Source organism: Carettochelys insculpta, chromosome 2, assembly GCF_033958435.1.
Source record: "Carettochelys insculpta isolate YL-2023 chromosome 2, ASM3395843v1, whole genome shotgun sequence".
Classification (NCBI taxonomy): Eukaryota; Metazoa; Chordata; order Testudines; family Carettochelyidae; genus Carettochelys; species Carettochelys insculpta.
The window spans coordinates 58,589,421-58,661,509 of record NC_134138.1 but is presented as its reverse complement, the minus strand read 5'-3'; positions in this window follow the sequence as shown (position 1 = coordinate 58,661,509).

The following is a 72,089-nucleotide window of genomic DNA, read 5'->3' as shown; positions in this document are numbered from 1 at the left end:
GTGGGGGACATTGATCAGTAATGTTGACGCTAATCACTTCCTTTGTGATGTTGACTCGTCCCCTGCCCCTGCCCTCCCAGAGATGTTGGCGGGCAATGGCCTGGAAATGCCATGACTAGGGAGCCTTAGTATAGATGGTCTAATCTTCACATCTCCTGAGGGAATTGCCAGTTTTGGGGGGGGGTCACCCTTCTCATTCCATGGATGCAGATGGGTGTGTTTTAACCCTGCTCCATCAACACAACGGCTATGTCTACACGTGAACGCTACATCGAAGTAGCTTATTTCGATGCAGCGACATCGAAATAGCCTGTTTCGATGAATAACGTCTACACATCCTCCAGGGCTGGCAATGTCGACGTGAACGTCGACGTTGCGCAGCACCACATCAAAATAGGCGCTGCAAGGGAACGTCTACACACCAAAGAAGCACACATCGAAATAAGGGTGCCAGGAACAGCTGCAGACAGGGTCACAGGGCGGACTAGTACTTCCAGAGCAACAGCTAGCCGCTCCCTTAAAGGGCCCCTCCCAGATACACTCAGCCTGCACAGCACGCGGTTTGCAGAGCCATAGGCACGCACACCTCGAGCTACGCAGTCATGGACCCCCAGCAGCAGCAGCAGCCAGAGGTCCACCCAGCCGCCCCTGCAGGAGCAGTGCTCGCCCTGCTCGATGCCATGCAGGAGGCAGCTAAGCACCTCCTTGCCACAGAGGAGGAGCTGCCCACAGGGGAGGAGGACGCAACCCCCAACCCTGCAGCACCCCACTGCCCCACCCGCCGCACACGCCGCCGGCTGTGGAGCTACCCCACGAGCACCGACTGGTGGGAGCGGCTGGTGCTCGGAGAGTGGGACGATGACCGCTGGCTCCAGAACTTTCGTATGAGCCGGCAGACATTTCTGGAGCTCTGCCAGTGGCTCACCCCCTTACTGAGGCACCAGGACACCTTCATGCAGCGTGCCCTCAGCATCGAGAAACGGGTCGGCATCGCTGTCTGGAAGCTGGCCACTCCAGACAGCTACCGATCCGTGGGCCAGCAGTTTGGCGTTGGCAAGGCCACCATCGGGGCTGTCCTCATGGAGGTAAGAGGACCCACGGGGAGTGGGGGGAGGCAGCCCTGGCAGGAGAGGGGAGGGGAGGGGAGGGGGGCCCTGGCAGGGGAGGGCCACACACACCCTGCACACCCCTCATTGGTGCTGTCCCATGTGCTTCCCCTGCAGGCCATCCTCGCCATCAACGCCCTGCTCCTCCACAGACTCGTAAGGCTTGGGGACCCGGATGCCGCCATCGCGGGCTTTGCCACCCTGGGCTTCCCAAATTGCTTCAGGGCTCTGGATGGGACTCACATCCCCATCTGCACCCCAGAACACAGTGGAGGACGCTACATAAACAGGAAGGGCTACCACTCAGTGGTCCTCCAGGACTTGGTGGACAGCCGGGGCCGTTTCCTGCACATTTATGTGGGCTGGCCTGGCAGCACCCACGATGCCCGGGTATTCCGGAACTCGGGCCTGTGCCGCCGGCTGGAGGCGGGGACCTACATCCCCCAGCAGGAGATCCCTGTGGGGAACACCACCATGCCCCTCTGCGTCATCGCAGATGCGGCATACCCCCTCCGGCCCTGGCTCATGCACCCGTACGCGGGCCATCTGTCTGCCAGCCAGGAGCGCTTCAACCAGCGCCTAAACCACACGTGCCAGGTGGTGGAGCGCACATTTGGCCGCCTCAAAGGGCGCTGGAGGTGTCTCCTCACCCGCCTGGAAGCAGGCCCCACCAACATCCCCCAGATTGTGGGCACGTGCAGCGCCCTCCACAACCTCTTCGAGAGCAAGGGGGAGGCCTTCTTTCAGGGCTGGGCTGTGGAGCCCGGCAGGGCCAATGTGCAGCCACCCGCTGCACCCAGTCACCAGGTGGGCCCCGAAGGGACCCGGGTCCGGGAGGCCCTGCAGGCCCAGTTCGATGAGGCCACGGGGTGAACGCTGGCAGGCCCCCCACCACCCCTACATCCTCCACAACACTCCCTGCCCCTACGCCCACACCACAGAGCACCCCCCACACTTTTCTTGTAAAAATAAAAGCAGACAGTTGTTCGTCAGCTCAAATATCTTTAGAACTCTTTATTATCAACAAGACTAACTAACTATGTACAGGGAAATTCTAACTTAATAAATATATATACATTATAAAAATAGGGATAACATGAAAGGGGAAGACAAGGAAGGGGAGAACTATTTACATGGGGGGGTAAGGATCACCACGGTAACAGGGGTGAAATATACAAACTATTTACGGCAAAGTAACTTAAAAACTGGGGGGAATATATACAAAGGGGGAGGGGGGGCCACGTCCTGGGCCCCATGCCCCTAAAGTCCAGTGCTGGGAGTGGGCGGCCGGGATCCCCGCCTTGGCCTCAGCCCTGGCAGGGGCTGGCTGGGGGCTGGGCGGACCGGGAGATACGGCCGGCGAATGTCAGCTGGCCCCACGTCCCCCTCGGTGGAATGGCCCTCGGTGGCGGGTGGAGGTGCGAAGGCGGACGGCGCAGTGGCTGGAGCAGTGGGTGGAGCAGCAGGTGGAGCAGGCAGGGCGAGCGCTGCGGCGGCCAGAGCGGCATGGGGGGCCAGGGAATCCGCGATACGGTTGAGAGTCCGCATGTAGGCCCCCCATGCCTCCTGGCACCAGGCCAGCACCCGCTCCTGCAGCTGGAGGTGGCATTCCTCCACCCGCAGCCACTGCTCGGCGACCTCCAGCTGCCGACGGTGGAGGGCCAGCAGCTGGGGGTCCGTCGCTGTTGGCTGGTGGTGCTGGGTCCTCCGTCTTCCCCGCCATGGGGCTGGTTGGTCCTCCGCCAAGGGGCTGGCCTGGAGTGATGGCCCCGGAGGGCTGTCCAGGACCACTGAAGCCTCGCCGGCGCTCTCCGGTCCTTCCGATGGTGCAGCTGTGGAACACAGGCGGGGGGAAGAAGAGTGGAGACAGCCATTAGTGTGGGCCCCGAGCCGTGGCCCTTGTCCCCCCACCCCTCTGCTGCAGGTTCCCCACCCCCGTCCCCGGGAGATGCTGCTGTGATGGGGTTCAGGGGTCCCCCTGCACTGCACCCCGTCCGCTGGTAGGAGTGACTCTCACTCAGCAGGTACGACATGAGGTTTATTAGGCAACAGATGCCCAATTTCTCCCAGAAGCGACAGTACAGCAGTCAGAGAAGGTCCTTCCAACCCCTCCTGGGGAGAAGACCCCGAGGGGTGCCCCTCTGGGGTGTAGCTTTCCCCCTCCTCAGGCTGGCTGCCTTCCAGCTCTCCCTACCCCTAGCCTCTAACTGCTGCCCCCGATTCAAACCGAGCTCGGCTCCTCCCTCCTCTTTGTTCAGGGCAGAGGTGTAACCTGCCAGTTGTAGCCCCAGGGTCATCCTTAGCCACTGGGAGCTAATCAGCTTGTTTCTCATATGTAGCCTGAGTCTCGCATTTGCACTCCCCCAACTCCATCACATGCTGCTGCTGCTGCTGCTGGGTGTCCCACCCCCTCCCCCTGGGGGACCCTAGAGGTTCCGCTCCCCCCCCAGCCCCGGGGATGGGGCATGGCACTGTCGTGCTGGGGGGGGCAGGGGCTGATGCACTCTTCTGAGGGACATGCCACTGCTGTCCTTGGGACCATGGTCATCTGGGCATGTGGAGGGCCCTGGTCATATCTATTACCCCCGCCCCTCAACCCTGGGGGTGTGCACCAGGGGGGGTACATACCTGACGGTCCACTCCCATGGTCGGGGGACACCCGGGGGGTGGACGCCCGGCTGGAGCTCCTGGATGGGAGTATGATCTGGAGGCCGGCGTCACTCGAGGAGGACTCCCTCTCCTCCTCCTCCGGTGCCCTGGGGGTGGGCTCCTGGGGCGGGCCCTGGGGTGCGGGGCTTGCCTCCGGGGCGGATTCCGCCTCCGGGGCCTGCTGGGGCTCTTCAGCCGAGGTATCAAGAGTGGCCGGAGGGGAGGAGGTGTGCTGGGGGCCCAGGATGTCCCTGAGCTCCCTGTAAAAGGGGCAACTGACGGGGGCGGCCCCAGATCAGCCGGCCGCATCCCGGGCCCGGGCGTAACCCTGCCGCAGCTCCTTCACTTTACTCCAGACATGATCCGGAGTGCGGGCAGGGTGACCCCGGGCGGCCAGGCCCTCAGCCAGCTGAGTGAACACATCCGCATTCCGCCTCTTGCTCCCCATTACCTGGAGCACCTCCTCCTCGCTCCAGAGCCCCAGCAGCTCCCGAAGCTCGGCCTCCATCCAGGAGGGGCCTTGCTGCCGCTTCCCCGCCTGGCTGCTGGGCTGTGAGCCCTGGCTACCCTTGGGAGTGGTCCCCTGGGGGCACTTAGGGGGCTGGCGTGCAGCCATCACAGCTGGGGTGGGTGTCTGTGGCGCTCAGAGACGTGCAGGCTGGCCGTGTGTCTGGGCTGCCGCCTGCACGTTCTCTCAGCTTCCTGCAGAGGAAGGCAGGGGGTGGGGAGCTTTAAGGGGCCGCTCCACGTGGCCACCATCGAGCTCAGGGGCTGGAGAGAGCGTCTCTCAACCCCTCAGCTGATGGCCGCCATGGAGGACACTGCTATTTCGATTATTGTGGGATGCACAACAACTACACGTTCCCTACTTCAATGTTGAACGTCGAAGTAGGGCGCTATTCCCATCCCCTCATGGGGTTAGCGACTTTGATGTCTCGCCGCCTAACGTCGATGTTAACTTCAAAATAGCGCCCAACATGTGTAGCTATGACGGGCGCTATTTCGAAGTTGGCGCCGCTACTTCGAAGTAGCATGCACGTGTAGACGCAGCTAATGTGTCCAATCTCAGGTTTGTCACCCCACAAACATTCAAAAATCACAAGGCCCTCAAAATATCATGAGATTGGCTTAAAAATCCTGAGATTTAAAATGAAAGGGTGTGTTCTTTATGCCTGACCTCTCATATTTCACTCTTTAAAATGAACTCGTCATATTTTCAAGTTTTTCTCTGCAACAAGCGCTAAAAACGTCATTAAAAACAAACAAAAAAAGATGAGATTCTCACACACTCACAGGTTTCCAGATGCTGGGATTTTATTAATATACCAAATGTCAAGAGGCTCACGATAAAACCTTGTGAGTTGGCAAACTCATTGAGGACAAACCCACAGATTGAATTGCCAATTAGATATTTTGTTCTGTTGATTATTCCTGCTCACAGTCCTACCTTTGGTTGCTAAAATGCATCCTTTAAAAATATAGCTGAAGTTATCTGTGCTTCTGACTGATGTACATAACACTCTGGAAATAAATTAACTGCATTTTGTTTTCAGAAAATCCACATTAAATTGTCTCTATTTAAAATATACAGATTGTGTATGCATTATACACTCTTCCTTAATCTTTTACCTCAACTGTATATTGCAATAGTATCCTTTTACAAGTTGAATCTCTCTCTTTTGGCACCCTTCGCACCTGACTGGTGCCAGACAAGAGAATTTCCCTGACCATAGGGGTCAACATTGTCTAGCACATTACCAACACTTTCACTGCTTACTGGGTGGTTAGGAGACATTTAGGGGTAAATTACAGCTAAACAACAGCACAGAACATTGAGAGTCAGGACTGGTGGCCGTAAACAAACTTGACGGGACCAGGGACTGTTGCCACACCCATATCTAGTGTTCATCCAGCTAACTAAAATCATGCCGGATTACAGATGTTGCTAGTGACAGAGTGCCAGATCAGAGAGGTTCAACCGGTAGTTGGATGTAGTAGATTGGTGTGGAGCAAGTCTACAGAAACTAAGCCACTCTGCACTGGACAGGGAAAGATGGAAAGGAATAGTGAGAGAGGCATCAAACACCAATGGGTGCTGAGCCCACGGTTATTGAGGATGATGATGATGATGATGGTGAACCTGTAGTCCCAAATTTTGCTGTCTTTAGTCACTGAATATTTCCTTACTCCACGGCTAGTCCCAATGAAATTGTTTCCAGTTCCAATGAGTGTAGCTTACTCTTAAACAGTTAGGGCTCACCTACACTAGCCTTCGAAGGGGCTGTGTAAACAAGACTGCTTGGAGAATAGCAACGAGGTGCTGTGCTGCATATGCAGCATCTCATTAGCAAAATTCCTGCCCCATGAACTTTGAACTTGCTAACTTTGAAACGTGAGCAAGCAGGGTAGCCAGGGGCACTTCGAAGTACCCGCGCAACTTCCAAGTTCCCTTACTTCCAAAACTTACAGCCCAAAAGTTTTGGGAGTAAGGGAACTTGGAAGTTGCATGGGTGTTTTGAAGTGACCATGGCTACACTGCTTTCTGCCTCTTCAAAGTTAGCAGCTTCAAAGTTCTTATGGCGGGAGTTACGCTAATAAGGAGCTGCATATGCAGTGTGGCACCTCATTGCTATTCTCCAATCAGGCTCATTTACATGCCCCCCTTCAAAGGAAGGGGCTCGTATGGATGAGCCCTTACTGTGATAATGAGACTACTTCTAAGGCACTGCTTAGTGGAAGGCTGCCAGAACTGGGCCTTATGAGTCAGTGCAAATACACCACATTATAGCGTTTAAATTAATGGTTTTGACTGGGGTTTTCCAAGGAGCTTAAGGGAGTTAGTTACAGATTTTTAAATGTGTTTATATGCCTAACAATACAGACAGGACCCTACCACTAGGTGCCTATCTAAATATTGAGCCACCTAAATACCTTTAAGCGCCACATTTTAATCACCCATATTGAAATGTAATTCAGTGGCATTTTGGCACCTACACAATTACAGATAGAGACAATGTGATCTAATTCATCAACCATGAGGCTGAAAGCGCTGTTTCCTAGTCCTGGCCCTGGGTTTGCTACAGATATATTGAGTGTCTCTGGGCAAGTCACTTAACACATTGACCTCAACTTCACAAGCTGTGACCGGAGGCCAATAAATCGCTATTTTGGAGTGGTATTTTGAGGTGAAACAAGTTAACATCTTCCTAGCACTTTGCAAATGTAACACACTTTACAAGAGCTTGCTTTTAATTCTTTTAGAAGTTATCAGGCGGAGGGAATCCTATGACAGTTCTATGCTGGTGGTGGTGCCTTTTGTATCATAAGCTGGTTTAAAGTTAAGCATTATACCTAGCATTACAATACTTCTAAAATGGTAACAAGATATGCATAGCTCATGTACCAATGATAATAAGACAGGAAAGCAACCTGAAATGATACACCTAGGTACCAATTTGTGCCTGATGCATAATCTTGTAGTGTAGTAAATGGGAGATGCACCAAAGTACTGCTTAGGAGATTACTTGTGTTTTTACTGTGTGGCCCCAATATGAACTTTTGTAAAGCTGCCCCATGGCAGAGTCAGTGCCTCTTGCCTCCAAGGCCACAGTTACTGTGCTGATAATCATGTCACTGTGACCATGTAATTTCCCTCACATGTTATAAATTGGTAGGTCCTGTCTTTTTTAGTAAGTGAGATCCAATTTCTGGTTGGGGCTCCTGGTCCTAATGCAATGCAGAGGGTAAGAGAACAGTCTGGTTTGACTTTTAAGTGATCAGCTGTGCCATTTATCCATTGTTTATCACCATTCCTATATTGCAGAAAATCTCTTGCAAGCAGTCATACCTCTTAAACAAGAACAAATTTCAGTATCATTTCTTTAGAATTAGATGTGTAAAGTTGTAAAGAAAGGAAATTAAAGTATCTGAAAACACTGCTCACTTCATGTTATATATTGTAAAAGCATTGCACTTACACTCCTCTAATCTTAAACTATAATTTCTAATTATAATTGCATTATGTATATTAATCATATTATGTTCCATTTATGTTTAATACCACGTATTATGTTGTATATATACATGAAAAATTGCTTTTGCAAGCTTATCAAAACATCAATATATGAAACAAACCTGTTAACATTTTCAAAGAGTCAAAATAATATTCTGAATACCAAATATTTTACCCTGATGTATTTTTTAAAATTTAGATTCTCTTTATGTTAATGTCTCTTAATGTTCGGGAAAAAATGTCATTAATTCAGTGGGATTGCAATGGGGAGGGAAGAACGTATTCACCTTTTATAAAAAGGATGGGAGTTTCAAAAGCCCTCAGTGTTGCCTTAGCTCTGCTTCCACAGAATTCCATGTGAAAATACCACTGCACCTCAGTGGAAGCTGATATGGATTAAATCTGCTTCCGCTGAAGTAAAGTACAATAAAATTTTAATACTGTTCAGTGAAACAGAGTTAACCAAAGCTGAGAGCTTTGGAGAAATCCACTCTCAATTTATTTTGTTTTAGTCTTCTTGGCATTTAAATAGATGTTCTTACTGGGAAAATGCAGTTGAACAACCTTAAAGGTGGGGGATACAGCCCAACAAAAACAGCTTCAAAAGTGTGATTGCCACACTCAGGTCCTCTACCTAATGCACGACGGCCTTTTCTTTCATAATATCACGCCATGAAAAGAGGGTAATATAAATTCAGAAAATTTTTGCATTTCATATTTCAGATGTTACATTTAAACACAAACAAAAAAGCTGTCATGGAGTAAAAAGGAAGGTCCTTTCGTGGAGCTTTAACTGGTTAAAAGATAGGAAGCAAAGAGCAGGAATAAATGGCCAGGTTTCAGAATGGAGAGAAGTACATAGGAACTAGTGGACAGGCAAAGGCGTCAATGCAGCACCCCTGGGCCTCAAATAATTTCCATTATAGACAGGGTTTACAGCGTTGTGGTTGCGGGTGCATGTCTCCTCTCAGGGCCAGGCACCGTAGAAGCCGAACCTTAATCCAGCACTGGGTTTAAGTTACCAGTCCAGGCACTGGGTAGATGTGTGTGGCTGGGCAGAGTGGGGAGTAAACAGGGTGGAAACTTTCTTTACCCCCCTCCCCAAAGAGGCTCAGGAAGAAGAGGAGAATAAAACTATTGCTATAGCAATTGATCCACCAGTGCTGGCCCTCTGTCACGTGCTTTTGCTCCATGCCCAGCATGCTGCCATTCAGGATGGCATGCTGCTGCTCAATAGCTCTCGGCAGCCCCGCTATAAAAATTGTCCCAGCACCCCTGGAGAGGTAAACAGTGGTTTCCCCCTGGGCTCTGCAATCGGACTAGTCCTATTCAACATCTTCATAAATGATGTGGAAAAAAAACAATAGCAAAGTGCAAAATTTTCAGATGATACAAAACTACTCAATATAGTTAAGTCCAAATCAGCCTGAAAAGAATTTTAAAGGAATCTCACAAAACACTATGCTCTTGTGTTTGCCTGTTAAGTACATTTTAGTGGTTCTTTCTGCTTTGTAGAGAACAGAAAATGGATGAAATGTTTAAAATATGTATTTATGAGTAAGTTCTCAAATAATGACCTCACTCCGTTCAGTATTTTCTTACTATTCAGAGTAATTTCTTTAATGAAATTATTGAATGGAAAAGGAAAAATGGTGGTGGAATTTAAAAAAGACACAAGGAAGAATCAATTACTTCACAATTGTTTAGTTCCTGGGATGTCGTGAAAAGGAGTATGGCTTATCTCCATCATTTGAGGGGAAATTTTAAGTGGCCCATTTGTTGCAAAAAACAGTTTCCAAGACAGTTATGAAATGGGAGCATTTCCTTCAGTTTACATTGCCTCCCATTGCTGATCCTGAAACACAGCTGCATTTTTCAGTCACCTTTCATGAGGGAAGAGTTTGTTGAGAGGCAGCTCCATTTCTCCCCACTGCAATAGCTCAGCTGGGTCCATTCAGAGCATCTACTACCGATTCAGCAGGTAGGAGAAAGAGCTACTGTAGTTATTCCTGTGCATGTTTCTGTGGTGGGCTTTAGAAGGTCTGGTAGAAGCCAGACTGAGTCTCCACTACCACTTCACAGAGTCAGGGATGTGAGAAAATCTCTTGGGCTGCGTCTACACTGCGAGATAAAATCGAATTTAAAGGAGTTAGCTCAACATTAAAACATCACTGTCTTCACTGTAAAGTCATCGTCTTTATTTAGACTGCCCTAATATTGATAACAAAACATCGATATTATTGGATGGGTATAGCATCAATCTCAAGTTTAAAATGTCAAATAAAGGCTAGTGTGGAAGTGCCATGTCTTTCATTTGAATTTATTAGCCTCCACAAGTGTCCCGTATGTATCCCACAAACTTATTGTGCTGCACCTGGCTCCCAGCTCCTCACTACTAGTGGGAGCTAGGAAACTGACCAGTGCTGCTGTGCTGTCAATTCCCTGGATCCTGCCTCTTGGAGAAGCCAGGACATTGACCAGGGCTGCTGCACTGTCAGTTTCCCAAGACCTCCAAAATGCAGGGACCGGGAAACTGACAGTGCTGCTGCTCCGAGCTCAGAATGCCGGGTGGAGAGAACTGTGGGATAGGTTCCAACAATGCACTGCTGCAACAGTCGATGTTTGGTGATTTCAGCATGGAAGCGATGTGTCGAATTTGTTGGGAGCCTGCGGGAAGTTAGGATATGCAAAGAAATAATAAATTTGAATGTATCTTGTAGTGTAGATGTAGCCTTACAGAGCCACCGAAGATCACAATGGCAAAAGGATTAAGAGCATTGCGAGGCAACCATGTGCCCTCATCTGCTTAAAATAATAAATATTGATATGTGGGGTTATTGTTGATTTCTCATAGTAATTCATACTAAATAACTTAATTTTAATTTTCAAATGAAAATTTTGATTGTGTCAGTCAGTTGAACATCTCCGGTTCTGGACCACTTAAAAGTCAGCAGATGATGTTTGCAGTGTGAATACTGGAACAATGGGGTCATCATTTGACTCCCTTACCTTTCTCAGGTTTTGCTTTAACATTCACTAGCTTGATTACAATTCTTCCTTTTGGAGAGTACTGTCAAGAATATTCACAGGAACTAAACCCCAAAAGCTTGCAAACACTGGTGTTGTGAATTGGATTTTTTTTCTCTAGTGCATATCCATATGGAATTTTATAGCAAAAACCAATGCATGCCCACATCACAAATTAATTACCCTGACAGTATAAAGTTTACCAGTTAACCGGTCCCTGATCAGCTGGTCCCTCCAGGTCTTGACCCTGGTGCTTCATTCAATGATCTCACATAGGAGTCTGTTGGCTTGCCATGCAGAGTGTTCCCTTGAAAGCCATTCTTCTTGCAAGGTTTGTGTCAGAGGCTCTCTTCCAAAGGGTAGGTTTCAGCCATAATACGTACATTAAAACGATAACATGCTTGGGGTACAGGGTAACCTCCAGAATTTCCACACAGGTGCAAGGAGGTATGCACAAATTACATGACAAACTAGCATCTGCACTATAGAAAGCTGCTGCTCATCTTCATGAGATTCTGATGGAGGATACTCTTGCGAGTGGACATTTGACTGCTTCAGTTGAAACTGCGTGCATTTGTCCTGGTCTTCTGAAGCGAAAGACAAAATGATTTACAGATTAAAAAGAATAAGAAAGTGAGACGCATGACCCAGTACAAATTGGAAAACCCTCTGAAGCTGAGATCCACAGCCAGCTGAGAGAGCAAAAGTCAGACCCTAAAACCCATGAGGCATGGCTTCTCAATTACAGGCTAGCTCTTGTTAAGGTAATTCAGACAGGCTGAGTCACTAAATATTTTTGTCTCAACTAGAATTGTTATTTTCTCTTTCAGGACAGGAAAAGCATAGATTAAGAATGGTTAGGAGAGCAGCAATGCTTTCCAGAGTAGTAATCGTCAATCCCATAGGTGCTTGATGTTCTGTCAGGAAAAGTAGTTTTAAAATGTATTTCATGCCACGCAGTACAGAGAATGAATAAAAATGAACTGATACTCAAATTGGAAATCTAAAATACTGAGGATTAGTAGACTTCTGCTCTAGAGCCAAGGATTAGTAAATCAATTTATTGATACTGATCACATCATTTCAATACAGTTCTGCAGATGCACAGTATGTTACAGAAGCTTTTACAAGTATAGTGTTATCTATTAGGAAGCAGTTAATGTTGTTTGTTTTAACCATTTCAGTGCCCACGTAGATTTTTTTCTCTAATACATATGGGCATTCAAGATGATTTGGATACCTAGGGTTAAATAGCTAAATATAATTGCAGACTATTATGCATCACAGGCAAGTATAGGCAGGACCAATGGCATGGAATTAACCAAATTAGATATAGTCAGATGATTCTGGCAAATGACCCCAGTTAGACCCTGGTCATGTGAGCAAGAAACCACCAGCCAGTCATAGAATCATAGAACACTAAAACTGGAAGGGACCTCAAAAGGACAATGAATCTAGTGCCCTGCCCTCATAGCAGAACAAAGCACTGTCTAGACCAGGGGTCATCAACATTTCCAAGGTGGAGTGCTGAAATTTGAACTTTTGACCTCTATGCACTGTCTGATTGCTGATGAGATGTTTTAAAGTCTCCAATCTGAGCATCTGAGACAATTCTTAGTACCACTTCAGTGCGCTAGCCTGCCATGTCTGGTATCTCATCTCCAGTCGTGGAGCTCTCTAATCCTTCAAAGTTAATGGATTTCAGGAAGGCAGACTTAAACAAACCCAGGGAATTGGTAGATATGATCCTATGGGAAGCAAGTCTAAGGATAAAAACAATTCAAGAGAGTTGATAGGTTTTCAGAGACATTATTAACAGCACAAGAGCAAATTATTTCACTGTATATGAAAGATAGGAAGTATGACAGGAGACCAACCTGGCTTAACCAGGAAATCTTCAAGGATCTGAAAGAACCCTACAAAAGTGGAAAAATACAAGGCTGGCTATAAAAATAACACAAGCATAGAGGGCAAAATTAGGCTAAATCACAAAATGAGATTAAAATAGCGAGGGACATTGAGAAAACATTCTTCAAACATATAACAAGCAAGAGAGAAGACTGAGGACAGGGTAGGACCACCACACAATGAGGAAGGGGGAACAATAACAGAACATGAAATTTTAATAGCAATTTTAAGTCTTTGGATTGCTCACAAAGACAATATTTAATATTTGATACTCCAGTTCTGCTGGTTAGGTGTTCAGATAATCAAATGGCAAGAATCTGGCCCTCTCATACTGAATAATAGCTTTCTCTTTGAGTAGTCCTCTGACATTAATTGAATCAATATGACCAGTCTAAATAAGGTACTCGTCAATGTGAAGAAGAGTATAAATTCTAGCCATGGATGAGTGCATAAGCTCTGGTGGCACAATTACTCGCATACATAAATTCAGAGTTTATTTTCCAGCAGTATTAGCACACATGATTGACACTGAGTGGAAATTCCATGAACTTTGGTGCCTGTAAAACTATTGCAGTTATGGTCATAGAAAGGAAACCCAAAAAAATCACAGTCATGGCAGAGCAGATTCTTTAAAAAATTGAGGCAAATATTCACGGAACACTTTTTGCAGTATTTTCTCATCTTTGTAAGAATGTATTTGATGAATCTGTAATTATTAATATTATTTTATTGCCTTTGAGTCTACTCCACAAAGTCTTGTTCCATTGCCTAATCATGGCGTGGAGGTAATTTTGGGATCTTGAAGGCTATGACAGCAAAATGTAAAGCTCTGGCATGTTCTACCAAGCTGGAAAGGCGTTGAGTACGGTCCTGATGGTAGACTGTGGATCCACTGTTCAAGAGCCACCCTAACAAAGTACAGGGAGATACATCACCAGAAGAGTGGCTACCAGGTGACAATTTGGTATTTAAAGAATGGGGTCTCAGTAAAAGGGAGGGCCAGAGCTGACAAGGTCCATTCAGCCAGGTGGAAATGGCCCATTATCAGTAGTATGTATCAAAAGAAGAAAAAGCAAGTCAGATCAGGGACCCCACTCTTTAAATACCCCTCTGGAAACTCCACCCCCACTCATGCATCTGATGAAGTGGGTCTTTGCCCACGAAAGCTTATGCTCCAAAATATCTGTTAATCTTTAGATGCCACAGGACTTCTTGTTCTCAAAGATACAGACTAACACAACTATCTCTCTGATACTTGTATACAGTCAGATCATCAACTGGTTTGAATGAAAGTCAAAATAAACAGCAATAGTTCTGCCTAGATCTGTTTAAGTTTGCTGACAACCTTGAGTTTTGGGAAATGGACAAAACCAAAAATATTGATTCCTATTATTACCGTTTTTATTTAAGTTTGACAAATGCAAAATTGCTGCCACTGTGAAGAAGCCAAAGGAGTCCAGAAACCATCTTACCCAGCAAACACTTGATCTACTTTCCAAGTGGAAAGACATAATAGCCAAGGAGGATACCAGCCAGGAGTATAAGTTTGCCTGTAAAACATGGAGAAGAAAGATGATAGAAAATTATGAGCACTATCACCTTGAAAAACTACAAAAAGCTGTTAAAAAACTGAGTTTGTGAAATCTTGGTGTGAAATCCAGCTAAGCCAAACTTCCAAGAGCATTTGTTGATGAAAACAGTAGAAAAATGACAAACCGAAGTGAAATGGAACAAATGTGCTGATGCTCTTTTAGCTAACTATTTTTGTCAACAACAGCAGAGGAGCCATTGCATCTGGGCTTGGTCACCCCCAAATCTGTGCTGCAAGTGGCCAAATGGGCCTAGAGAAGATGAAATCAGGAAGAGTGGCTGGTTTAGATCAAGCCTACGTTGAAGAACTTTGCACAGGAGATGTTACATTTCTAAAAGTGCTTGGTGGTTGATTCTCAAGATACATCAAAAAGGGGAGAATTCCAAAAGATTGGAAGAGATTGCAAATTGCTGGAAAAAAGTGATTGAGAAAACATTTGCAACTATTGACCCAAAAGTAGCAGCATCACTGTTGTAGCAAATGACTGCATGTGCCAGCTGCTCCAAAATCAAACCCACCTGGACCCAAAGAGTACATAGGGCAGATAGCTTGTACTGCTGCTGCCTATGCTACCAGGGTCACATTATTGTTTCTAGAGCTAACCTAATGAGAGCCAGTGGGAATATGTCTACACAAGCTGTGAATAATACCCTTAGATCCAGGTGACGACAACACTTTGGAGATGTTGCACTGGTGATATGATGGAAAGAGAACGAATGGGAGCATTCTGTTAATATGGCTTCTGTGGGAATACAACATATGTTTAAAAAAGTCATAAGTACCGGTTGAATCTCTCCTGTCTGGCACCCTTGGGACCTGACCAGTGCCAGACAACAGAATTGGCCAGACCACAGGAGGTCAATATTATATAGCACATTACCAACTTATCCACTGCTTAGTGGGCTCTTAGAAGACATTAAGGGATAACTTAGAGCAAAATAACATCAGAGAACATCAAAATCATGCTGGATTATAGACATGGACAAGAGAGTTCTGAATTAGAGAGGTTCAACCTGTAATAACCAGTAGAGTTCCTTCCTGGTTTTGTAACTGGAAATGCTGACCCAATCTCTAATTGGTTCTCTAATACTTTCCAGGATGAATTATATGTGTTAATTAGGGAGCTTAAGCAACCACCTGTAGAACATAGGTGCGTTTTTAAAAAAGCTCTATAGGCATTTCACAACAGCAATAAGTCAATGACTCGCCTTGAGATGACCCACATTCAAGGGATCTGAACTTCAGTAATGCCTGGTGGCTTGTGAGAGCTGAAGGGAATCTGCTGATTTTTAAATGCAGTTTCAGCAGGAAAAAAGAGCTGGGTCTGATGTGTTACAGAACCCAAAGTGATGTCATCCTTTTATTGAGACCCTGAAACTGTAAGTTTCACAGGATAAATTTATCCTGCCTGCTAAAACACAGTAAATGGGTTTTTTTATGTACGTAAAAACCTGTTTGCAATAGTTAACTGCTTTATATACAGAATCATCAGCAAATCCTCCATGTTCTCATAGAACATTTACTTTTAAGGAGGCTACTTCAGCGATTTCTGAAGTCACTGGTAATGTACCTGGTGGGAGAGGAAAACTGAGAGTACAGTATGCACATTTTAATGTACGCCGGTAGTTTAAATAAATATTTGTTGAAAGGATTTGATTTTAGTAGCAGAAAGCTGGCATATCTGTGTGGCAATCTTATGGGAACTGAATAGAGTTCGGTTTGGACTTGTGGAAAGGTGTTACCTGTTCCTAGAAATCATTGCTCAACATAATTTGCATATCTCACAAGATCTTCCCGCAGTGTTAGCAGCAAAATTGGCTGTCTTGGCTATGAATAAGAAACTACTAAATGACTCAAACTTATTCCACAAACTTATCTCATTTCTTATTTTCTGAATGCAGAGTAACATGCCTTGCAGTGCACTTGAGGCATAAAGTTCTCCTAGCATGATGCTCAGCGTTTTGGGCCTTCTGGTGATTTTTGGTGTTTATTGATTTGTGATCATTTTGGAATGTTTGCTATGCAATCAACATATGTTATTTGTTGAAATGTAGAATTATAATTACTGATGCAGGAATTGAGGTTTGCTGGATAAGGGACAGGATTCTACTTCCCTTTAAGTTAATGGTAACAGTCTGATTGAACTTATTTGGCTCAGGATCAGGCTCCATGCCCTCAGGAAGTTTAAACCAAGGCTGTGTCTACACTTGCATTCCTCTTTTGAAAGAAGCATGCAAATAAGGGAAATTGAAAATGCAAATAAGATGCATATTTACATATCTGGCATCTCATTTGCATATTCTTTGTTCAGAAGAGCTTCTTTCAAAAGCAGAAAAGCCATGTAGACCCGGCTCTTTCAAAATTAAACCCCATCTTTGAAAGAACCCTTCTTCCTTTTTTTTATGGGAAGAAAGGTTCTTTCGAAGATGGGGTTTACTTTTGAAAGAGCTGCATCTACGCTGCTTTTCTTCTTTTGAAAGAAGAATATGCAAATGAAGTGCCAGATATGTAAATATGCACCTCATTTGAATTTTCCCTTTCCCTCATTTGCATGCCTCTTTCAAAAGAGGAATGCCAGTGTAGACACATCCCAAGTAACCCAAACAAACAAACACCACCACCAGCAAAAGAAAGATACAGTATTTGTCTACGTACTAGGGTTACTATATTTGACCCTCCAAAAAAGAGGACACCCTTGAGAAGGAGTGTTTCTGTATCATTATCTACGAATTCATGGGGCTTGTCTATTCTTGCACCCAACTTAGAAGGGGCATAGTAATCAGCGCCATGGGAGATTACTAATTTTGAGGAGTAAAGGGACTTTGAAGTAGCAAGAGCACTTCAAAGTACTCATGGCTACACATATGCTGGCAGTTCTAAGTTTGAAGCTTCGAAGTTGCCATGGGGGGAAAATTAGCCTAAATTCACCGCACCACTTCATTAGTAGTCTTCTGTGACCCTGATTACCATGCCCCCTTCCAAGTTGGGGGCAAGTGTCGACCCAGCCATGGTGTATTAATGTACTGTAGTATATCTAGTATATTAATACAATGTGAGTTGGTAGATACTAATACAGATACACTCCCTCACAGGGGTGTCCTCTTTTTTGAAAGATCAGATATGGCAATCCTAGTCATAGCATCTATAAATAGTAATTTAAGTAAGGTACCTATTGGGTTGAAGTAGCAGTACTAAAACTAAAGATTTCAACCCAAAACGTATGCTTCCTTCCAAGCATGTTAAAACAAACAAAACCTCCTGTATCAGCAAAATGCTTGTTTAAAAGCTAAACCAAGTTTATGCTTCCCCGCAAGAGCATGTTAGAACAAAACATATTGCTCTCTATCAGCAAAATGCAGCTTAACAATGAGGTTTGTAAAAGACTGGAAAAATGTTTAAATAGATATAGGTGTTTACTTTGAACCTGGGCACATGTTTCAAAGCAGGAAAATGCTGCTCATGCAAAAATGGCTCCGCTGCTTTCAGCTTAAGATTCTCAAACAAGGATGTAGCAGCAGGGTCTCTCAAATATCTGCAATGTATAATGAATTGTGAAAAGAAGCCCAAATGGGCATGGTGAGGACAACTGTGTGAAATGCACAAGATGTAAAATTCTCTGAGTTCTAGAAAGTAAAGAGCTAACAAATCAAGTGGAATAACCCCGGAGTGCTGCAATAGGGCATGGACCCTTCCAGCTATAGTCTGGTTGTCCGAATACAGTACGAGTCGGTAGTGACCACTAACTTATTTCCAATTCACAAAAGTTCAATGCATTACATGAAACAAATTAAGGCTTATCCCACACCATTCCCACTGACAGCACATGGATCCTCAGTTGTTATAAACTAGTATAAATCCATTGACTGTAAACAAGCAGTTCTGTAGCACCTTAAATACTAATACATGTGTTTATTTATTTATTAGGTAATGAGCTTTCGTGAGTAAGACCCACCATGAAAGCACATTGCTTAATAAGTAAATGTGTTAATCTTTAAGGTGCTACAAGAATGCTTGTTATTTGCAAAGCGACAGACTACCCTGCCTGCCCCTCTGAGACTATCCCTTGGCTATATCAGTTTACACCAGCTGCCTCTCGGGTGTCCCCATCACAAATTCTCTCCTCATAAGATTGGATTGTGCCCAGCCCTTGAATCGGTGTGCAAGAGATGAGCTGAGTGCAAGGTTGGCTCCCCACCCCCTACTCCCCTGCACCCTGGCTGCAGGAATCAGGTCTGGTTGCAGTCCTCTCCTCAGCATCCTCTGGGACCATAGCATGTGGAGAGCATGAGGCTAGCCTGCACTGATGTTATGGGTACCTCACTTTAGCTCCGTGACATTATTCTGACTACACAAAATCAATCAACAGGCACAGGTAGGAGGAAAAAGCAGAAAATGACACAGTGGCAAGATATAAGACACCCGGGGCCCTGGCCTATGACTAGGGCTCTTAGGTGTTATGACAATAAGCCTAGGCAATGCATAGGGTCATGGAGGGCATATGCACCCCCCAGCATTGCTCCCCCAGCATTCTCTGTCAGCACCACACTGCACCGCTTCTGATGAGGGCAGGGGCCTTCCCTGGAGTAGCACAGCTTGAAAGCAACATGAGCTTCCCACCTCATGCTACCCCTTGGCCACCCCACTTCAAGGGGGCAGAACTGCTCTGCATGCACCAGAGGTGGTAGGTAGGGGCAGGGCATGGGCAGAGCAGGGGCAGGCAGGGAGGGGCATGGGCTGGGAAGAGGTGGGCATGGGAGGAGCAGAGGCAGTGGGGGGAGGAGGGGCATGTGGCTGGAGCCCCACCCCACTTCAATCCCTTCAGCAGTCACCTCTGACAATAAAAATTAAGAAGAATGACTTATAACCAGGGTGAACAACTCCAAGGGAGTTAAGGAAAGGGTAGCTGGGCTGCTGATCAGGAATATACTATTTCCAGAGCTGAGGGCTTAAAGTCTGAAGGACCTTGAGCAATTTAAAACTCCTCTAGAAAGAGAAAGGGGTCCAGCTGGCTGGGAGAGCAGACAGACAGAGACACAGGCCAAACAGGGTGAGTCTGGGACTTCTAGGCTGGCCCAAGCTTTGAAGAAAACGATAAGCTTTATGGAAGAGCCAGGCATGTAATCCTTTTGTTGTGTTAACTCTTTTCTTTGTCTGCTATGTGTCTTTGGGTGACTACACAATGCCTTTGTTTTGAAGAAGCTGTTTTGAGTCACTTTGATTGGCTGTTGCTCACAGTCCCCTGGAGGGAAGTTTCTGGCAGGTGCCAATACATTTGGTTCTGCCATGGAAAATGGAAACTGAAACCCAGCTCCTGTCTCAGAGTGGTTGAACTGGTGTGTTCTACTCATGAGAGAGGTGAAAGGAGCAAAAGCTGTCCCCAGAAGTGGTTCAAGAGGTTCAGGCCACCTGGTAACCATAATGTAGCACATACAAAGAGGATAAGTAGCAGTGGGATCATAGCCCCTCCTAACAGAAATGGTAGGCTACAGACACAGGGGCATAGTGCTCCCACAGGAAGCATTTGTAGGTTGAACCTCTCTGGTCCAGATTTTCTGGTCTGGTAACATCCATGGTCTTTCAGGAACACCGATGTTTCCAGGCCAGAGAGCGCCTGGACCAGAGAGTTCCAGTGGCTGAGGTTGCCGGAGGCTCAGAGCGGAGCCAGTCTGGTGCAGCCCAGGGGGCCAAATGGGTGGGCTCCATGTCCCCTGGCTGGTTGGCTGGACGTGGAGCCCCACCAGCAGGCATGTGGCTGAGAGTCCCACCAGGGCCATGAGCAGGGAACCCCTGGATGGCGGGCTGGGGGCGGAGCCCTACTGGCAACCTTGCATCAGGGAGCCAGGCTGAGGGCCTGGAGACCCAGTGGTATCTGGGGAACCTGGCTGGTGGGCCAAGGTCAAGGAATCCCACCAGCAGTCCCATGTAAGGGAGCCCAGCTGGTGGGCCTGGAGCAAAGCCCTCGGCAGCTTTGTGGCAGAAAGCCCTACTGATGGCCAGGAGGGGAGCTGGACCGGTATACTGTGCCCCCACCCCTGCCCCTGGGAGAACCCAGAGGCCTAACATCCTCTGGTCCAGCAAATTCCCTCATTTGGGACCATTCAAGTCCTGAGGGTGCCAGACCAGGGAGGTCCAACCTATAGCAGCATTTAGACCTTCTTTGCATCCCTACAAGTGCCGGAATGTATTATGTATTATGACTCTTAGAACAGGCACAGAAATTGGACTTCCCTCTCATATGTAGCAGCGTACACTCCAGATCAGAATGAAGACCTATCAACGGGGCAATGCATGAAAGCTTGTGCTAAGGACACATAAGACTGCAGCACCAAGAGCTTATGATTTTGCCCTTTTTGGAAATACTGTATTCAGTAATTTTTTTCTAAGCAGCAGGCAGCTACAACACCTGTAAACAAATAACATATGTTCTCTTCCTAGTGGATTCCACTTTCTACTTTTCTCTTTCATCATTAGGGAACTAGTCCTATTACTCTGACTTTAGCTTGAAGACTTTACAGTCCTAGGAGATAGCTTAAAAGTGACAACAGGAAACATGACTATAAATGGTAAAACCAAGCATCTGTCTCCTCATCTCACCCACCCACGCAATCAGCTCACTTGTAAGGAGAGACAAGTTCTTAGCAAAGGCTAATCTCAATTTTATTTCAATACATTTCTTTCCCCATTATATTAAGCCTGTCTAACAATTTCCTTAGGTACAAATACTGATCATCCGTGAACAATCTTACTCAGAAACACTTCAGAGATCAGATATTCTGACATCTCACTAAGCCTCCTTTGCAAGTCTATTTTCATGTTGTAACTGACCTCATTAAAAAGAAATGTGGTTTTTTTTTTCAAGGAAAATGTTTTGTGCACTAAATGGGCACTGGAGTTTGAAATGGCAGATTTATATGTGCAATGATCTGACTGCACCAGACATGCCAAATTCAATACTAGGGCTGAAAATTTGTTTTGATAACATTTGCACAACCAGGAGGTCAAATCATCTGTAATGATCAAATTCAGTGAAGCTCAAGTAACAAACAACATTCAAGTTCTCATTGGATTCTAATAAACATTGTTTAATTTTGGACCAGAAGATCAAGCTTTGGACCAAAAATAAGAGCTTGTGCCAACACAAGGTTTTATTTTGGTTCTGAACTCATCTATGAGATAATCCTATGCAGAGTACTGGAGCAGGCATATATGTATGTAATGAACACATTTGGTTTCACAGAATCATAGAATTCTGGGACTGGAAGGGACCCCAGAAGGTCATTTAGTCCAGACCCCCACCCAAAGTAGGATCAACTCAACTGAGTCATCCCAGCCATGATTATGTCAAGCCAGGACTTAAAAACCTCTAGGGGTGCAGATTCCACCACCTCTCTTGGTAATACACTCCAATTTGTCTAGGTCACTCTGAACCCTATCCTTACCCTCCCATGTATCTACCTGACCACCTAGCTTAGTGTTATCTGCAAATTTGCTCAGGGTGCAATCCATCCCCTCATCCAGGTCATTAATAAAGATATTGAACAGTACTGGCTCTAGAACCAGTCCTTGGGGCACTCCACTTGAAACCGACCACCAACCAGACATTGAGTCATTGACCTTTACCTGTTGGGTCCGTCCATCAAGCCAGTTTTCTATCCATCTTACAGTCCATGTATCCAATCCATACTTCCTTAACTTACGGGCAAGAACGTTGTGTGAGACTATATCAAATGCTTTATAAAGTCAAGGTAAATCGCATCCATAGACTTTCCCATGCCCACAGAGCCAGTCACCTCCTCTAGAAGTTAATCAGGTTGGTCAGGCACGACTTGCCCTTGGTGAATCCATGTTGACTACTCTGGATCACCTTTCCCTCTTCCAAGTGCTCCAAAATGGATTCCTTGATGATTCCTTCCATGATTTTTCCAGATCGTGAGGTGAGGTTGACCAGTCTATAGTTCCCTGGATTGTCCTTCTTTTTTTTTTTAAATAGGCACTACTTTTGCCTTTTCCCAGTCTTCTGGGATCTCTCCTGATCTTCATGAGTTTTCAAAAATAATAGCTAAAGGCTCTGCAATGACATCTGTCAATACCCTCAGTACCCTTGGATGTATCAAATCTGGACTCATGGATTTGTGTACATCTAGATTTTTCTAAATAGCTCTTAACCTGTTCTTTCCCCACCGAGAGCTGAGCACCTCCTTCCCATACTGCATTGCCTAGTGCCATAGTCGGGGAGCTGATCTTGTCTGTGAAGACTATGGCAAAAAAAGCATTAAGTACTTCAGCCTTTCCCACATCATCTATCACCAGGTTCCTCCCTCATCCAGTAACGACCCCATACCCTCCCTGATAACCCACTTATTGTTAACATGCCTGTAGAAACCCTTCTTGTTGCCCTTCACATTCCTTCCTATCTGCAATTCCAATTGTGCTTTTGCTCTCCTTGGCTACGTCTACACGTGCAGCCAACATCGAAATAGGCTATTTCGATGAATAACGTCTACACGTCCTCCAGGGCCGGCAATGTCGATGTTCAACTTCGATGTTGCTCAGCCCAACATCGAAATAGGCACAGCGAGGGAACGTCTACACGTCAAAGTAGCACACATCGAAATAGGGATGCCAGGCACAGCTGCAGACAGGGTCACAGGGCGGACTCAACAGCAAGCCGCTCCCTTAAAGGGCCCCTCCCAGACACAGTTGCACTAAACAACACAAGATCCACAGAGCCGACAACTGGTTGCAGACCCTGTGCCTGCAGCATAGATCCCCAGCTGCCGCAGAAGCAGCCAGAAGCCCTGGGCTAAGGGCTGCTGCCCACAGTGACCATAGAGCCCCGCAGGGGCTGGAGAAAGAGCATCTCTCAACCCCCCAGCTGATGGCCGCCATGGAGGACCCAGCAATTTCGACGTTGCAGGACGCAGATCGTCTACACAGTCCCTACTTTGACGTTGAACATCGAAGTAGGGTGCTATTCCTATCTCCTCATGAGGTTAGCGACTTCGACGTCTCGCCGCCTAACGTCGAAGTTAACTTCGAAATAGCGCCCGACGCGTGTAGACGCGACGGGCGCTATTTCGAAGTTGGTGCCGCTACTTCGAAGTAGCGTGCACGTGTAGACGCAGCTCTTATTAGCCATGGCATTCTCCACCCATATACTCTTCCTTAGTCATCTGTCCAAGTTTCCACTTCTTATACGCATTCTTCTGGAGTTTAAGCTCATCAAGGATTTCCTAACAGAATGTTTGATCTCAAGAATAAAATATACACCAAAATTCTCACTGGCTGTTTCATACTATGCATGGATTGATTTTGGACTCTCATATTTCTTTTTACGATACCTAGAACATTACTTCCTATGCTTTCTATGAAGATAAAAGATAGGAACATAGAAATTGGCAGACTGGATCATCTCTGTGATCCCTCTAGTCCTGTATAATGTCTCTGACTAACCAGCACAACACTGTACACACAGACAGTCTGAAAATAGCTAGCTAATAGAATAAATGCCAATAGATGGCACCCAAGACTATGTAGTATTGTTCTTAGGTTTTGTAGGACCAACCAAATGTCTTCTTATGTACTGCAAATGGTTTCCTCTAACTGGTTTTCACATCTGCTCTTACTGCAGATGTTTTCCAGGATGCTTCAGTAGGAAGATGTGGAACGATCTCCCATTTAGAGGCTGGTTTAAATCCTGAAACATGAGGTCTAAATTTTTAAAGCATTGGTTATTACAGAAACAGAATAAACATAAATTAATATATAAGAGAATATTTTGAGAGAATTTTTCTCTCATTGTTATTCTATAATAATGGAAATAGTGTATTATATTTTATTCCAAATACAGCTGTTTATTTTCCTGATATATTTTATACACTGTTTTAACAGAACATGAATAACTGTAAGCAACTGTCCCTATAATACTATGTAGTGTAATTGAAATGGTACAGGTTTTGTTTGTTTGTTTGTTTGTTTTCATAGGATTTTGGCAGGATTTTTGGTAGTTTTTTGCTTTTGTTTTTTTGGGGTAGGGGAATGTTTGGTTTTTTGGCTTTCCTCTGAAGCACCCCACTAACTGCTATTAGATGCAGATAATGTGCCTGCCTCACTAGCCAGAGAGTAGAGTTTTTTCTATCCTTTCTACTCTTGGTCCCCAGGGCAATTCTGGCAGGCTGCAGAACCCATATGCACTGATGAATTTGAATTCGGAGAGGGTTTTAAAAGAGAGGTAAAATTCCGTGCATGCCTGTATCAGAGGGGTAGCCATGTTAGTCTATATCTACAAAAACAATAAGCACCTGATAGACTAACAGGTAATTTGGAGCATCAGCTTTTGTGGCTGTGTAATTCGTATGGCTGGTGGGGAGGGAGGGGGAGAGAGAGGAAGAGAGAGAGAACTCTTTGTCCATTCTAGGGAGAAAGGGGAAGGAATGAGTTGTGCTTGGGTCATTGTTGCTGGGGAGAGACACATTTCGTATTCGATGCCCAGAAGTTTCTAGATCTGTGCGGGAGGGGACATTTTGGGGCAAGCATGTCAAACCTGTGGCCCCGGGGCCACATGTGAGCCAGCTGAATTTGTTTGCAGCCCACATTACATGTTCATAAAGTATCTAAGTGCAGACCGCCCGGTTACATATTTTAACATAGACAGGGAATGTGCCTGTGAAGGAGCCAGAGGATGTGGCCGTGAGAACTGGGTGCTGCACCAATCAGCCCTCCCTCCCTGGCTTGCTGCCTTTAAGGCACTGGGTGGGCAGGGCTGGGCAAGCGTGGGGCTTGGTGCAGCTGGGGACAGGCACAGCACTAGCATCACCACCGCTGTTACGAGAGGAGTAAGACTGTGTCCCGCACGTGCCACAGTGAGCGGCTGCTCCATGGGAGCCCCCGACCCTCCTGAGGCGAAGCCTCCCCCAGAACCTTGTCCCTCCATCCTGCTGCCTGAGACAAAGCCTTTTCCCACCTCCACCCCCTGACCTGCCTGAGCCAGGGACCAATGATAGGAGGCTCAGAGGTCAGCTTAGCTCACCTGCCTCACGGAGTGCCTAGCAGCCCGGGCTTAAGCCAAGTTCTTCTTGGGCTAGCCACTGTACTGTACTGTACAGCCCCGCACGTGCCTGAGGCAAGCCTGGGCCAGCTGGTGGTGTGGAGAACTCCTGTGGAGCTGCTGTGAGTCCCTCCAGCCAGGCACTTTGTAGATTCTGCCAGGTCCAGGTAGCCCTCGTCTGGCCGCCCCTGGCAGTGCTGAATCAGCAGCTGGGGCAGCTCACCAGAAACCCTCACGCACCCCAGGCAGTGCAAGCCTTGGGTTGCACCCACCCGCTCTGCCCTTCCCTGGCCTGGCTAGCAAGGGGCCAGGGCCCAGCTGCACTCTGGCCTGCACACAACACCCCCATGGCTGCTTGAAGACCCCTGCCATGGACCCCTGTGGATCTCAAAGTGCTCCTCCATCCCTCCGGCACACGCTTAGCTCTGGCTGCCCTGGGGGTTTCAAACAAGCCAGCCTCAGCACCAAGGGGCTTTTTGTGAAATTCCTTAGGGGAGTCCAGCCAAGCTGAAGAAGAGCCAATGGTACGAAGCTCAGAGATCAACTTAGGTCACCTGCCTCACAGAGCATCTAGTGGCCCAAGCCTAAACCAAGTTCCCCTTGGGCTAGCTACTGTACAAAACACATTAAAAAGGCAATCTCTGTGCTTGACAAACTGTTCCCCCATGCAGCTTTCCTAAACACAAGTGAGAGGCATATCCAAGGTTAACAAAAAGTAAGTTACAACCTTGTCACACTTACTCAGATGCGTTTACATATATCAGCTAATTTTTTTTAAAAAAATCTGTTCCTAAATATATGGATTTATGAACCTATTCAGTAATTCATTCAGGTAAAAATTCATTAATGCAGCTTTAAGGATGCAGGTGGTGTCATGCACCTTCAACAACATCAAGTCCAACAAAACTCAAACATATGACACGGAAATACAGAGTTAATATATGTCACAGTACTGGAAGGGACTCTGAAAGGTCATTAAGTCCAGTCCACTGCCCTCTTGGCAGGACCAAGCCCCATCCCTGAGGGACTTTTTTTTTTTTTAATTTATTTGCCCCAGACCTTGAAGGGCCTCCTCAAGGATTGAGATCACAACTCTAGGCTCCCAAGGCCAAGGTAAAATATTCTGATGATATAGGATGACCATATTTCCCTATGCCAAATATGGGACAGCCGGGGTGGGGGTGGATCCCCGGTTGTTGCTGCCAAGCAAATGCAGCTCCCTTGATGGCCCATGCCACGGGGTGCTGGAATGGGGGAGCTCCCCAGATGCAGAGAAAGTTGCCTCAAGGAAGGGGGTTTTGCTGGCTTCCCCACACCACTAAGTTCTGGGAGCTCAGCTGCTGCCCTGTAGGAAAGCTCCCTTGCTCCAGAAGTGGCTGCCCTGAAGGGGCTGCTAGCCTATGGGAGGTGCTCCCTGGCTGCGGGGTGGGGGGGACAGCAGCTGCGGTTCCCAGCTGACCCATGCCTCCGGTCACTGGGAATAGGCCTGCCACCCTGTGGCGCACCTCTCTCACTGCCTACACCTCAAGGCACTGGAAACAGGGCTGCCACCCCGTGGGGAAACTCCCAGGCTCCCTCACACCTCAGCACACCAGGAACGGGGCTGCCACCCTCTGGAGGACTTCTATAGCTGCCCCATACCTCGGGGCACCTGCAATGAGGGCTGCCTCCCTGCCAGAAGGGGGCCTCCCCAGCTGGGGAGGGTGGGTGCACCACAGTTATGGCTCCCTGGCTTCCCCACACCCCAAATTGCGCAGCTTATTTTGAGTGTAGTTTGAAATAAAGTACTATTTTGAGGCATCCTTTACTCCTATTGCAACGAGATGTACAGGGATCCCAAAATAGTATGACCATTATTTTGGAAAAATATTTTGAACTAATAGGCATGTATCATAGACGCCGAGTAGCTATTTTGAGATACCAAGATGCAGACATAGCCCTAGTGTTTAGTTAGCCATTAGAATTCATGTATGTTTTAAACTGATTGCCAGCTGCAAATCTGCCATTCCTGGTGTTCGTGCTAAGAGTTCATGGTTGTGTTTTTCTGCAGCATTATGTTACTGAGGATGGGCCTACATTCACCACAGAAGACTGAACGCTTAGGTTCGATATTCCGGGACGCCGTTTTGCACATGATTAAGGAATGCCAATGGGAGGAGCGCCCCGGCAGCATTCTGCAGTGGGGACAGGGATGAATATCAACAGCTGCAAAATCAATTTTTGGTATGCAATAGGCGTACCTAAAATTGTATAGCAGCCATTGATATTCCAGGTAAGTGGAGACCCAGCCTAAGATAGAACATCATCATTAGAGTTGGTTAAACATCTGCCAGAGTTTAAATTTTTGATGAAAATATTTGCCTTTTACTTTTTGATTGTAATAGTGCCCGTAATTTACTTACCTTCTAGGATAGTGCTGCTCCAGCATGACCACACTCGCTGTCTCCAAATAATACTTCAACAGCCATTGCTTTTCCCTGCCCAGTACTAAATATAAATAGCCTGACTTGAAACATGGACCTTGATTTCAAAACCAATGCTATTTGCCAATAAGACTTCTTTATTTGAAAGACAAGTGTCATTTGCAAAGTCAAACCATTTAACTGCAGCATGCCACTCACATCAGTGCAAACAAACCCTTATATGGACATAAGCATAGGGCACTGCTATATTGGAGCAAGTATTTTTGTTGCAATTTAATGCTAAGATGTGACGTAGGGTGGGAAAAGTGATCTTAATTTGTGTAAATACCTGCAAAACTTCAATACATCTCTACATATGGGGAAAAGGTATTAAAGTAACATAAGCATTGATGGTTTTGTTTCAAAAATTGCCGTTTACTTGAAGAGAAATAAAAATCTCACATATCTTGATATTATTTTGCATATTTTCCAAGGAAATAATCCCTTTTTATTTATCTGAATGAGAGTATTACTATGACTAGGAAATGCAAACATTTAGTTTATGCTTCAGTGATTAGACTCTTCCCTGTGTTTTACAGTTCCAGGAATGTTATCTCTTTCATGTATGTTATTTGTTCCTTTAACTCATGGTGCGAAACAGAGAAAGAAGGATGATTCTGTTCTAAGGATAAGCAGGAAGAGAGGACTACTGCAGCCCTGAAGAAATAAACAAATACAAGAATATAACCATACATATAAAAAGAGAGAGCAAAATGTTTGAGAAAGAAAAGTCTCATACATCAGCAGATAAAGTAGGTACTTTTCAGAAAGTGGTGGAAATTAGCAACAAAGGCATATAATATTATACATACATGAGTTCATCAGGTTTCCATCTTACAAGTGTTGAGCACTGTGGAGTTTAGCTCAACAAAGCACTAAGGAGAAAATTTTCAAAAGTGCATGTCACTTAGGCTGCATCTACACTACAAAATAACTTTGAAGTTAACTTTGAAGTACAGGGCTACTTAGAAGTAGCCTGTAGAGCATGTACACATGCTTCACCTTACTTTGAAGCACCCATGGACTGTCCGCTTCGGTCTCCACAGGTCCGTCATTGGGCACCTGCCTCAGCCTATCCAAGCAGGCTGCAGCTGCAGGGGCCTGGGAGGCTGCCCCATCACCCCAACCCACATCACCACATGGCCATGGCTGGGCCACACGAAGATGGTGCTAGCAGGATGAGGAGGCAGTCGCCAACCAAGGGATCATGTGGGAGATGACTGGTGTGCTCCGGAACTTGCTGGTGATGGAGTGGGAAGTGTGAGTGCAGCCTAGACACCCTGGTTCAGACCTTGGATGCCCACCTCGCCCAACCTCCCCCCCCCGCTCACCAGCCTGGCCCACAGCCACTACCCGCCAGAGCCACCCCTCCAGCAGCCGCCCCTCTGGCAGCTGCTTCCCACTGAAGGCACCACTCCCAAAGGTGCCCACCATGTGATGGACATGTCCCTGGCTGCCCACATGAAGCTGGCTCAGTGGCTCCAGGGTGGGTGCACCTGCCCCAGCCCCAGTGGCCCCCATACACATCCTGTGGAAGCTGAGCCCACGGCAAGCCCCTACCTCACCCCTCCCTCCCTGTTGTCCTGGCCCCATTGCAGCCACACAGGGGGCCCCAGACCTGGGGTGGTAGTGGCAGCCATGGGCACCACGGCTCTCGGCCCTCCACACCACTGGGTTACTGAACCCTCTCCCATCCTAGCTTGCCCTCCAGGTTTGGTCTCCCCACCCAGCCCCCTCCTCTCCTCCATGGAGCGTTCCCCACCCCCATGCACTGTATATAGTTTGACACATTCTGTTTTGTTTCATCAAATACATTTATTCCTGATCAGATGTGTGTGTTGTTTCCAACCTAACCCTGAGTCCCTGGTGCATGGTGGGAGAGTGCTGAGGAGGCAGGAGGCAGGAGTGGGAGGGTGTGCATTTGGTGTGGGAACGTGAAGAACTGGGGAGTGGGGGTGGCCTGTGGTGCAAAGTGTGGCTGGGAGGGTCAGGGAAAGCCCTGGGCAAAGGCTTGGCACAAGGCCTCCTGGACTCTGACCCCATCCCTCTGCCTGGCAGCACAAGACAGCAGGTGGCTGTTCATACCCAGCCCCTGGGTCCACAGCCCAGCCCTGGTAGAAGTGCTCCCGTCTACCCTCCACAAGATTGGGGAGGGCACAGCATATGGTGACCACAGTGGGGACATTTGGGAGGCTGTGAAACTTCCCCTTCAGCCTCCCAAATGCCCACTCTGCTGTGCCCTTGTTGTGGTTGAAGGTGTCCTGGGCTGGGGCTGTGCATCTGGTATAGGTCCACATGAGCCACGGGTGCAGTGGGTGTGCAGCATCAGCCATGATCCAGGGAGACATCATGATGTCCCCAAAAGGGAGGTCCCATGGGGGACATATGTGCCCTCCTGCATCCAGGGTCCCAGACACAAATTCCGGAATACCCGGGTGTCATGGGCCCTGCTTGGCCAACCCACGCACATATCCAGGAAAAGGCCCCTTGCATCCACAACGGCCTGGAGCACCACCAAGTGGTACCCCTTCCTGTTAAGGTGGGGACCCCCTCTGTGGTCCGGGGCCCGGATCACCACGTGCGTCCAGTCCAGGGGTCCAAAGCACTTCAGGAACCCCAGCTCCGAGAACCCAGGAAGGGTGACATCCAGGTTCCTGAGTGTGATGATGCATTGCAGGAGCACCGTGTTGATGGCTCGGATGACCAGCAGGGGTGGAAGGCAGATACGTACATGAATGCCAGGCCCGCTTCTCCCCTGACCCCCAAGGGCCCCCCTCCCCTTTGCCCTGCGCACCAGGACCCCTTTCCCCTTAATCAGTAGCCCCCTCCCCCGGGGGGGGGCAGTCCCTGGTGTGGGCCAGGCTTACCTCTATCAGCACCACTCCGACAGTGGCTCCACACTGAATTGGTGGTTGACAGACAGGTGGCTGTCTGGGATGGCCAACCTCCACAGTGCGAAGGCCACACTCTTCTGCACTGGGAGTGCTGGCCACATCTGGGTGTCCCAGTGCTGGAGGACAGGGGAGAGCTAGTGGCAGAGGTCCTCAAATGTCTGCCGGGTCATGCGAAGATCCCTCAGCCATCGCCTGTTGTCCCAGTCCCCCAGGACCAGCTGGTCCCACCACTCAGCTGGTGGTGAAGGCTCATTGGCACCAAATCAGGAAGGCCCCAGGGAGACAGGGAGCAGGGCCCTGACCAGGGCCTGGAGGATGGGGCCTGTGCGAATGACCCAACATGTCAAGCAGCATGGCCAGCAGGCTGGCCACAGTACTGAGGAGGTCCTCCTCAGGGAGCATCTGGGCAGGCATGGTGTGCATCTCTTCTTCCCAGCACACGGTCTGCCCCGCTGTGTGAAGCCTGGCAGCCTTGAGCACATGCAGGGTGGGGTTGTTGGGAGGGACCCTTTAAGGGTCAGCTGGCTGGGAGCCCAAAAGGCTGCATCATATCCTGGCCCCTTACTTCAAAGTAGGGGCTATTGGTGTGTAGACAGTTTACTTCGAAGTAGAGGGACCCTACTTTGAAGTAAGGAGGGCTGCTTTTTGTGTGTAGACGCTCTACTTTGAAGTTGCTTACTTCAAAGTTGCACTTTGAAGTAAGCAACTTCGAAGTTATTTCTTAGTGTAGACATAGCCTTGGGAACATATTCTGTTGCAAACGTACTGAATTTTAGGCACATGGGTAGTTCCAGTTAGAACTCAGTGAGACTACTCAAAGTTAAGCACATGCTTAAGAGCTTTGCTACACCAGGACCAAGGTGCTCAGCACCTTGCATGGTGAAAACAAAATGAAACTCTTTGTCTAAGCACTCACCAGGAAAAGTAGAAGAAACATGACAAACCAAAAAGTTCTGCATAGGATAAATGTAGAATTACTGGAACTGAAGGCTGCAGGTAAAACTGAAGGCAAAGCAAGGGAAAACAGAGACAGCTCAAGGTGTATTGGTGGAGATGGGTTTTGTCACCTCCTTCAATCCTGTGAAGCTTACTACGCCAACTTATTTAGCCTTTGAAACAGATTTTTCAGGCATTTCCCTCAGGAATGTCTCCCGAAAGCTCATCCCTCAGTTCTGATATGTATTGTACCTTGCCACATACTTAAATCTGTTTTTGAGAATGACACTTTTATAGATTAGAACTGCTCTGCAAATGGTTTGTAAGTACTGGAGCTGCAAAATAGCTATCCTCCACACTATATTGTTGATTTCTTTGCAAGTCCTTTGTTTCCTCAGCTGACTAAAGCAGTGCTTCCAACAGTCTGCTTTTTTTCCCTATATACCAGTATCACTTTACGATGAAGCAAAAGCAAAGAACAGAGGAAAATGAACAACAAATTAAATTACAGTGATATTGAGGTCAGCTGTAGTTCCATGACAGGACCCAGTAGGCAACAGAATACATTGCTTTAGTACATGAAAGCCCCCAAAGAACAAGTGCATATTAAACATTTTTATTATATATTTAAGGTGTCAATAGGGACAACACAAACCTGTGCCCCATTTACATGTTGAAACTGCACACTGGTAGGGTAAAGCAGGTGTAATATACTGTGTGTTGGTAATTCATAAAAAATAATGATCACGGAAGGAGTTGCAGTAAATCAGAACTGCATTATTAAAATTAGAAATCTATTTCCTGCATATGCCAAATATCAAATAATAAGGCAAGCATCAACACATTTTAGCTAGTTATACTTTTATTATTTCATTTTAGCTGCTAAGTGTCAGTGGAGGGTATAAATGTGGTTCCTGCAGGCCTGGGTTAATTATTCTTTTGTTTGTTATCATATTTCATGCTCTAATTAGCTGTTATAAAATAGAGCACTGAAGAAATAATAATAATTGGTAATTCTTAAAATCTTTCCCTTTGACAGATGCAAACAATATCATGTAGTCTGATATTGGACATAGAAAGAGAAACTGATAATGATAGTTTCCTTTTTTATCTTTACATTTACATTTACAACATGATACAGGCAAGTAAACCAAAGAATAGAATTTCACAAAAAACAGAAACAAAAATAAAAAACGAGTCCTGTGGCACTTTCAAGATTAACAGATGTGCCTACCTCTCCCGATTCCATTGCTCAGAATTCAACCATATGCAAAACTAATCTGATCCCATGAGACTGCATCATAATATGACTGTCCAGAGCTGCGTCTACACGTGCACGCTACTTCGAAGTAGCGGCACTAACTTCGAAATAGCGCCCGTCACGTCTACACGCGTCGGGCGCTATTTCGAAGTTGAAATCGACGTTAGGCGGCGAGACGTCGAAGTCGCTAACCCCATGAGGGGATGGGAATAGCGCCCTACTTCGACGTTCAACATCGAAGTAGGGACGTGTAGACGATCCGCGTCCCACAACATCGAAATAGCGGGGTCCTCCATGGCGGCCATCAGCTGGGGGGTTGAGAGATACTCTCTCTCCAGCCCTTGCGGGGCTCTGTGGTCACCGTGGGCAGCAGCCCTTAGCCCAGGGCTTCTGGCTGCTGCTGCTGCAGCTGGGGGTCCGTGCTGCATATACAGGGTCTGCAACTAGTTGTTGGCTCTGTGTATCTTGCACTGTTTAATGAAAGTGTGTCTGGGAGGGGCCCTTTAAGGGAGCGACTTGCTGTTGAGTCCGCCCCGTGACCCTGTCTGCAGCTGTGCCTGGCTCCCTTATTTCGATGTGTGCTACTTTGGCGTGTAGACGTTCCCTCGCTGTGCCTATTTCGATGTTGGGCTGAGCAACGTCGAAGTTGAACATCGACGTTGCCAGCCCTGGAGGACGTGTAGACGTTATTCATCGAAATAGCCTATTTCGATGTTGCTACATCGAAATAAGCTATCTCGATGTTGGGTGCACGTGTAGACGTAGCCCAGGTATGACAAAAAGAGAACATGTGTTGAAATGTGGTGATACATCACTAGGGATAAAAAGGGACAGGATTTAGAGAAGCATACTGCTTTGAATAACCTTCAGAAGATTGGCATGACTTATAACACTCTAATGCAGATTGCTTTTCACACTGGTTATTCACCAAATGTTATGTTATTACAGCACTTTAGGAAAAAGAAAACTGACACTGAATGTACTCAGAAGTACTACAGTTCATGTGTCAGGCAATGTTGTTAGCACAGCACATCTCCTTAAGGAGAGGTTCTGTGGCCATTAGTCCAACAATGTGGTGATTACCATGGTGACTACACATCTTTTCATCGAATACTATATAGCCATCTTTCTCATAGGTGAGCATTGCACACAGTAGCATGCATAATTGTTTCTTTAAAAAGGAGAGCACAAAAATATATATATTGTAGATCAAGGCCAGCAACGTTACAGAAACTCTTAATTGAAAATTAGAACCTCAAGCGATTCGTCTATGGAATTCTCACCCAACAAACAGAATAGCTCTGATCTGTGTTTTTATTATATGCTCAAAGACCATGACCCTCAACAAGCTGGTCAGATGCTTTGATTAATCACACCCATTTGTGTACACAGAGAGAAAAACAGAAAGAGAGGACAGAAGTATTACCCTGGCCTCCAGGGAGATTACAGAGGAACCCAGGAAGGTGAACTGCACATATGAGCTGCGTCTACACGTGCACGCTACTTCGAAGTAGCGGCACCAACTTCGAAATAGAGCCCGTCGCGGCTACACGCGTCGGGCGCTATTTCGAAGTTAACTTCGACGTTAGGCGGCGAGACGTCGAAGTCGCTAACCTCATGAGGAGATAGGAATAGCGCCCTACTTCGACGTTCAACGTCGAAGTAGGGACAGTGTAGACGATCCGCGTCCCGCAACGTCGAAATTGCTGGGTCCTCCATGGCGGCCAACAGCTGGGGGGTTGAGAGATGCTCTCTCTCCAGCCCCTGCGGGGCTCTATGGTCTCTGTGGGCAGCAGCCCTTAGCCCAGGGCTTCTGGCTGCTTCTGCGGCAGCTGGGGATCTATGCTGCAGGCACAGGGTCTGCAACCAGTTGTCAGCTCTGTGTATCTTGTGTTGTTTAGTGCAACTGTGTCTGGGAGGGGCCCTTTAAGGGAGCGGCTTGCTGTTGAGTCCGCCCTGTGACCCTGTCTGCAGCTGTGCCTGGCATCCCTATTTCGATGTGTGCTACTTTGAAGTGTAGACGTTCCCTCGCTGTGCCTATTTCGATGTTGGGCTGAGCAACGTCGAAGTTGAACATCGACGTTGCCGGCCCTGGAGGACGTGTAGACGTTATTCATCGAAATAGCCTATTTCGGTGTCGCAACATCGAAATAAGCTATTTCGATGTTGGCTGCACGTGTAGACGTAGCCCATGGCCTCCTCAGCCATCCCACAATCTGTGTGGGGCATAATAAAACAAAAACTTTCCTGCCAGATTCCACAACCATGGATCTCATGGCTGCTCTGGCCTATTGTACCCACTGCTCATGACCACATGTTTAACGGCTTCTGTAATAACTGATGGTGAAATAATTAAGACATGGAAAGTAATGTTAGGAGTAAAATATTATGATCCAAGTTACGCAAGGTCCCTTTATAGGGCCAAACAGGATTGAAAGACTTTTTCTCTGTGTTGCACTTTGAAGAGTAGGGAATTCCTCTGGCGGGCTGTAGAGGCTGTTACTGAAGCAAAACCCCAGCCTACGACTGAAGGGAAACACACAAACACACACGGTGCTTTTCCTCTGACAGCTGAATTTCTCCTTTGATTATTTTCTTTATTTAAAATATAGGCCTTTTATACAGGACATAGTGTACAAAAAAGCACAGTAAATTTGTTTTCCTCCTTTCTCAAAAGTTTAACAAATTTGCTTCAGATTCTAAAAATTCTTCCAATCCCATCACAACCCAACTCACAACTAAAGCCATCCTATCCCACTCTGACTTTCATGAACATCAAAGGCACTATTAATTTGTTCTGCATAAACAAGGGAGAGCAAATGACCTTCAGAAATACAGTGCACAAGCCTGCCCACACTTTATGTTTTCCTCAAAGCAGGGATATAACATAAACCAATCTCGCCCTGTAATCAGTCCGGGAAATCAATCTAGACTTTTGCCTGTCAGCAGAACAAAGCAGCAGCATTTTAATAAAGTTCATAAAAATATTTACTAAGCATTTGGAAACAAATCTAAATGCAGTATTTCCTCCATATTTAAAGATATATTGACCTACTAACCCCATAAAGTCTACTCTAGGGGTCTGCCCATCAATCCCCTGAGAATTTGGGAAGATTCTCTTGACATTCTGGCAAGTGTTCTGTAGTTGAAGCCTGATAACCATTTGGCTCAGAACCAAGGCAAAAACAACAACAAATAGAAGCCTAAATTAAAAACGATCAGAGACTGAGAACTTCAACAAATTTCTCTCTGGTGAAGGAGCTGTGTTGTAGAAATTATCATAGGTTTACAGACCAGAATTACTTTTTCATCACATAGATTGGGAGCAGACTCTCAAGACCAATGTAGCAGTCTTTGTATATGTGCTCAGCAATTTGCAGTTGGTCTACAAAATGGACTGTAGTTTAGTTTTGCTCTCATATACAGATGTAGTCATGACAATAAGGAGGATAGAACACATCTGAGAAAGAGGCACTGGAAATGAGATGTGGGCATCATTCACTGAATGAATGATGCAAACATCCATGTCAATGTACACATCAGGCTAACTTCAAGAGGTTGCAGGTGAAGTGAGTCTGAGCTACCCTCCACATAGCTGAAGTGCAAAACTCCAGCACTAGTGCAAAGAAATTGATCCAGCAACTGACAGACTGGGAAGATTACAAATGACCTATGCAAGGACTACTTGTATATCTCACATTCCATGGTGTTGTGCAGACTTCTGTACATCCATCAGCGCTTGTGACCATTCTGGACACTAAGGATAAATAGTTCTTTAGAATGATAGATCAATTGATTGATGGCTAATTTTAATATTAGTAAGCTTCTCTTGTGCTTTCCTTCCCATATATTTCTACTCTTATTTTCAGATGACTAATGACAAATAGAGCCCTACTTGAATACAAAAGTGGTAGTCAAATCCACATGTGCAAAAATGATCTGTGGATGCCTGCATCTATGCTTGCGGACATCTACATATATAAAGTGGATATTGGCAGGGTTCTAGATATAAAATTGCCTCCATACGAGCAAAATTTAGCCTTGGGTAGAAAGGCTAGAAAGGCTCTAATGAAAAAAGTAATGGTAGTAATCCATGAGTGAAAAGGTTAAACCGCCTCCTGACGTCAAAATCTGCATTTTCCTGAATAGGGGACTGGATAAGCTCTCAGCTTCTGATGTCACCACCAGGAGTTCTAGGCATATACTTGCACCTTTCAAAACAAATTATATGCTTCCTGGGAAAAGAGAGAATATATATACTCAGTATGTTTTTTGTAAAAAAAAGTCAGTACTCAGACGGCTACTTGCCCCCCACTGCCCCTAGCCAATCCTGTGGCTGGGGCTTCTGAGGTGCCAGTACTCAGTACCAGCAAGTACTGGCACAAAAGAAGCACTGTATATACTACAGTTGAGAGGAAGACTGGCTAACTGACATTTTGACTTCCATGATACCAGCAGAACCAAAACCATATGGAATTAGTTGTTACTGACAACCATCTGAATAGAATGGGAAAAATTTAAACTTTGTTCTTATCTTCACAAGTTTAAATGGCTGTAAGAGTCTCTAACAATTGTATGATCAATAGGAGTAAAGTATATCATTCCATGTTGGCCGTATAGAAGCCTGAAGCTCCTCTGCTATTTGCTCTTAAAAAGCTTATGAAATAGCAGCTGTTGTTGCAGTCACAAAACAATTACTCATCCAAATGTTAAATACAATCTTCCCAATGGTATCTTCCTTCTCCAAAACACAATGGTTTAATACTACTTAAGGCAAACACACACACACACACACACACACACACACAGAGTACTTGGTCCTGCCATTGGGGCAGGCGGCTGGACTCAATGGCCTCTCGAGGTCCCTTCCAGTCCTAGTATTCTATGGTTCTATGTGTGTATATATATATATATATATATATATATAGAACACCAGAAAACACTTCCTCAAAAAAGTAACTAATGGTGGTTATTGTAATTTAATGCTACTTATGACCATTAAAAGCTGCATGAGATCAACCCTAGACAGTAATAACCAGAAATATTCTGATTTTCCAATTGCAAAAGTCAACGGCATAATAAATTGTTTAGGTTGGACTCTATTTTGAGTCAGAAAAGGCACAAGCTGTACTTCTAATATAGGTCTTGGAAAATGTGTGCTAAGTTGCATTTGGAATGTGTAAAAATGATGTGTTCAGGTGTAAAAATGATGGTGTGATAAAGGCTTTTTTTATAATACTTCTGATTAAATCCAGATTATTCAAATGGATAGGGAAATAAAGAGCCTTTCATTTGAATCTTCATAGGTGGCTAATTATATTACATTCTATGCTGCAAATTGTATGCTCTCATAGTATGATTTTTGTAGGATGCTGAGAGATGGTGTTGTTCTGATGTCAACAAATACTATTAGCCCTTTTAAAAATAATGCCTACCATTATGATGCAAAAATAACTGCACTTTTTGCCCGGCTTACTTCCCTGAACCCAGAGTTTTAAGCAGGCCTTGTCTCCATACAAACAAACTGAAATGACCTGTAGTCAGACAGCCCTTAGTTGTATTTAATTGCTTGCTCCTGGCTAATGGCTTTTAAGTAAAGGCATTACACAGCATTTGTGGCATTGTCGTCCAGTTCATTGGCATCAGCATGTACATGCTAGGTTTTAAATATCCATCCAGCATCCTGCATAAGAAAGCAAAAGTGCAATTGAAATAGTTTATTATGCAGCATCTAGCAAAGCATGATCAGGACCAGCAAGGATCTTTAATGGACTAATAAAAGCACGTCCTGTTGGCTTTTAATTTTTTTTTAACTTTCTCTTTTTAATGTCACAGAAGGTGGCTGGTCTACAGACTGTGAGAATGAGATAAACAGTTAACATTTGATTCTGTTGTGCACTACCAAGTTATATTCATCTGATGTTACAATAAAGTACGAAGAATATATTTATCTTATTGAAGGTAGCTAGGTGGGAATTTTACTGAAGGTTAAGTTAGCTTTATTTGGCACAGTAGAATTCGGACCTCATTTTGAATTAGGTCACTTTAAAATGGGTTTTAACTTTTAATGAGCAATAATAAAGCTGATTTCAGTCAACCTATCACATGTTGGATAATCAAACTGGAAAGGAGAAAAAAGTAATTAGATCTGTACAAATTTAAAACTAATGTGGTAAATAAGTGTAGTAATATATTTAAAAAATGAAGTCACCAAAAAGGAGACACCGAGGATTATCACAAGAACATAAAAATGGCCATACTGGGTCAGACCAAAGGTCCATCTAACCCAGTACCCTGTCTGCTGATAGTGGCCAATGCCAGCTGCCCCAGAGGGAGTGATCCGAACAGGTAACGATCTCTCTCCAGCTTCCAACAAACAGAGGTTAGGGACACCATTCCTTACCCATCCTGGCTAATAGCCATTAATGGACCTAACCTCCATTAATTTATTTAGCTCTTTTTTAAGCCCGGTTATAGTCCTAGCCTTCACAGCCTCCTCTGGCAAGGTGTTCCACAGGCTGACTATGAGCTGTGTGAAGAAGAACTTCCTTTTATTTGTTTTAAACTTGCTCCCCATTAATTTCATTTGGTGTCCTCTTGTTCTTTTATTGTCAGAACAAGTAAATAATTTTTCCTTGTTCACTTTCTCCACTCCACTCATAATTTTATATGCTTCTGTCATATCTCTGCCTTAGTCTCCTCTTTTCTAAGTTGAAAAGTCCTAGCCTCCCTAATCTCTCTTCACGTGGGACCCATTCCAAATCTCTGATCATTTTAGTTGCCATTTTCTGAAACTTTTCTAATGCCAATATGTATTTTTTAAGATGAGGTAACCACATCTGTACGCAGTATTCGAGATGGGGGCATGCCGCGGTTTTATGTAAGTGCAATAAGATATTCTTCCTCTTACTCTCTATCCCTTTTTAAATGATTCCTAGCATTTTGTTTGTTTTTTTGACTCCCACTGCACACTGTGTGGATGTTTTCAGAGAGCTATCCATGATGATCTGAAGATCGCTTTCCTGATTAGATGCAGCTAAACTAGGCTCCATCATATTATCTGTATAGTTGGGGTAATTTTTTCCAATGTGCATTACTTTACATTTAGCCACATTAAATTTCATTTGCCATTTTGTTGCCCAATCACTCAGTTTTGTGGGATCCTTTTGAAGTTCTTCACAGTCTGCTTTGGTTTCAACTTTCTTGACCAGTGTAGTGTTGTTTGCAAACTTTGCCACCTCACAGTTTACCCCTTTCTTCAAATTATTGATGAATAAGTTGAACAGAATTGGTCCTAGGACTGACCCTTGGGGAATGCCACTAATTACCCTTTTCCATTCTGAAAATTTAGCATTTATTCCTACCCTTTGTTTCCTGTCTTTTAAACAATTTTCAATCCACAAAAGGATCTCTCCTCTTACCCCATGACAACTTAGTTTATGTGAGAGCCTTTGATGAAGTTATTTTTGTAGTGTAGATGCAGCCTATATCTACTGGATCCTCCTTGTCCTTGCAGAGCTTTGTGACTTTGTCCTAAACTACAACTATTTCAGATTTGTGGACAAATTATACCTTCAAATCAGTGGCACTGCTATGGGCATCCGCATGGCCCCACAGTATGCTGACATTTTTATGGTTGACCTGGAACAATGCTTTCTCAGTTCTCGTCCCCTAGCGCCCCTCCTCTACCTGCGCTACACTGATGACATCTTCATCATCTGGACCCATGGATAGGAGGCTCTTGAAGAGTTCCACTGTGATTTCAACAGTTTCCACCCCACCATCTACCTTAGCCTGGACCAGTCCACACAAGAATTTCACTTCCTGGACACTACTGTGCAGATAAGCAACGGTCACATAAATATCACCCTATACCGAAAACCCACGGACCAGTATGCTTATCTACATGCCTTCAGCTTCCATCCAGGTCGTACTACACGATCCATTGTTTACAGCCAGGCACTAAGGTACAACCGTATTTGCTCTGTTCCATCAGACAGAGACAAACATCTACAAGACCTTTACCGAGCTTTCCTCAAACCACAATACGCACCTAAGGAAGTGAGGAAACAGATTGATAGAGCCAGACGGGTACCCAGAAGCCACCTGCTACAAGACAGGCCTTGCAAGGAAAACAAGAGAACACCACTGACTATCACATACAGCCCCCGCCTAAGGCCTCTCCAATGCATCATCAATGATCTGCAACCCACCCTGAAGAATGATCTTTCGCTCTCACAGACCTTGGGAGGCAGGCCTGTCCTTGCCTACAGACAGCCTGCCAACCTTACACAAATCCTCACCAGCCACCACAAATCACAAACCAGTGACTCTAGGCCTGGAACCAGCCTCTGCAACAGTCCTCTCTGCCAGCTCTGCTCACATATCTACACCAGTGACATCATCACAGGACCTAACATCAACCATACTATCAGGGGCTCCTTTACCTGCACATCTACTAATATAAAATATGCCATCATGTGCCAGCAATGCCTCACTGCAATTTACATTGGCCAAACTGGACAGCCTCACCATAAAAGAATAAATGGATATAAATCAGACATCAGGAATGGTAATGTACAGAAGCAGATGGGTGAACACTTCAATCTCCCTGGACACTCAGTGGCAGATTTAAGGGTGACAGCTCTGAAACAAAGAAATTTCAAAAATCAAATGGAGAGAGAAATCTCTGAGCTGCAATTCATTTGCAAATTTGACTCCATTAACCAAGGATTAAACAGAGACTGGGAGTGGCTCACAGCTTACAAAACCAGCTTCTCTGCCCTGGGTGTTAATATCTCCCCATTAGACTCTGACAAAGACTCACATCCCCCTGTCTGATCTAACTTGTTTTTTCCTCTTTTGATAAGTACTGTTGATACTGGGCCATTTCCACCTTGCTGAATAGACCTTGTCAGCTCTGGCCCTCCCTTTTACTGTGACCCCACTCTTTAAATACCCCTCTGAAACTAACCCCCCACCACTCATGCATCTGATGAAGTGGGTCTTTGCCCACAAAAGCTTATACTCCAAAATATCTGTTAGTCTATAAGGTGCCACAAGACTTCTTGTTGTTCCCTTGTTCACGTTTGTGGACCCCCTTCAAAGAACTCTAATAGATTTGTTACACATGATTTCTCTTTACAGAAACCATGTTGACTTTTGCCTAACAAATTACATTCTTCTATGTGAACTGACAATTTTATTCTTCACTATCGTTTCAACTAATTTGCCTTGTATCAACTTTAGGCTTCCTGGTCTGTAATTGCCGGGATCACCTCCAGAACCCTTTTAAAATCTTGGCATTATATCAGCCATCGTCCAGTCATTGGGTGCAGAAGATGATTGAAAGGATTAGTTACAAATCATAGTTAATAGTTCCAGAATTTAACATTTGAGTTCTTTCAGAACTCTTGGGTAAGTGCCGTCTGGTCTCGGTGACTTGCTACTATTAAGTTTATCAATTAGTTCCAAAACCTCCTCTAATGACACCTCAGTCTTGGACAATTCCTCAGATTTGTCACCTACATAGGAATCTCCTTAACAACCTCAGCCATGAAGACTGAAGCAAAGAATTCATTTAGTTTCTCCACAATGACTTTTTTGAGTGCTCTTTTTGTATCTTAATCGTCTAGAGTCCCAACTGGATGCTTAGCAGGCTTCCTACTTCCGATGTACTTAAAAACATTTTGTTATTGCTTTTTGAGTGTTTTGCTAGCTGTTCTTCAAACTCCTTTTTGGCTTTTCTTATTACATTTTTACACTTAATTTGGCAGTGTTTATGCTCCTTTCTATTTCCCCCACCTCATTTGGCTGCTTGTTTCCATCACTCCGAGGAAATTTTCGAATCAGTTTAAGTCTTACTTAGTAGAAATTCTAGATGTAACCTACCATATTCTATTAAATCTATTCAATTAAAAAGGACCTGCCAAGGTTTTTAAGGGAGAATTTTAGAACAGTGTACTGGGTATGAGATGGCTCATTGTAAGGATTGGTGGTGATGGGATATGCAACCTTGTGTGCTGATGGCTCTTTTTTCAAAGTTGTTGCCTCAATTTAGGGAATCAAAATCTATATTTTTGCACTTAAATTCCTATTCTAGCAGCCCAAGTGTTAACTGAGGAGAACCGAAAGGATGATCTTGTGAAGAGCTCCTCCTATATAGCTCTCATGGTTTGCTTCCCACATAAAACAGAAGTAGGATCCACCTCCAAATATGGTGGATTTCTGCACAATATTAATTGTATAAAGTCCTGTGTTTCTGTATTAGCTCTGGCTTCCACAATCTCCCTCCCCCACTTATTTCATGATAGCAGCACTGGAGCCAATTAGCTGCCAAGGGGATTCACTTGACTGCTGCCACAGCAGGTTGGTAGTGTGTGGGAAGCAATCAGCCTGCACTCTGCAGACCAGCAGCAGATGACATGTTGCCCCACAAAATCACCCAGTTTCCACTCCTATTTCCCATCCCCACAACATGCACTCTGGACTCAGGAACCAAGTTGTGTAAGAACTGTGGCAGGAGAGAAAAGGTCCTGCTACAGTAGCTGCCAGACAGGGGATTATTCTTGCAGCAATCTGTGAGAGCTGACCTGGGACATTGAGCATCTCCATCAGAGCTCAAGTTGAAGTAACTTACTTACATAATCCTTGTACTCCAAGTGGAACATAGGCCATTTACAAGTCTCCTCCACTTCACCCTGTCTTGGGACAAAACTTCTACCTGACTCCAACAATACTCCAGTTCTTCTTCAATCTCAGTAGGTCTGCTCCACTCTGTCCAACGTCTTCCTCTTTTGTGTTTTCCTTGCAGGTGTCAGGTGAGAGCTTGGCAGACTATGCTGGATGACAGTTTTCTGAGAGTGTGGCCTAGCCACCCCCACTTTCTTCACTTGATTTGAAAGTCAAGTGATTCTTGTCCTGGTCTGTTCCAAAGCTCCTCATTTGTGACAAAGTCCTGCCATTTGATATGAAGCATGTACCTCACACATCTGTTTATGAATGTCTGTAACTTGTTATTTGAAGACTTTATAGTACACCAGGTCTTGCATCCATACAAGCGACACTCTTCACATTTGAACTGAAGATTCTCATCACGTCTTCGCAGATATTATTTGTGAACTCTATATGGAATAGAATGCTGCTGTTTCTTTCCCTGTCCTGGCACTTACGTCCTTATCTGTTCCTCTGTCTCTGCCCATAGTATTCCCCAGCTAGGTGTTTGAAACATAAACAGGAAAAAAACAGTTCCAAGAACATATAACAGGTTCCTTTCCCAATCAAGGTAAATAAATAAATAAATAAATAACCATGTGAATGTCATGCAGCATTATCGGTGGTGTTGAGAAATAAATTGCTAATGTATATACCACAGACTCATAAATTTCCTTCCTCAGTTTTTAAAATCTGAACTCTGGCTACACTATCCATAGGCCTGCTCTATTACATGCCTTTCTGAACACCACAGATGTTAAATTTTTTAGTTTGATTGCCCTGGGTCATAAAATCCTAGAACAAATCAATGCGAATAAACCTCTGTTTCCAGAAAATGATGACCTGCGAGATCACTAGCAGAGCATCATCACTTTCTCTCCATTTCTTCAGATGTTGATTCTTATCCAGATTATTCAGTAGCACTTTACTGTAAAGATGAAAAATGCCTAATGAGTAATTTATGTGGACTTTGCTTGACTCAAAAGTTAATAAATCAATCATAATTAAAAAGAAAAGCAATTTTTTGCAAAACATTGACTCTCTTCCCCAGTTTATTTTTTTTTCAAAGAAAATAACAGAACAAGATTTTTGGAGGTATTGAGTATCTACAGTTGCCATTAATTCTGGTGCAGTTGTTAGAGCACAGATAATCAGACCCTACTGAGCAAAAGCTGCACTGAATTACATTTCTCCAAGTTTGTTGAGTACTTACCTGTATGACTGAGGGTAGTATTTCCTTTAAAATGAGAAACGTTCCCAGCCCTACCGAACACAACATGAGCATTCAAAGCCTGGGAACATTTGTTCATCACATACAAAACAAAAACGTAACAAATTGCAGATCAAACTTGACTCCTTTCAATTCATATTGGATACTTCTGTACAAGAAGCCTGTGTCGACTGAAGTCACTGTCAAAAGGGATTTCCTGGCAAAACTTCTGTCAACAGATTGCATCTGCACATAAAAGCAGATATAAAAAGCAATCTGTTTGGTTGACAAAGAGCAGTCAGACAGTCAAGCTCTCTGTCTCAACAGAATGGCTGACTGGAAGCTCTGCAAACAGGGCTGCCCGGTTAAATAGAAGCCCTGTCTGTCAACAAAGGGCCCCAGAGCATCTATATGGTTGTTTTCCCAAAAGAACACTGTTGAGAGAGGTATTATACTTGAACAGGGAGAGGTATAATGTTGCCAGTAGATGTGCCAGGTTTTGTCGACACTGTCAACAAACCTTATTTTGCATGTAGATGCTCCCTGGTTTGTCCCATCAAAAGCCCAGTTTTGCAGGAAAAGCCTCTTGTCTAGATGTAGTCATTGACTTTAATAGAAGCAGATCTCCAAAAATGCCACCACTCCCCCTGCTGCCACAAAATGTTCTGCACCTTGAAGGATCAGATGCAAAATAGCTTGCACAAAGGCAACATACAAAATAGGTTCAAACCTGAGAAAGTGTGCTTTTTGCCTTTTATAGATGCTTTAAACAAACTAGATTTAGTCATCTTGAGATTTCTTTATTATATTGCTCTAAAACAGTAGTTCCCAGCCTTGGTCTGCAGACCTCTGGGGGTCTACAGGAGTATTGCATGGGGTCCATAAAAAAACAGTAAATAAAAATGATCATAGAAAATAAGTGTTAAGTAAATTGCAAATTTACAATCAATTATTATTTTTCAATTAAATGTCTTCTGATAATGTTATTAACTGCTGTCCAAAAATCTATGTTGTGGTTTCCCTTTTCACTTAATGACATGTACATAGTGGCTAGAATTAGCTTTGATGGGGGTCCACGAATGGTTTGTGGGGGTCTGCAAACGGTTAGGGGGTGATTGGGAGTCCCTACTAGTGAAAAGGTTGGGAACCACTGCTCTAAAGTCTTCCTCTGCTGAGTGCGGCTGTTACTACCATCACACTCTCTGTACAATTTGTTCTTCTTATTAATTGTTGTTAGGACCATTTAGTAATGGTAAATAATAGCAGTAATAACTCCTGTTAACATAGCTAAGATAGCATATGGTTATGAGGGAATGCAGACCTGAAATACATTCAGTCAATTTTTTCCTAACTTATTTCAGTGAACTTGAATGAGGTGCAAGTCCCTGGAGGACTTATAAGGAACAGATACTACTGTAATTCCTACAGATTTCTCCTTGAGCAAGCAAGTGGAACCAAGTCAAATTCAAAGCAGTGCAGTTGCCAGAGTTCTGCACCATGTGGTCCACAGGGGGACTTTCAGCAAGTTACACAGTACTGTAAGGTGGATCACAGCAAGTATGTAGGAAGAGAGTGGGGGACATATGAGAGGCCATTTTAAATGATCTGCTGAGTATAAAGAATCAGTGGCTAACACTCTGGATAGGGTGAGTGTAACAGAACTTTACAACTACTAAAGGGGTTCCATAAGAGCTACAGAACCCCAGATACAAGGCAGGTCAGTCCTATAAACTCTCTTGACTACATCTACATCTCTTTGCCGTAAGAGCGTAATTAGAAGTAAATTGTGGCTATTGTGTAAAAACTTCAGAAGGCCACATTTTTCTATCACATTCATAATGTAGTATTTATATGTCATTAGGCTTCCAGTGACACTCCTAGGGTATGTCTACACTGCAGCTAAAAACCTGCAGATGGCCCATGCAATCTGACTCAGGCTTGTGGGGCTCAAGTTAAGGGGCTGGCAGGGGGTCTCTTAAAGTGCAGCAGAGATGTTTGGACTCAGGCTGGAGCCTGTGAGGTGGGAGGGTGCCAGAGGTTGGCTGCAGGCTGAGTCCTAAACTCCACACTGCTATCAAAGAGCACTTTAGCCAGTATCCTGCAAGCCCAAGTCAGCTGCCATGGGTCAGCCTTTGGTGTTTCGTTGGGGCATAAAGATACCCTTGGTGGAATAGAAAAACTAAGGTGATGTCTGCACTACCAGCTAAATTTGATTTTATTAAATTAAATTTTATAACTCTGGGTTTTATAAATTCCATTTTGAGTATCTCCATTTCCCTCAAAGTCCAAAGTTGAGTTAGTGCTGCCATGCTCGAATGGCCAAACATTGACAGTTGCAGCAATGCATTTTAGGAACCTGTTTCACAGTTCCCTCAGCCCCACATTCTGCACCCTCCCCACAGTCCCTGCTGTATCCCCACCACTGACAGCACTCACCCTGCTGCCTGGTTCCCAGGTCCCTGCAGTTTGAGAGAGCCAGGAAACTGACCAGCTCTGCTGTGCTTGGCTCACTGGAGCCAGGAGCAAGGCGCAGCAGAGAACCAGGTGCTGTGCTGGTCAGTTTCCCATCTCTCTGCCAGTTGCAGAAGCCAGAAAACTAACCAGGGCTGCTGCACTGATCAGTTTCCTGGCTCCCTGAGTTGCGGGGAAGCAGGAGCCAGGTGCAGCAGCACCAGTCAGCCTCTGGATTCTAATGAATTCAATTCAAAGGCATGATGCTCCCACACTAGCCTCCATTCAAACTGTTAAATTCAAACTTGATGCTATATCCACCCAGTTCTGACGATATTATGATAGCGATATTAGTGTTCCCTAAATCGCACTAATAGGATTTACAGTGAAGACAGCCACGTCATACAATCCAGCTAACTGCCTTAAATATGAATTTATCTAGTAGTGTAGATGGCGCCAAAGAGATTTGAGAATGCACCTATTCCCATGAGGGGCATTAAAAGCCAAATACTAACACTTACAAAAATGTTCCTAGCTGACATTTTTAGTACTAGCCTTCTATTGTTTTCAGTTTTGTCCTAGGACTAATTCTGATTCTTACTCTCCAGGGTTTTAGGTGGAATCAGCAAACTGAGTTGGCTTCCAGTACACCATTCATATATGGCTAGATTTAAATTCCTAAATACGTGAACTGTCAATCACAGATAAAATGTAATATGGTTCAGTGTCCAAGTTGTGTTGTACCTGTGTTTTGATCTCATCAATGACCAGACCAAACTGCTGCATCTATTTTTGGACAGTACAGATAATTTTGGGGAACATTTATATTAAGGGTGACCACATAGAGTAAAATACCATCTACACATAGCAAAACATTATCCCTCAATTCAGTTCAGGGATTCCCTACAGAGTATAGCTGTCAATATAATCAATGAGGATTAATGCAAATCAAATTGGAGGTAAGGTAATGCATTTTCATGAACTATGCATGCCTCTGCCAATTAAACATAGGAAAGGCCATAACATTTGTTTGATATCATGGGTTACACCTTATCTTCAAGCAAGCATTTACTGTGATTGCCGAGTTCTACCTAGAAGGTGCCATCCATCTCTTGATAATACCAAATACAAATCTACAATACTTCTGGGAGTTGCATGTTGCTGAGTAGGCTCCCTCTCAAGAATAGATAATGAAATAGGTTCCTGGGGCTATCCTGGTGTTACAAAGAATACTGATTAATGAGCAGCCTTCTAAAAAAAAGGGCTCTTCCTGAGAAGCTGTCAAGCACTGAGGAATAGTATCAGAACTCCCTTGCTGTGCCCTCCACACCTCATTGAACCCAAATTGCCTGATTTTTTATTGCAGCTTTTTGAAAGCAAGGGAGGTGTTTTTAAGTTTAGCAGTGGATCTGTTGTGATGTTTGTCTGTCAAACAACTAGAATCCATCTCCTATCTCCAAAAACATTTGTAAAGCCTTGAATACTTTTTCAAATATATGGCCAGCTTTTGCATTTGGGTCATAGCTGTTGACAATATATATTGGCGGGCTTTCTATCAGCACGACTTAATGACTGTGTGTGTGTGTCAGAGATTACCTTAAGCTTTTGAAAGATTGCAGTGAAGCCCCACAGCTACACCCCAACGCAGAGCTCAGAGAAAAAGCAACTCTGATATGAAAGTCTCATCACAGAAGAAAGTGCACCTGGCTTCTTTTTATGTATAACAGCCCAAGGCTTGGGTCTGGCAGAGCCCATGTTCAACAGGACCTAAGATGAGGTAGAGGGATCTTATGTCACTGTTCCTATCCCACAATCCCTATAGGCTTCTGGGGAACTAGCTTGGCCATAATATGCATTATACCAGCTACAGGGCTGATCTAATCTACATCAGTCTGCAACAGATCTAAAGGGAGGTATGATGGCCTGGGCGGTGCACGCTCTGATCATGCCCTGTTTCAGTGAGAGATGGCAGAGAGCCATGGGTTGTCTCAGGGCAGTGAAACCTTCTATCGCCCACTTAAGTCATCTTTATGATCCCTTTCTACTGCTGGAGTGGCACAAATAAGCCATAGCATCAGTTAGAAACAGGCCCAAGATTTATGGGACTTCCCTGAATTGTTTATAGCCTGTGTATTCCAGGTCAGAGATCTGGACTTCTCATCTCCAGCACTAACTCAGTCTCCTGCCAGCAGTTTTCCATTTTGTTCCATGTCTCACTCCCTGAGCTGTTTTCAGAGGCTGGTGCACAGGTGGGCAATGTGTGACTTGCAGTTGCTCCAGCAATGCCAGTCTGACCTGGATGCTGAGCTGTGCTTTCCCCATCTCTCCATTCACCATTGCAAGCCCATGTCAGGGGAAGACAGAATTCTAGTCCATGGCCCCAGGGAAGTGCAGGGGCTATTCAGTCCCAATTTTCCCAGAAGTACAGGTGCCCCATAGAGAGCACAGAGATGCAGGGACCAGACTGAGCTATAGCTCCATCCCACCCCTCCACTGTGTCCTGCAGTGTTGCACACAGGGCAAAAGGCAGGGAAGAATAAGCTGCACTGTACCAAAGGGTGACTACATAAGCAGACAGGCTTTCTGTATCATGGGGGATTTAGGGAGCTTCATCGTGTTCCCTTTGTGTCCCTGCCACTCCCCAATGCCCCTTACTTGGGCCTGTACATACACATCACAAAGTAACCCTCAGAATGCAAGAAAAATAGTATTTTCTGTCCTTTTTAATTGGCTTTTGCTTTTTTGCATATTATAGTTTTTTGAATATTGTGATGCCTCTGCTAAAGAGGGCTTACAGCTTCCATCAACCCCCACCGGGCCGGGTAAGAGAAGGGTCTTGAATCAGGAAATGGCTAGGCTTTATTGGGAAGCAGCATCTGCAATGCAAACCAGTAGCTGCAGAGAAGCTGGGTGCAAACACAGGACCCCACGACGTGGGCAGAGATCCATGTGTGGACCATGCCACACATTACATGGGCATACATCTTTGTAGCATTTATGGGAGAGCAGCAGGAGCTGAGCAGGAACAAGTGTAGACAGGAACCAGTGAGAGACACTAATTGAGCCTCACCTCAAAACCTGCAAGTGCCTCTTTGCTTGGACTAGAGACTGGACTGTAGAGGACATCTCAGGTAGTAGGCCTGTATTACACTGTCCTGGGGGCCCAAACAAGAACCACTGTAGCCGTCTAACCCTCTCTACCTAGGGTGTTTGCAACTGTTTCCTTTCCTGACAGCCACGGTAAAACACAAGTTCATTTAGCCATATGTATGAGTGGCTATTGGGACCCACCAAGGCTACCGCCTAGAGAGCCCAAGTCTGAGCTGTGGTACACCTGCCTTTCCTCAGTGCAAGTTGAGTTCATCTGGTGCTTTGGGGACCTGGGGCACTTCAGCATTGACTAGCCCCAAGAATTTCAGTATTTTTGAGCTGTGTATAATGGCACATTCAATTACACTTTCATAGTTGCCAACTGTCCTGCTTTTACTTCACAGTCCCCACATGAGAATTGACCTTAAACACTGCCTGGCTGCTAGAAGGCAGGGCAGAGCTAGGAAAGGAGATCAGTTACATTGCTTTTGTCCTCAGGTTCCTAACTCAAAGAGGCAAGTCTGCTCCTTCAAAACACACCAAATGCATTTTGAATCCACACAGCTCCCGTAGTAAATAACGACAGTACATTAATTGTTAATATAAATAATAAGGCTGTTGCTAGTATGAATAATGCATGGCAATAAGAGAAGCTGTTAAGGATTATAGAATTCACTAGATTTTGTCTTTATTTGAATTGCTGTTGCCTTTGCTTAGCCTCTCAGCATTATTGGCCCAGTCCCGCTCCCGCTCCCTGTGAAGTCAGTAGTATTTGGCCAAAGACATGAACAGAAGCAGGATTGGGCCCTATATCAACTTTTACTTGTAGTAACATTCATGAAATTGAACTGACATGGGTATGATGGATTGCAGAATTTAGCCCCAGCTCGGTATCTTCTGCTCACTTCGATCCAAAGATCCCCTTTTCAAAGATTTGCATGTGCAGAGAAAATAAAGGGGTGCGGGGAGGGAAATAACTTGTGTGGATTCCACTAGTGTAAATGCTCAACTACATATTTTGCAGTGGGGTAGTGCTCCCAATGTGTTCTGAACAGCATCTAAAGTGACTAATGGCTTTTTTTTTTCTTTTTAATTTTTTTTTCATTCTTTTCTGTCATGGATATTGGAGACCTTCCAGAACACATGGGGCAATTTGCATGTGTGATCATCCCCTGAGCAGAATTCTGATGCTGCACTTGAGTTGTGGACTATACTGCAAATAGGATGCAGCTTTCATAAGCTCTCAGCATAAATTATTGATTAGAATGTCACCCTGCCTTTTTTTAAAGAAAAAGAAAATAAATCGAACAGAAATGCAGAATAGGCAATGAACACAGTAAGATACTCTTCTCACCACCCTTCATCCATTACTCGTCTGACTGTTATCCCAATACGCTGTCAGCGCACACGAGTGACATGGAAGTGCCTGACTAGTTTGTAACTCCCACAGTTTGTCAGACCCTTTTCCAATGGTGAAAATTCAAAAGAGGAAACAGTATTAATAACTTGTATAGTTACGGTGACCAGATATCCAGATATCATCAGGCCAATCCCAGTACTGGGAGTTTTGTCTTCTATAGGCACCTCCTATGCCCTCTTTCCCCCCCCCACACACACTTTCCTTCCTCCTTTCCTGATTTTTACAAATGTAATCCAAGTTTAAGCCTTATTTTCTTCTCTTCTTGCGATATATGACTTTGGTTAAATGCTAAGATTGTTGTGTCCAAAGCAAGCCAGAAACTGCGACTGGTCTTAAGAACTAATATATCGTGGTTCTGAGACATACATATGGAGTCAGTGGTTTCTTTTAGACACTGCCAATAGTCCAGCCAGCCAGATGGGGACAATAATTTGGTTGGGAGATCATGCCAAGAATTTAGTAAGTGGCATGCAATACAATGATTCTTAAGATAAATCTTCTGAATTAAAATGATAAACTTTAACCATGTTATACAAAAAACATAAAAGAATTGCAAAAAACTTAATAATTAAAAATTGTATCAGGCACTAACAATTGTGCAGATGTGAATCTGTTCATTTAATCTTTTCTCTAAAAATTGTACTATGACCCCAGAATGTGATTATTCTACGTTACAGCTTACTTTAGATCCATGCCCTGATGTTACAAAGTAACAGCAACAGTGTTTTGCCTCCTCCATGTGGTATCCTGACAGAGAAAATCATCATCTATTACAACAAAATTTCATTAACCTTCCCTTACTACTATATTATTCATTTATCTATGGATTTATTTGATAAACATGAACCACAGTGCCAGTGCAAATGTTTGCTCTTCGTTAGTACTATGAAAACACAATGAAAAAAATGCTGCCTTGATGCAGTGGGTCGGGTCAGAGAATCAATAGTTTCTGTGGATGCGGGACCCCCAGGCACACTGGTCTGTTGCTAAGGAACCATATTGATCCCTTCCAGCTTCTTCACAGACACCCTCATCTGCATCGCTGTGACTGAATACCATCATTCACAGCAGTGGAGGTAGATAGACGCTTTGCCTTTGCTTTAATATTTATGAAGTAAATGCATCATCCTCTGAAGCTTTTAACGTCTAATGCTGTTTTCTTTTTCTCCAGAAACCATCAACGTTTGGGAATGTCTCTATTATCATCCAGTCACTTCTTATAAAGTCTAGGTAGCCTATTTTCCAAAGCTAATGCAACAGCAGGAGTTTTAACAAAAACAAACAAAAGTATACTTTTTATTTTATTTTTAGACAGGGTTCTCTCTAATTCTTGCACTATTTCAATAATTATGCTTAAAATATAAGGCATTGTAACAACTTGTTATGTGATAAATAACGCAAAATACAGAGCTCTAGATTGAAAGATAGATGGGGATATTTGACACTAATAATAAATAATAATAATAATAATAATAATAGTAGTAGTAGTAGTAGTAATAATAATGCATATAGATAAAAATGTCAGCAAGAGAGTTTCCTTTCTTGCTCGCACATATTCTTGAGCCCTGCGCCAGCCTGTTCCAAGGGGACTGCTGGCACTCCAGAAAGTTTACCATAAATCTTTGCAAGGATTTTAGACTGTAGGCTCTTGGGTATGGATAGTTTTAAGTATGTGTAACACAACAGGGCCCCAGTTTTGACTAGGGTTTTTGGGGACTACAACACAATAAATAATAATAAGGCAGTTGATTATAAAAGCCTGTCATCTGTATTGTTTGACAGTAATTCAGGGGCTGATGGATTTCCTGTGCTGTCATTTTTCCCTCTAAATTTAAAACAGATCCAAATAAAAAATTCTGTGTAATAAGTTTCTCTGGAATGCTTGGGGAAATATTAAATCTATAAAAAATTCAAGAGTTTAAAAGCAAACACTGAGCAGACAAAAGACCAGAGATCTCTGCTATAAATGTTCTGTGCTAGTGGAAATCATCATTTAATTAACCTTGGAAACTAAAGTACATTGATCTCCTTAATCACATGATGGATATGTGACAAGCAGAGGCAGTGCCACCTATACCACAGGGACATGACAATATGGCACACGCTTGGCAAATTAGTGTGAGGCGGGCATCTCTGTGTAAGAGACTCAAAGTCCAGGCTTAGTCTGTCTGTGACCACCCTAACATGATTGCCCATGATGATGACAATTTTCATGGTGAGATTACATGTGCGCTAAGAACACTCCCCCAGAGCTGGGGCATGGTGATAACCTTTGGTCATGGCAAACTGTAGGTATATTGAGATGGGTTATTTGTAGATCACATATTCGCTATCCCTTTATCAAACTCATGTTGCATATATTACAGTTTCCTCTGGCTGACGTACGGCACAAAGAAACATAGAAGCAAATATCTAATTTTTCAAAGAAAATCTATTTAACAGCCATTGACTTTGGAGTAAATAGGTAAAACTCCCATAGGATCCCTCACCATCTAAGTTAAATTCAGGATTCTTCCTTCCAGCTGCAACTCCCATAAGATCCCTCTTCTATATTGAATTAAGGGTTCATCTATCCACCTTCAAAATCAATCATCTCCTATTTCCCTTAGCTTAGGGTGACCAGATGTCCTGTTCGTAGAGGAGCTGTCCACTATTAAAGCCTTCCTGCTGGTGTCCCTACTTTCTTTAAAAAATGGTCCTCTTGCCCTGTATTTTCTGTCTTTCTCCCTCCCATCACTACCGGTGGGTCTTACTGCTGGCCGGATCCTTGCTCACCAGCCGCCCGCCCACCAGCAGTGAGTGGGAAGAGCACAGTGGCTGATGATGGGGTGGGAGTGCAAAGCTGGTGGTCGGGCAAGGCTACACACGTGAGGTTGGCCTGCTGATGTGGCACCTCTGCTGCCCTCCCATTGGCCCTTGACATGCTTTCCTACTGTCCTCTCTCTGCTGTACCTACGCACTCCCCCCAACACACACATGCAGTCCTGCTGTTCCACCATTTCATCCTCCTGCCCCAACGGGGTGCGCCACACTCCCAGCACCGTGCAGAGACCCAGCCCCTGTCAGATTATTCTGCTTAGCAACACCCCAGCCAGTAGGCTCCTTCCTTCCTTCACTGCCCCTGGCTGGGCTGGCACCAAGGCAAAGCTCAAGACCCTCTAGCCCAGAGTGCCGGCCAGGAGGAGCCAAGCCCTGCATGCACTAAAGCCCTATACAGCACCGACATGGGGAGCTTCTCCAACCCCCTGCTAAGCTCTGGAGTGGTCGGGAAGAAGCTGTTTCCGGCCTGTTTGTGCCCTGATCCTGCTTACGACCCTTTTCACAGGTTGTCCCCACCCTAGCTCCTGCCCCTGGGTAGTGCAGGGCTGCAAGGCCACCTACTCCCTCTCTCCTGCTGAGCCACCTCACTGGCGGGGTTCACTGAAGCTGCTGCAGCTTGATGGGGGTAGTAGGGAAGAGATGATCTGCCTGACCCCGATTGCCACCCCCACTTCCAGCCCCATTCAGGTGGAAGCAACTCCCATCCCTTCCCTTCTGTACCATTCCAAAAAGCTGCTGCTTGCCATGCTATAGTGTGAGCCTTGACAGAAATCTAGGGAGGGAGGAGAAGGGAGTGAGCATGTGACCTTGACCTACCATGCTTCCCACATTACCTTGAGAAGATGGGGCAGCAAGTACCAGAAGAGGTAGGTCCATTCCGGGGGCACAGCCAGGCCTAGAGGGTGGAGAGGACTGGGGAAAGACAGTGGGGTCTAGTCAGTCAGTCACCCGCACTCCCCTGTGAGAGAGGTGTGTGGGAATGTGTGTCTTACCTCTCCCCTTGCAAACCTTAAAGATAATAAGGTAAACAAAAAGACTCCAGCTACGCAGCATTTCTGTTTAACTTGATGTTAATTTGAATGTTTGTACCACATATTTCTGATTAATTGTCATTGAATTCACTTGAATAAGATCGGTTTTACCAGGTATCCCATAATCAGCATAGGGAAATATGTAACCCTACCTTAGATATTGATGTTATCATTTAAGAAACAGGGACTTTTTATAGTCCCTATTCATATATTTAAGAGAGGACTTGATTTCTCCTACTCCCTTTTAAATAGGAATATTGTAGTGTTTTCTATAACCCAATGTAATACTTTCTGGGAAACTATTCTCGCAAATTGCTGCTAACACTCTGACAATAATGATGCGATAATAGCATGATACTTCAGGCCATTAAGTCTATTGAAACTAAATTATAACCATCACCAGTGATCAAAAGCAATGACATCACATCTTCTTTGGAAGATAACACCTCCAAAATACTCTGTGTTCACGTATTTTACCAACACAGCTGTATGTGTTACCCAAGGGCCTTAGGAGGAAAGGGGCAATACTTTCTCCAGAGTTATTTCTCTCATAATATTAAGAAAAATTAAGTGTAGTTTAATATACAATGACTTGGAGTCTGATCTAAATAATGTGAGCCCTGTCATCGAATTCAATGGGCTTTGGATCAGACCCTTAGGACATTTCTACACTTGCCGCTTGTGCCAGAAGCAGCATGCTAATGAACAACCTGGAAAATGCTAATGAGGTGCTGGAAATTTACATCTGTGCCTCATTAGCATTTTCAAGGCTGTTCATTAGCATGCTGCTTTCAGAACAAGTGGCATGTGTAGAAACGGCCTCAGTCTTCAGGCTAGATCATGTAACAAATTTAGAGACATTAAAGATTTTAATTTCCTGAAAAACTAGTACAAGCCAGAACAGATGTCTGTGAGCAGTTGGACCAATAGACATCATGTGCTTCCAGAAACACAAGATGCCATTTAATTAAAAAAAATTAGCCTTCAGGAGTCTGAATCAACTAATTACAATCACACTATAGCTATGTCCTTGAATGGTTCAATATAGGCATCACTGCACGTGAAATTGATAAAGACAGCAAGAAATCTGGATCACTTTTAATATCAAAGATTTGTGGAATAAATTGGCGTCATGTTTTTCTCTTTTCTATCAGACAAATGAACTATACATTGTAGTCTCTGGACAGTTATTCAAAAGCATATCTATCTGCTAGAACTGCAAGCAGTTTGGCAGCTTGGGTGTTTGCATACTAATGCATCTCCAGTAGATTCAAATACCTATATTGCACCTATTTGTTATCTCAGTGATTGATCATAGGTCGCCAGTTTTCTTGCTGTGACTAGTCATTACAAAAAATTAATTCGCTTAGCAGTGGAGTCCTGCTGTACTGTCTGGAGCCTCTGGGTCATATTCGCGGAATGGCATTTTCCTAGTTTGCCAGCAATTGGCATCAGTCTGCCTCAGTAGATGGATTCTCTGGAAATTAAAGCAAAACAATTAGGTTAGCAGTTCTCCACTTTTCTATCCACCATATTATTCTTATTCCAACCGACAGAGTTCCACTGGGGGGATAGTTGGCATATGCACCACACAATGGGGAGACTCAGTTATAACATTTAGATTCTGAGCCCTCTTAGAGTGAATCTCTGAAGGTACCTGCCTGCTCAGCTTATGAAGTATGATGTGCTAGGCAGGGTGCAGCTGTTTGGAACGATGTGTTATTAAGACTGAGGCCAGTTCATCTGGTTTATAGGATCTGGGCAGGCATATTCCCTTGTAATCATTACACTTGACAACCTGTAGCTTTCAACTGATCACTGTGGTTTTTGAAACCTCCATTTCCTTGTCAGTGTAATGACTGTGTTCAGTTAGTTTATTTACAGAAAGGTTCTGCCTGGCTTGTCTTTGTGCTGATAGTGAAGTGTTTTCACTTGCATTTAGAATGAACTGCCAGCAGCATTTCTGCACCTCATGCTTTTGGTGTGGCTCTAATGGTCTGTCCTTTTCAAACAAAGTATTGTACAGTATCTCACATAGGTGGCAGATACCTGAATTTGGAGGTGCACTAAACCACTAGCCACCTTTATTCCCATTTTACTCCCTTGTAGAGACCATTCATTTTTAATGCTCTCAATTTCAAATGGTGTCATCTAAACAACTGTCTTCATAATTCTCCCTCCGCACCCCACTTGATACTCCTGCAGATTTCTCATTAGTTCTTTTGAGTTGCTCACAAGCTATGGGCCCTCTAGTCACAATGCTTTGCAGGCCCAGAATTAATATTTGACTGAAATGGAGGTAGCAGTTCAATTAGGCTGTTTTTCCTCTCATCAGTGCCTGAGTTTATTTTGTGGCTTGACAGAACTGGAATCATGGAGAAATGAGGGGCATAAAGAGTGTCATGTGTCTACATTCAAGTTGCCATGAAAGCTATTTCAAAAAGTTGAAGGTAACAACGGCCAATTAGGCAATAATTTGATCACCCGAGACAAATTAAATTAAAAGAATGGCTTACAGTTAAATATGGACCAATCGACAACAAATTGACATACAAAGGGCAAAATAATGTGAAAGGGTGTGCAAGGTGGTGTGGGTGTAAGAGAAACAACAAGCTATCCCAGAAATGAGCTTTAGATGGACTTACAGGGCAATACAGTCATAACCCGAGATACACCCATTCGAGTTATAAGAATTCGACTTTACAAGGAGTTTCATTTAGTAACCCTACTTCAGCTTACGAGTAATTTCTTCGCATTTATGAGGACCAATTTAGAGGCTGGCGGTTCTGGTAGGCAAGCACCGAGGGGATGGAGTTGGCTGCGTTGGTCTTGACGAAGAAGCCGTGCAGGGGAGTGGAGGTGCCCTGCGAGAGGACAGCAGCCTGGTGCAGGGAGGTAGACTCATCCGAGTCCCAGCAGTAGATCAGGCCCATCCAAGCCCCGCTGCTGCTGCTCACCCCCTGGGTGGCTAGGCGGCCTCCACTGCCCGCCCTGTGCAGCTGTGCCTTCGGCGCTGGGCGCCGTCTGTGGTGCTCCCTCCCATTTAGTGCCTGGCTCGCCCGCCGCTGCCGCCTCAGCTGTCGCCGGTGGGTCCTCTCCGCCGTGCATCCCTGCACGAGAGAGGCATCTCCCCTCATCAGCTGGGGACTCCCTGTGCCTGCCTAGCTCCCCACACAGCCAGCCCCTGGCAGCGCCCCCTCCCCGCTTAACCTAAGCTCTGCTCAGGCCGGGCTGCTTCCCTGTGCCCTGCTCTGCCCTGCCTTGATCTGCCCTGCCCCCCACTTTGTACTGGATTTAATGGGATTTGGTGCTGTTTTAGCATAAATGGGTGTACATTTTGGGGCTCAGGAACACGTAAAATTTTTTCCCATTGAAATTAATGGTAATTACATTTTTGACTTATAAGAATTCACCTTAAGAAGGGTTTTCAGGAAGGAATTACCCTCATAAGGTGGGGGAAGACAGTAGTGGTTATGATATCTGATTTGCCTAATATACAGTTCGAGGCAACATTTCATCTAGCTCATCCTCTTGTTAATAGTCATTCAGTAGTTCCTGTGGTAATCCTCTGACATTCCTATGAGTACTGAACAAAGGTATGTGGTACTATTGCAATGAGTCCAAAAAGAAGTCATGAGATCTGGGCATTGAAAATAAAATGTGAACATTTTGTGCACTAAAAACTTCTAGGTACTGCTTATATGAGCCCCAGAAAACATCACTGTGATTTAAGAAATCTAGCTAAGATAGGCATGGAAGCAAACTATTCATAGAAAGACTGGTGGGGGGGAAAGGGCTAAGTTCAGCTCGGGTGTAAACAGGTGCAATGTTAAGCATGTGCTCCACTGGTGGGCATGTATCTGGCTTAGGCTTCCACCAGGGCTGAACCTCAACCAAAGTCCTTACCAGTGTGATGTGCCCACTCTGGTTAGAGGTAAGCTGAGAAAGAATCTAGTCCATGACAATACTGCCACATTGGTAGATACTCTCATGAGTGAACAGACTTTGCTGGCAAAAAAAAATGCCTCGGTTTAGCACTTTGAATTTTTTTTTCCAAATTTGCAACAAAAAAGCAATTAAAATATAAAAAGATGAGATGTTTTGTAAACAAAAATCAAATTGATCAAAATGGTGTAGCTCCAAATGAAGACACAAATATATTGCACTGACAAAATTATTCAAATATATTTAAATATATTGCCTTAGGGAGACGGAAACTTATATAAAATGTTGAGTCTGTCTTGAGGACATCTGATGAAGTGGGTCTTTGCCCGAAAAAGCTTATGATCCAAAAAATCTGTTAGTCCATAAGGTGCCACAGGACTTCTCATTGCTTTTGCGGATACAGACTAACACAGCTACCCCTCTGATATTTTTTTCCTCAAAGAACTAACTCTTGTCACAGCAAACACTCTTAAAGATGGATCAATATTTTCTGCTACTTTCCCCTGTGAGTAATTGCTTCAATTCCCACATAGCTATTAAAATAAACTCTTTCATATCTGGCAGCCCTGGGACCAGGAGGTTGCCAGATATTCAAATATTCTGGATAACAGAGAGGTATACCTAGCAATGCATAACACTAAAGAAAAACAAGATTAGATATTAAGAAACAAACAAAAATGTATGCAGGGTACTTTATTTACCAACAACAGTAGTATTGTACACGGTAAATGTATACTGTATTTGCTGTATGTATTCGTATTTGCTTTCAGTATACTGTGCTTATGGAAAATGTAACTAAAATTTATTTATGGTTGAAGAGCCAGTTATCTGAGCATTCTGGATGATAGAATGCCAGATATGAAAGAGTTTACCGTACATGACAATGGGGAATTTGGAAGGGCAGGAGCTCAAGGCAATCTCTGTTAAGGTGATCTGTAACATAAAAAATTTGAAGCTCTATAAGTGAGATTACTGAATGCATGTGTGGTATGAGCGTTGACCTTGTAAATCCGGGGTTGTGAGCTCAGTCCTTGAGGGGGCTGTTTAGAGGTCTGGGAGAAAGGGATTTAAAACAAAATCTGTCAGAGATGGTGCTTGGTCCTGCTGAGAGGGTGTGGGCTGGATCTGATGAAGTCTCAAGGTACTTTCCAGCTTTGTGAGATATATGTAAGCCATGAGCATTGATTCATGACTGCATTTAGAAAAGAAGAGATAGTCTATAGCTCAACACAAATTCATTAGCTCAAAGGTTGTAGCAGACTTATAAACCTCTAGGTGTTTCAGTCACTAAAGTGATATGGGGAGCAGCGCTGTCTTGTGTAGCTTACGAATGATACACAATTGGATGTTAAAGTAAGTAGAAATATATAGTACCAGCTATGTGGGCAAATGCTGCTCACGTGACCCATGTAAATCATTCCACTACTACTTTTAATCCATTTGTGTGAAGAAGCTGCTATTCTAGCCTACACCATGAAAAAGCAGCCATGGAGACTGCGCCACAGCTGGCCTGCCTGTGGTTCAATGGAGGGGGTGAAGCCAATATTCTCCACCTACAGAATCTTGAGCACAAAATCCAGTTAGTCAGTGGGATGGGAATAGGGTGGATAAATTAACTTGAGAGGAAAAACAAATGCTGCAAAGGTTAACTACTAGCCTGTTCTTTCTTAGTGCTGTTGATATGAAGCTTGAAGGGGTAGATCAGTTTTCATCCAAGGAAAAAGTCCAAATATTGTGGCACTGAAAATACTCCCAAGCTTCCTTAATGCACAGACATTCTTTTCTCTTTGTTTAGCACACAACCCTAAAGCTTTCCAGGACCAATGCAGATTAGAGAGGGTGTTGGTTCATGCATAATTGAAGAGAGTTCCAAGTCATTAAAAAAATCCCTTCTTAATGCAATGGTAAGAATGCTTTGAGCTTGTAATGTGAAGACTTCTGAATGTCACATGCAAAGGGGACAGAAAATTGTGCAATCAAGCAATTTCAGGAGATGCCTTGATAACGGAAACCAGAATATGTCATTTAACAAATGATACAAACATTTCCTAGGGGACATGGCATCATGAAGTCTTAGGGTTCATCTGTTAAGACAGAAAGCACTTATTATGACGATCAGTTACTGTTGTTTTGTATCACAGCAGCAGGAAGTGAGCTGGTCTTTCCATTTTCTGAAGCCTTCCATCGACTTATAATTTTGCCAGTAATTACCAATCTGATAACATGCTTCAAACTCAGATCCATATAATAAATCCCTCTGCAACAGACACCACATCTCTGAACTTTTCAGTGCAAGATGCACATACAAGTATTGGGCCTGAGCACACACAAGCTCCCATAAATCTCTCACTATATTTCATAATAAACTGACCGCTGCTTTATACCACGCAGCATTAGCTTTTGAAAAAACTTCTATCGTTGCTCACTGATCCTCCCATCCCACTCCAAACCTGAATTCTGAAACAGGCCATACAACAGAAAATAAATACGAATGCTGCCATCCTCCTGAGAGCAAGGGACAAAACTCCCCTCAGACATAAGGGGCTGGAATAAGAGACGCCGGGGTGCTGCCCAATCACTGGCTTGAAGAGCTTCCCACTAGATACAGAGTTTAGCTTGGTTCAGTGTCTCTCAGTACCCCCACCATTCCACTATAAGCAGTGTTCCAACCCCCTGCTCAAATTATTTTAATATTAGAGGCTGATGCAAACCAAAATCTCAGAACCTAAAACATTCAAACTTTGAGAGAAGTTGGACCTGAATCTGGATCTAGTTCCAAATTTTGTAGGGCACCTCACATCTATGTAATTTAATTACCTAGTCAGGATTACTAATGGACAACAGAAGTTCTAATATTGATTTGCGACCAAAATGTTGTCCAGAAGTTTTCAGGGCTGGTAGTTGTAATTTATATACCAACTCTCCCCTTCCCCACCACTGTATTCCAACAGCATATAGAATACTGCAATACCCATCTAACAAGCTAATTGTTCTGCCTCAGAAACCGCATCAGAAGATGTGTGGAAATCAAACTGCCCTTGTGCACTTTTCCAGAATTTCTGAAGGGTCACCAAAAGCAGCCAAACCTATAACCTGTCAACATGATCCTGGATGGACTCCATAATAAGAAACTGATTTGGGGCTACTTTATGGAGACGCACATCTCATGAGGCTGGAAGGGATCTCAGTAGGTTGTTGAGCCCTGCCCTCTTAACAGGACCAAGCACCATCCCTTTCCCTTCCCTCCTTCTCTTATTTGCCCCAGATCCCTAAATGGCCCCCTCAAGAATTGAACTTAAAAGCCTGGATTTAGCAGGTTAATGCTCAAACCACTGAGTCATAGCCCAATGGGGCCACACTGGATGCTATTTTGAGAGCTGACGGGGGACTTGCTGCCACTGTAGAGAAAGGTCTCAGAGGGGTAGCCATGTTATTCTGTGTCAGAAACCCCCCCCCCCCAACAACAACAAGTAGTCCAGTGGCACTTTAAAGACTAACAAATTTATCATGGTGTTAGGGCATAAGCTTTCATGAGATACAATTCACTTCTGCAGATGCTGAAGGGGAAAAAAATACAACCAGAGACACAGAGATGGGAATGTGACATAGTGCTAATAGAATCAGAGTGGATGTCACTCATCTCCAGCCGTAACAGAGAGAGAGCCGTGCTAGTCTATATACTATCAAAACAAAAAAGCAGTCAAGTAGCACTTTAAAGACTAACAAAATAATTGATTAGGTGAGCTTTTCTTCAGACCGTAGCCATACCAGAATGGACTCAATATTTAAGGCGCAGAGAACCAAAAACAATAATCAAGGAGGACAAATCAGAAAAAAATGATCTAGGTGAGCAAATCAGAAAGTAGAGGGGTAAAAGGGGTAGGGGAGGTCAAGAATTAGATTAAGCCAAGTATGCAAACGAGCCCCTATAGTGACTCAGAAAATTCCCATCCCGGTTCAAACCACATGTTAATGTGCCAAATTTGAATATAAAAGACAGCTCGGCTGTCTCCCTTTCAATAGCGGTGCAAAAACTTTTCTTCAGTAACACACGAACTCTTGATGAGAAGGAGGGAGAATCTGACCGGGAAATTATCTAAATTTCAGGTGTCTTTGGTTCACAGTGTCAGATTTGCATATGAATTGCAGCTCAGCGGTTTCTCATTGTAACCTCGTTTTGAAATTTCTTTGCCTGAGAATGGCAGCTGGTAAATCAGAACCTGTGAGTCCGGGAAGGTTAAAGTGCTCTCCCGCTGGGTTTTGAATGTGACCATTCTGAATGTCAGATCTGGATTCTCTTGTGTAGAGACAGTCCAGTTTGTCCAGTGTGCAAGGCAGAGGGGCACTGCTGGCACATGAAGGTGTATATTACATTAGCGGATGTGCATGAATAGGCCTTTGATGGCATAGGTCAGGGGTGGGGAGCTCCCAGCCTTTAGTCCAGCCAGCCTGCCTGGATCCCGCCCTCGAGGCTCAGGACTCCCCTCCCTAGTGTCTAGCCTGCTGCAGGTAGGGAGTGTGGAGCTCCAAGTGTCATGGGCCAGAGTCAGGCAAAGTGGGTTGGATCGAGCCCACAGGCTCTGTCTGATGGGGGTGGGAAGCAGCTCTGGGCTTTATATGCTGCCACTGCTGCTCCCCCTCCTGCTCCCTTGGCTGGGGAGATAGCAGTGCTGAGAAGGGCAGCCTGGAAATGCTTTCCTCTGGCCACTCAGACTGGCCACAATTCCAGCCAATCAGAGCAGTGGGGGGGGTCAATACTTGAGAGTAGTGGCGGAGCTGTATAAGGTAAGCACTCCGTCATTGCCCAGATGCCACACCCCCACTGCTCCTCCACCTACTGCCAGACAGACCCCCACCCCCACCCCGCTCCTGCAACCTGTCTCCCACTCAGGCTCCTCCCCTCAGACTGCTTCTGCACCCACAGCCCACTCCTGCACCCCCTCCTGCTCAGAACTCCCTCCCCAGTCAGCTCCTGCACCACCCTCCTGTTTAGACCCCCAACCCTTAACCTATTCCTGCACCCTCCCTCCCACCCAGACCCCACACCCCAGCCTGCTTTTGAACGCTTCATCCCTCCCAGACCATAAATACCCACCTTCAACCTACTCCTGCACCCTCCCTCCCACCCAGACTCTATACCTTATCCCCAGCACCCCTTCCCATGCACTGAAACCTGAATTCCCTCCATTTTAGTTCCATCCCCAGCCACCAGAAGAGTTAATCTGGCCTGGGAGAAGCCCTGAACCTCGGTCCCCCTTTCTCCGTCCCCTTGCCCATGGTGCTGGAGCATGAGGGGAGTGAGATGTATCAGTCAGGGACCACATCAGTAAGGGTGTGACCCTGACTGACTTTTCTGTGGGTAGGTGGCTCCTGACCCAAAAGAGGTTTTCCCACCTCTGGTATAGCTGATGTGATTAGGTCGTGTGATGGTGTCACTAGGGTAGGTGTGCGGACAGAGATGGCAATAGGATTTGTTGCTAAGATAGGTTCCTGAATTAGTGTTTCTGTTGAGAGGTGTGAAGTTGGTGGTGAGAATTTGTCTCAGCCTGGGGGCTGTCAGTAAACAAGGACTGGCCTTACTCCCAAGGACTGTGAAAATGAGGGATCATTTTCTGGGACTTCATTTTCTGCAGAGGGTAATTTACCACAAAATTTGTATTCATGTACAGCACATCATAAAAGAGCAAAGTACTAACTTGCATTTCTAAGAGCTTCTCTTGGGCTGTGGCCACACTTGGCCAAAATTTTGAAATGGCCACGCAAATGGCCATTTCGAAGATTACTAATGAGGCACTGAACTGAATATTCAGCACCTCATTAGCAAGAGGACACTTCCAGCTGCGGCGCTTCTAAAGCACCACTTTTGAATGCTCGCCACGTGGTGCAGCTACACTGGGGTCCTTTTCAAAAGGAACCCGCACCTTTCGAAATCCCCTTATTCCCCTCAGCTGAGGGAAGTAAGGGGATTTTGAAAGGTGCGGGGTCCTTTCAAAAAGGACTCCCATGTAGCCGCACCGAGCTGTGAGCGTTCAAAAGCAGTGCTTTCAAAGTGCCATGGCTGGAAGTGTCCTAATGCTAATGAGGTGCTGAATATTCAATTCAACGCCTCATTAGTAATCTTCGAAATGACCATTTGAATGGCCATTTTGAAGTTTTGGCCAAGTGTGGCCACAGCCTTGTGGAAAAAGGATTCTTTCAAAGATGGGCTTTACTTTGGAAAAAGCAGTGTCTACACTGGTTTTCTTCTTTCAAAAGAAGCGCTTTTGAAATAAGAATATGCAAATGAGGTGCCAGATATGTAAATCTGCACCTCATTTGCATTTTCAATTTCCCTTATTTGCATGCCTCTTTCGAAAGAGGAAGGCAAATATAGATGCAGCCCTAATGTTTACAATCAAACTACAGAAAGAATCACTTGTTCAAAGCATGGAGCACCAGTGACTTGGGCTGCTGGGTTCAGATATACCTAACTGTGAAGTCTACATAGTCCACCTCTGCTTGCCTCATCATGACCTTTCTTACCTGCACACACAGTGATGGTCCAGAGATCCCATTCTGCAGCACGCTGAAAATACGCAGGACCTCTCTGCATTCTCTCGCTGTAGACACTATCCTTGATGTATGTGATACAGACAGCCTTACATTGGCTGCTTCACAAGTGATGACCCTAGAGAGACATCTTCATCTTAGTTCACTGTATACTCAACTTTTGGATCCTTCAAGAGGCAAACAAAAAGACCACCTGACAGATAAGACTAAGTATTTGGCAATATGCTATATTAAAAAAAAAAAAGACAGAGGAAATTAGAAGTTCTGGAGACATTGCTAATGGAAGGTGATAACTCCTAAACCAGACAAATACATGCTCATGTATGGCTTTGTATTCTAATCTGCATTACTTTATTTTAACCTACTAACCCAAACCATTTGTTTGATCAGCTCTTTAGGGAGAAGTTTGTTGTTAACAATTGTAAATATTATATTTAGAATTGTGTATTTCGAGCCATATCATGTTGTGGATTTTCTAGGCAAATATCCCCTATTGAAGTTGTGTGGGGTCAGCTTGAAAAATGCCACACTTTCACCTATCCCACCGATCCAAAAGGAACCAAACCCCAAAAAACCACCACACTGAAGAAGTCAAGAAGCAGCCATGTCTGAGGAGCCCATGGATGTGAGATGTTTTGTTGGAGAAAAGAAATAACAAGCATAAAAAACCTCTATGAAGTAATATTACTGTAAACCAGAAAAATTAACTTTGTAGTTTAGTTTTAAATAATAAAACAACACATTCAAAGATATAACATCCAGTATTGAATATACTTTATTTGGTAAATTGAAAATTGGAAACCCATATATAAAAATACAGTTTAATAATAATGCCAGATTTGGGGGGAGCCTTTAACAGCACATGGTGGGACAGAAGTGAAGTGCCAAGGGTTTTATTTTCCTGAAGTAGATTGCAGTCCGTGGAAGTTTGAAAAAAACTGTGTTAGGATGAGAGACAAAAAGATTTTTTAAGGAAGAGGAAGCAAACAGCAGTGATCCTCAAAAGATGAGAACCCTTTATCAATCTGAGCCACAGTAATAAGGAGAAAGGTGAACTGGGCATACCTGTCACACAGTCAGGAGTAGGCAGAAACTGATGAGAGGAGAAAGCCTCCTGGGAAATGAACCAGTGGCCTGTCTGAGCCCCAATAATTTTAAAAGCATAGAAAAACAAAATGAAAAAGCAACCCACATGTATCGTAAACCTAACCAAACAACAAATCAGCTCTGAGCTGAGCACTTCAAACTCACTTTTTTTTTACCTTTTTGAGCTAATGGAACTAAATAATGTATCAGAAAGCCAATTAATTATTCCATAAAACTCAGGTAACAAAACATGTATATGTTCATTTGGTCAATATGGGCCAGTATAAACTAATTTGAAAACATTTTATCTTCCTCTGACTCTTGCTGTAAAACACTTTGCTTAATTTTTTCCCACCGCATTTTAGTCTTCCACAAGCTGTAGCGCTGCAGTTTATTGTGTACAATCAGCCTTATATGCTCTTAGCTCTCCCATTGTTTGACCAAGAGCTTTCTCACAACTTGTTCTGTTCTCCATGACCTCAGCAAGCATTAGTGAGAGACACTCTACCAGTAAACTCACAATAGATGGCCTACATGAGATTTAGTTTTAATTAGCTGATAGCTATATAATTACCCAGTGGAAGGAGCTATATTCAATTGCTTGCTGACTTTCTTTTTTTTTTTTTTGAGCCTTCAGCACACTACATGATATAGTCCAGCACACTCTGATTTTAATGTTCATGCATTAGTCTATCTTTTCAGGTGCTGTATTGTTTACTCTGTCACACCAGTTAACTATTATGGTTCCAGGTTTAGCTGCCTTTTGGACTACAGCAGGTGAAAGCTTCTCTACAGACATTGATCTTGGTTCCCTGAGAAATTTTCTGGGAAAAAGATGCCATATTATGTATATCCATGATCCATGATCGCAGCAGCTGTAGCAATTCCAGGGGCAGGGGAACCTGAGAAGCAGGAGCAGCAGTTTAGAGCCCTTTTTCACCACAAGGATGGTTAATAGCCCAACCTTACCCCCCATGTCCGTTAGAAGCAGAAAAGGTGCTCCTCTCCCTGGTAGAATCAGACATGGCATGAGGGAGGCTGGCAGTACTTACATTGGCAGTGGGGATTCATTTGTCCAGGTGGACCAGCAGAGCCTGACACATACTTCTTGATGGGCTGCATATGGAGCGCTGCTGCTGGGGTCATGTTCCCATGTTCCCAAGCGGATCTTGGCGTTAACACCTCATTGAGATGCTGGAGCTGGTCACTTCTGTCATCATCATTATTATTTTAGCCTGTACATACTTGGTTAGCAAGCACTGAAGATGAGGCTCTAGCGGCTTGGCCAAGATTGGATTTCCTCTGTATTAGACACTATACAAACACAGAGTAATGAACAGCGCCTTGGGGATCTTACATCTAAATAGATGAAACAAAGGGTCGGGGAAAGTAAATAATATTAATAGCCCCGTTTAGTAGATACACTGAAAGATTAAATGAGCAATGTTGCACTGGAAGTCTGTGGCAGAGCCACGTTGCTATTCATAGTTCATCATCATCGTCATCATCAGTCCCTTGACCGAGGTTGTTGGGGCGCCTAGAGGCATGTCTTGGGCAGATTTCAAACCTGGCAGAGCCCATCCCTCTCCAGGCGGCCAGAGCCATGTTAGCCCGCCTCCTTACGGAGGCAGTTACCAGTCTGCACCACTAGCAGGTGGGGTTGACTAGTGTGGACACGGGTCATCAGCAGGCTACAACTTGTCACTTTTAACCCTCCCATGGTGGGAAGAGCTAGCTGATCCTGACACTGCTGGCTGCAGTGCCAAGCATGCATCACACCTTGCAGACCATTCGTAGTTAGGGTGGGCTAACAAACATTTGCCTGGCTGTAGAGTTTTCTTGGCTATTTTACCAGTCTAATGTAATATGACATGTTGAAAACCTGTCTATACCACACTGCACCATCATGGACACACCCCTGTGTCGTCCCTGCCAGCCCTCGCCATACTTCCTCTCGGCATACATGCACAGCAACATATATTGGAAAATGTTACAGTTATGGTTATTTCTATCTATGAAATGAGTGTGTATAAATCTCTTCTTTTTAAATTATTCTGAGTCATTTTCCCCCTCAAGCTTCGGTTCCAATTGTTATTTTCAAAATAAATCTCTCCTCCAGGTCCCTTATGAGAACAATATAACTTTATTACTATTGGAACTGCTCTGTCCTTCTGAGAGAACTGCATTTCTGTGAACAGTTTACTTAGGGTGACTTTTTGGGGGGGAGGGGTTTCACACAGCATATGTCTCACCAGACGTTTTATTGGAATGGAGATCATGAAGATGAAAACAAACTGACTCATGACTGAACCTTTGGTGGGCTGCTTTAGATTTCATTTTAACCTTGAGATGGATAGATTCTGTTACCCTCCATTACACCACGTATGCGTTTGTTTTTCTGTATTGCTAATGTAATGACCCATGCTAGAGCTATACCTCCTCACCCCATTTACTTGTCAAGAGCAGTAAAAGTTTTAGCATGTGCCATTGACAGACACCAAGCCCCACTATAGAGGGGAAAAGGCATCGTTCTTGCAACAGTTTGCCAAGGTAACACATTCGTCTCCACTCACATTAATTAGAGCTCTAATGAAATTTTCACCTCCGTGGTGAACAGTAGCTCACAACTCTCATAAAACCAGCAGAGTTGTAATTTTTTGCCTCGCACATTCAATCTTCATTCAAAACCTGACTGCAGTCTTAAGCTTGCATGGAAACAGCATCAAAATGTCCACTGGAACCAAAACATCATGCCAGTCTAAACAAGATACTTGTAACAGGAGCTTTCTCACTGAAGTGATTATTGTGGACTTTGTGTGATGAACTTGAGAGAGAGAGATTGTACTGAAAACTGGGAAAGGAATTAAAGAGGGAGAAGTAGTTCAATGTGAGACAGATGAACAAATTCTTTCATGCTCCCAAAGGTTTGATCATTTCAAGACCAAAAGTTAATCTTATATTTTTTTATCAGAGATTCTAATGACTAATTGTTTTTACTTGTCTGTATACTCTTAAACATTCTAGTCTACATACCCTTAAACTTTTGTTCCACAAGCATTTGTCTCAGTAAAATAAATCACCAGAACATTCACAGAAATTGGTCAACAAAGCATTATGAACACAAGTAGAACTATTTCATAGTTATGTTCAAGTAGACTAGAAGAACTTTTTGTATTATGTAGTCAGTGATCACCAACATTTTTGTTTTAACTTTCAAACAAACCTCAAATCTTCTCAGTTGTCAAAGTAAAGAAAATGTTAAATCCTTAAAGGACTAATTCTGCCAGGCATGTTTCACATGAATGGTCTTAGTGGACTCCTGTGTACGACCTACTCATCAGAGCAATCATGTCCAGGAACAGGGTATAAATTAGATCTGATCAGGAAACAGATTCTTTTCATTTCAGAGGAAGTTCCAATATCTTTTTTCTTATACAATTGGGGAAAGTAGCAAAAATTTGAAAAACACCACAAAACAAAAATTCTGTAAAATGTAAATTATGGGTCCTCTAAACTTTTCAGTTTGGCCATTTTATTGTACTAAATGTCACATATACTATATTGTAACCAATATTATTTATAGTGTACAAGCATCATATTGAAATTAATAACGTAAAAGACAAAGCAAAACCAATCAAAATGATATAGTCAGAGGAGACTGTTCTCTATTGAAAATTTTATCAAGATTGACACATTCCAGTAAAATATTTTTTTTGTCAGATTGGATTTTTCAGTGGAAATATTTCGTATCACCTCTATGCTACACCAGTACTCTATTAACTTACTTTCATTTTCCATCACCTGTCTGTCAATATTATTTTGTTTCTCATGGCTTTTAAGAGTTCCCCATAAATATGAATGGGTCTAAAAATAATGTTGAAATAGTTATTGTGATACCATTCTGCCACCACTTCTCCATATATTTTATTATACCTGTGCAAAGCAATGGAGCTTTAATGCTGAATTGTTGTGAGAAGAGGAAATGGCCTTGAAAGTTTTGTCTGCTATAAAACTCTTTATATAACCTATAGTGGAAAAGAAGAAGGTAGTATGTGTGGGTTTTTTTTCCTGTCTTCCTCCACTATCAAATGCCCCAAAATTTCTTTGCCATGTAGACTTCATGGGCTCAGGAAATTGTGGAGTGATGAAAACTTGTACAGACACAGACTTTGCTTGACCAAAGCCATAAGATAAGAAATCACTGTAATAGGGTCACCTAAGCATTAGAGCTACGTCTACACTGGGACTCTACATTGAAACAGCTTATTTCGATGTAGCGAAATCAAAATAAGCTATTTCAACGAGTAGCGTCTGCACATCCTCCAGGGCTGGTGCCATCGACATTCAACATCGACGTAGGAGAGCAGTACGTCAAAATAGGCACTGCAGGGGAGTGTCTACACACAAAAGTGGCCTAAATCGAAATAAGGGTGCCAGGAAAAGCTGCGGACAGGGTCACAGGGCAGACTAACACTTCCAGGGCAACAGCAAGCTGCTCCCTTCAAGGGCCCCTCCCAGACACACTCAGCCTGCACAGCACGCGGTCTGCAGAACCACAAGCACGCACAGCCCATGTAAGCAGCAGGGACCCCAGCAGCAGCAGCAGCCAGAAGCCCACACACCCGCCCCTGGAGCAGTGGCCATCCTACTCAGTGCCAGGGAGGAGGCAGCTCAGCATCTTCTATTCGAGGAAGATGAGCTGTCCTTGGGGGATGAAGAAGCAGCCCCAGACCTTGCTGCCGTCCCAGCCTCCCCCCGCCAGACACGCCGCCGGCTATGGAGGTACCCCACTAGCACAGACTGGTGGGAGTGGCTGGTGCTTGGCGAGTGGGACAACGACCGCTGGATCTGGAATTTCTGGATGAGCTGGCAGACTTTCCT